Source organism: Pinus tabuliformis, chromosome 9 (genome assembly GCF_031772625.1).
Source record: "Pinus tabuliformis cultivar Carrire ecotype Pingquan chromosome 9, CPIR1, whole genome shotgun sequence".
Classification (NCBI taxonomy): domain Eukaryota; kingdom Viridiplantae; phylum Streptophyta; class Pinopsida; order Pinales; family Pinaceae; genus Pinus; species Pinus tabuliformis.
The window spans coordinates 1,775,403,766-1,775,475,854 of NC_142307.1; positions in this window are offsets into that span (position 1 = coordinate 1,775,403,766).

The window sequence follows — 72,089 nt, forward strand, 5'->3', positions numbered from 1 at the left end:
AGCAACATGTTCACACTTTCCCCAATGGGCCTTGACCCATACAGATTCACTGGTTCCGCTCTTCAGGATGGTCTGGTGATGAAGTAGATATATGAGGTCTCTAGCTCCAGATCTTGGTCCCCGAACACAAAGACTTCCCATCCATCATCCTCTATTGGTTCTTTTTTGCAAGCAGTGCCTTCCCCTCCACAGGTCAATTATGTGGTTACCCGTTCCATCTCCACATCTACTAATGATCAAACATATGGTATAGTACATTATGTATTGGGGGCATTGGAACCTGATATGTCTTTGGTACTACATGACATGATGTATCCCTCCTAGAGCATGGTTCTCTAGTCTAGTGAGGACCTCTTGGGAGCCATGTTCTCGTATGGTCCATGAACAAATTAGTGAGCATAGTTCCTTGTCTTGTGTCAAGCTCATTAAAAAATGAAACAAGGAATGTGAGCATAGTTCCTTGTCTTCTGTCGAGCTAGTTAAAAAATGAATCAAGGAGACTGATGATAGTTTGCTCCTGTATCAACCTCATTAAAAAATGAAATAGATGTCCGAGGATAGTTCTTTTACTATGTTAACCTCGTTAAAAAATGAAACAACTCCCTTTTCCAATCAAGTCTTTGATTAAGATCTCATAAAATCCAAATCGAGGCTTTCCTGGATCTCGATAGTGAACCTTCATTCCATCCACCTTGCTGAATGAAATGAAGCTTGGGGGGAATGTACCTCGAATTGAGTCATTATGCTGGGGGCATGCAAACTTATCGCAAGCATAGTTTTTTATTTCAAGCTTGTGTAAACATGAAATCGAATCCAAACATAGTTTTTCGTTTCAAGCTTGTGTAAACATGAAACCAAATCCAAGCATATTTTTTTGTTTCAAGCTTGTGTAAATATAAACCCAAATTCAAGCAGAGTTCCCCATGGTTCAAGCTTGTGTAAAAATGAACCCATGCCCAATTTACATATCATGATTGCCGTTTTTATCAGCTAATTTATGCTAGATGGGTCTTGGTTGTTTCATTCCATCGCCACCATCTCTTTGGCCGATCATATGCTTTCACTTTGTTGTTTTACTCTTTCTTGAGGAACCATAGCGATGAGTGGTTTTACTAGCCATCCTCTTGACCTCTTAGTTTTTGAGCAGTTCCACCATAACCGAAACTAGTTGCTACCCTTTATACCACTCATTCCTCCAGTTTGAGTCACCTTTAAGCTCTTTTCTGAATCGTAAAAAATGAAAAGATTGCTGAGTGTTTTTCCCTTTTACACTTTTTAAAGAAAATAAAAGCATGGAGTCATATTTGAGCTCTTTTCTGACTCTCAAAATATGAAAAGATTGCCGAGCTCTTGTCATTTTCAACTCATTAAATATTGTGAAACGTTGTTTACCCAGTATACATTTACCCCTTTCTCGGGCTGGGATAAACTACTTATGAAAAGGTACTCCTTGGCTGAGATGGTCAAGCAGTTCTCTCAAGTATTGTTTTCTACTTTTTGAGGCTCAAGAGACGCAAATGTATGAAAAGGGACCTTTTGGAGTTTTCTTTTTTGTGTCTTTTTCAAACTCTCTAAACATGAAAAAGATACCGAGTTACACCTTTGTCAGACTCGTTAAAATATTGAATGATATTGGACTTGTCACCATGACGGACATTGGCTTCTCCTTCCTAGGGCTCATTACTCTTACTAGGTCGGATTCATCCGAAGGATGGAATTAAAGTGCAAGAACATGCTATCCCCTTCAAGCTTGCGATCAAAAAATAATTGGGGTACTTTCCGGAAATGGTGGGGGAAAATGAGAAATTCTATCAGTTGTGTTAGCAGCTCACTCTTGAACATGGCACTTTCTGCTTCGTGTCAAGTTGGGATATCCACACTTCATCGTTGACTTTCCTGGGTTGGGCCATTCATTTTTCCTTTCCATTTGATCTATGCCACGTCATCATGACCTCCGATCCTATGGATCCGAAAGCTGCCAAACTCTAGAATCATGTCACTGATTTGTTCAAGAGTTATCCTCTCTAGTTACACTCATCCCAGATTATTTGTATCATCCATAACCATTACATGGATTTGTCTCATGTCGATGATGTGGGATACATCATGGCCCTGTTGAACATCAATATTACCCTCTCCTTGACAGATTTTATCACTTCTTTCCCTTGCTTTTCCATAATATTACAGATCCCCATAAATGATAACTGATAGGTTTTGTCTTAAGGAGGACATTAAATGATTGACATGTTATATTTTTATGCTTTTTCTATTTGAATAAATTTTTGCAAATTAGCTACAGAACATAGCCTATTCTACAGCTAACTGTGTATTCCATAGCTACTTCAATGGTCTGGCAGGTTCCAAGTGTCAAATGAAGAAACCAACCACATAGGCATCTCTGGAATCATCTCCACGTGAATTCTATCCTAGTCACTCAGCCCAGATCGACAAGAAAGCAAGCTCAAGATCATAGTCAAAGGTGGATTCAAAAATATGATACCCAAAAGAAATATGACTCATCATCTACTCTTTCGTGGTTAATTAATAAATCTAACAGTTATGTTGCAGCATTAACTTGGATCAACCACCTGTGTTAACAGTTCTGTTGCAAACATCTCGCTCAAATTCAAGTCACTTGTAGTTGATCAGACATTTACATAGTCCTGTTGTAATACGTATAGGTCACCTGTAGCTAGTTTTCCTCAAATACAGTTAAGACTATTTCCTTTTAAATATTGGTTGTACAGAACCGAGGGGGGTTCGAAGAATTTGATGTATTAAGTTCAGACTTTCAGCTCTGTATTTTTGGACTTCGTTCATGTCTATAATATAAAATCGTGTGTTGACCAATGATTGTTTAAAAGAGCATTTTCAATTAGTTAGTAGCTCAACCCAGTCAGTTGCAGAGGGCCCCTACACTAAAGGAGGTTTTCTTTCCATTCGTTTTCTGTTTAGTTTCAATTTCATAATTTTCTTTTAGCAATATTTCTAACTTAGGTTGATTTCTTTTAGCTTGATTTCTTTTAAGTTTTGATCAATAGCATAATGTTAAAACTCAATTGTGATGTCTTGTTTCTCCAACACATTTCATAGGAAACGATTTTGTTTCTAAACAGAGTAAGGTTGAAGTTATGGGAATGCATTGTTGACTAGTTTACTCACTGTTTTGTTATTTATTTTCTAGTTCAAATTGCCAATACATTGCGTTAATGAATGGTTTTGATCACCATTTCAAGTTGATACTCATCCTAAACTAGATGGTTAAACATTCACTTCACACAATGGTTGAAATCAATCAGTTACCTTTTGCATGTTTTCATTTAGTTCCATAGATCACAAAGTACAAAAAGTTACTTGTATTCTATCTCAAGAAGGTTATCTTTCAAAATTGAAGGTCAGAGTAACTAGAAGTACTTCAGCTGATTTCATTCTTTGTATTTATTTTAATATGCATTACAACTTCACCTTTTAAGAATTAGATTCATGACTTAGGATTAATGACAAGATAGGACAGATGCTCTGTTTTTCCTTCTTAATTAGATTTTGACTAGTTTTAGCTCTTGGTTCACCATTAGGAAGTTTTAGATTCAGTTTATCATAGTTTAGATTGTACATCATTAGGAACCAAAGAATAGAAACCCCCAAAACAATATAAAAATACAAAACAACGAAGTAAGAAGGGTTAACTAAGCACATATAGTGCACTACACTTCCTTAGCTTACAAACCTCGATTGATAATTTATGCAAGCAATTTAGGACACTAAATTGACTAAAATTTTTGGCACCAATACCGGGGAAGTGTAATTAGGTAACCTTATCTCTTACATTCAAAAAAAAAATTGATATGCATAGAGAAAGAGACTCTAGGGGTAGATTTATAGCTAGAGGTAGGAGTTCAATTCCTACAACACCACCTACTCCACCAAGAATAAGAAGAGATACACCTCCATCTCAAGCTCATACTCCTAGCCATATAAATCCTGAAGTTCTAAGGTGAGAAATTCAATCAAGAGAATCTCCTACTTCATCTACTGAGGTAGTCCTAGAGGAGAAAAATCTTGGGTCTCCAACAGAAGGAGTATCCTTTTTCACCTCCACAAGGGAGCATATTTTAGTTGAAGAATTAAGAATACCTAGTGAGGAAGAAGAAGTAGAACCTCTCTCCCACATACCATTAATAGAGGAACTAGATGAAGAGAAAGTATCCTTGTAGGTTGAACCTTATACTAACTCTGAAGAAACTATAATCGTAGAAGAAGGAGAGGATGGAGAACTCAGACTGTTTGGAGGATGGGGTAGAGGAAGAGGTAGAGGAAATAATGGAGGAGGCAGAGGAAATAGGGAAATAGATAATTCTTTTGGATTCCCTATAGTTTATGAAGAAACAAATGCCACAATGAAAAATATTTCACCTTCTGTCCTCCCAAATTTCCATGGGTTAAAAAGTGAGGATCTTGAAACATTTTTATTTAAGTTTGAAGTCTTGTGCAGAACCTATGATCATTCAGAAGACTCTCAAAAACATAAGTTGTTTCCTTCAACATTGAAAGGATTTGCATTGAAGTGGTTCATGGGGTTGGTGACTCAGTCCATTAGAACATGGAATGTCATGAAGAAAGTGTTTTTGTACATGTATTTGGATTATTACATGCCTACCAATCACAAGGATGAAGTGTTCAAAATGATGCAAAGAGAGGATGAAAATTTGGAGGATTTAATTGAGAGATTTAACTATAACTTGAAAATAGAAAAGATGGATAATTTAGATGGAGATACCTTAAAATCTCTTCTATTAAAATCCATTAGAGATGAGTGGATAGATATCCTTAACATGATGGGGAAGGGAGATATCTCTCAACTCCCATTAAGTGACATAGGAGAATTATGTGTTCATCTCTCAAGAGGGAAATCCAATACTGGGAAAGGTCCAAGAGATCCTTCTCTTGTTAGAGTGAATAAGTCTGCAACTGGATCAATGAGTAGGGCAGAAATTTGGAATATGCTTGATGAATTCAAAATAGATATTCTAGGGAGCCTTAGTGATAAAATAGACAACCTTAAGTTGCAAAACAAGCAGAAAACCAAGGCTGGTGCTTTAGCTATTTTCTGTCCCAAACGCTGAAAAAAAGAACCACGCTTTAAGAGAATTCCCTTTGGATGCAAAAATCATAGAGACTTGTGTGATTTGTTCAGAAAACCATGAGACCAAGGGTTGTCCTTCAATTCTAGGTCTTAAGGCTATTTTTCAAGAAGAAACAATTCCAAATTCAACATAATCTCTTTGCTTTGTCTCTAGAAGAACTTGGCAGAGACCACAAAATTAGGGATTTAACAATCAAATGTATCTTTAGCCCCCAGCAAATTGGAATTCTTGGAAGCAACCTTGGCCTCAACCTCAACCTCAATCTCAATCTCAACCTTGCGCTCCAAGAATACAAAATCCTTATGGAATATTTTCTCAATATTATCAATATCCTCCATCTTATCAGAATCATCCTCCCCAAAAAATTCCCTAAAAAAATCATCGGCCACAACTTCAAAATCAGAACCCTCAACTTTCACTACCATTTCCACAACAAATTCCACAACAAAATCAATAGCCACAACTTCAAAACCAAAATCCTCAACTCTTACTACCATTTCAGCAGAGACCAAATCAGCTACCTGCCCAACCATTACCAAACCCCAACAATAAAAATCCTTAGAATACTTACATGGTGGAAGGACAACAATTTCCAACTTATATGATCACTCCTCTAGATCTCAATGATGTTCAACTAAGATCTGGTAGGATATTAGAAAAGGAAAGGCCTTCTATAGTTATTCAGGAACAAGACAATTCTGAGGAAGATTCTCTACAGCCCAATAAAAGTTTTGAAGGAACATCTCTCCAAAACCAAAATACTGAAAATGAAAAATAGAAAGAACTAGTTAACTCAACTCCTATCATTGAGTAACCAATATCTACTTTTGCACCTCCTTTTCCTGAAAGGTTACAAGTTGATAGAGGAGTAGAAAAGCAGATTATGTTGCCTAATTATGATTTTCTAGATGAATTGAAAAATGTCTGTATCAAAATCCCTTTGTTACAAGCCATTAAGGAGATTCCAATCCTAGCTAAAACAATAAAGGAGTTGAGCATAAAGAAACTAGGAAGAAAAGCAAAAGAAACAAAAAGAATTCACCTGGTAGGAAAAATAGCAGACATAATGATGGGAAAAATTGCCATACAAAAATATGTAGATCCAGGAAGTCCAATTGTGAAAACACATATCAATGGAGTTGAAATTCTGAATACATTGATTGATTTAGGAGCAGCAATAAACATCATGAGAAAACAAACCATGGAACAACTTAAGCTTCCTAATCTTCTTTACACTCCTACATTACTGCAATTAGCAAATAGATCTATAATCAAACGAGATGGTGTGTTAGAAGATATTTCAATTTCCTTAGATTCTTGGGAATATCCTGTTGATTTTATGATCTTAAGCCCCAAGAACAATCTAGGAGGACATCCACTTATATTAGGAAGAACTTGGCTGGCCACAACTGATGCTTTCATTAGCTGTAGATCTGGTGACATGTATATTTCCGATGAGAATTCAACAAAGAAATTCACTCTATATCCTCCAGCAAGAACAATCACAGAAATAGATGACAAAGAATTGATTGATGATGAAAATGACATTCAGCCTCTCTTTACTATTTCAAATATTAGTGAAGATAGTCAAATCTTGAATACAATGGAAAATTTTGAATCATCTCCAAAATATGGACATGATCAATTCCAAGAAAAATCCAATATTGAATATTTGTCATCTAGGCAAATGTCTCTTTATTCTATGAAAGAATTTGGTAGCTCTATAATTGAAATCTTTCCATGGAGAACATTGAACATAAACAATAACTTGGAGAAATTACAACAAGAAAATCTAATCAAAACATTACAACAACATTCTGCTGCAATTGCATGGGAATATACTGACATGAAAGGAATTAGTCCTAAGACTTGTATACATCACATCTACAATGAGGAAAATTGTAAACCTACAATGAGGAAAATTGTAAACCTAGCAAACAACCTCAAAGAAGGATGAATCCAAATCTTAGGGAAATTGTGAAACTTCTTGCAAAAATTACTGAATGTAGACTTCATTTACCCAATTTCAGATAGCCAATGGGTTTCCCCTTTAGTGATTGTGCCTAAAAATAATGGTAAATGGAGGGTGTGCATTGATTATTGAGAATTGAATAAAGCTACCCTTAAAGATCATTTTCCTTTTCCCTTTATAGATCAAGTGTTAGATACATTAGCAGGTAAGAAGTATTTCTCATTCTTGGATGGTTTTAGTGGTTATAATCAGATTGAGGTGGCACCTGAAGATCAAGATAAAACCACATGTCCATGGGGAACCTATGCCTACCGAGTAATTCCTTTTGGATTATGTAATGCACCTGCAACATTCCAAAGGGCAGTACTAGGAATTTTTTTTCTAATCTATTACGTGATTGTGTAGAGGTATATATGGATGACTTTACAGTCTATGGGAATACATTTGAAGAAACTTTGGAAAATTTGGAAAGAGTTCTTAAAAGATGTAACGAAGAAAACCTTTCACTAAGACATGAAAAATGTTTTATGATGTTTATAGCAGGGATTGTTTTAGGACATCACATTTCAAGAGATGAAATTAAAGTTGATAAATCTAAAGTTGAAGTCATATCCAAATTATCAATTCCAAATTGTCAAAAGGATGTTAGAAGTTTTCTAGGATTTAGAGGATACTATAGACGATTTATAGAAAATTTCACTAATATAGCATCCCCACTCTTGAAATTACTCACCAAGGATTGTGAATTCAATTGGAATCCTAATTGTTAGTTAGCATTTGAGACTTTAAAAGAAAGAATTTCTGAAGCACCCATCTTGAGAGGTCCAAATTGGAAACTACCTTTCCAAATTTCAATAGATGCTATAGATACAGCTTCGGGAGCTGTATTAAGACAAAAAGATTTGATTCTCGTTGGCTTGATGGGGCCTGACCCAGGTTTGGAAGTGTTTCAACCAAAAAAATCCCGCACTACCGGCCCTTTCGACAACAATCTGCGGAGTGCAGACTGAAGTCTCACCCGAGGTAGTATGGGAGGGTGCTAGAACCAGGTTTCCGCACCCTAGCGATGTCTTGATGAGGACTGGAAGGATCACGAACTGATCTGTGCACTTGCGCTACTCTGCAGAGTTGTCTGGCCTTCACATAGCTCAGTGACCAGGCTCTTCTTAGATTCTTATTATTAATGTGTTTATTATAGATCTGATCTAATCCTTAAGGTCTTTAATCAAGAATTCAATAGTTATAACTAGCGCACGCAACCATAAATCTTACAGATATGCATAAACTCAGAACATCAACATAAACATATAGATCTGCGACCAAATGCACAATAATTCATAAACACTTATCTTTATTAATCTTCGGTTCAGTACAATCAGCTCCACCTTGTGCACTCAGCTGCAGGGGTCTGTGCACATAGTTGTGGACTCTACCAGGCCTCTGCGCACATAGCAGCAGAGCCTACTCTAACTACTACCACCCACGACTCGAACTTACAGACTCAGAGCGAACACAACATTCACAAACCCATAATACCTCATATCTTAACCAAAAGATGCCTTCTATCCTTAAAAACTCACTCTATTTATACCTTCCCATGGTCCGTGGACCATGGGCAGGCTGACTCACTTCTATTATTTTACATTATTTTCGGGTGGACAACCCTTTGAGTCGACCCATTACAGTTCGCGCTCTGTGCACTTCGCGGAACTTTTACGATATCATTACCCTAAATTGTGGGCTTTAAGCCCCAAAACCATTACGCGGGGGATACGCTACCCAACAGGCCCCAAACACAATCATCGTGACTCGTCCCAAGTCACTCGTCGGTGCGGCGAGACGCGCTGCCAAGGCGTCGTGGTTCACCATCCCTGCGAGTGACGCACTACGCTCTGTTGCTCCATCCTTGCTTCTTGCAAAACTCCTTCAAGATCCTGCTCCATTTCCTCTACTAACTTGATCAACCGATGATGATCATTCTGATCTACTCGGTTAACACAAAGCGACCCCTCATAGGATTTTAGCTCTAGTTGAGGTGCCAAAGGTGAGAATTCTTTGTGCCAAAGCAGCAAGTTTCCAATTTCTGGTCCACTATATGCACTATCTGCTGCAGCTTGTATTGCACTTTTGCAAGAGAGATGTTTCTGTCTTCGAGATCCCAATCTTCAAGGTGCGTCAGAGACAAACTGTTAACTGCAATTCCATCATTTGTCTCAAGATTCACCATCTTTCCCTTATCTTTCATAAGTCACCTGCCGCCCGTGGTTTAGGCAGTGGCATTCAGACTAGTCCTACTACCTATCTGAGAATTTCTGGTACATCCCCCTCTGTCGGTGCTGAGCTCGGCGCAGCTTCTACAGCCATCGACATGACATTATCTAGAAGGTCTTGTATCTCTTTTGGCCATAATAAAACCCCCGGGCTTACTCCTTGAGAGTCGACGTTCAACAGTTCCATACTGATTGGAAGACACAATAGCGTACTTCTCCAGACACCCTAGTTTGTTCAGTGGATGCCCCGCTGTGATTTATAGGCTTGTTGATATTCAAATTCATTTGTTCCCTCCTTTTCTGGCACCTTAACGTGATATTTACGGTAGATCATTTCGGATCTGGCTCGTACTTCATATCTTAATTGTCCGCCGCCCGCTCCTTTTCGCTGTAACTCAGACATCTTGTCATGAATAGTGACACCAATGTTCATGTCCATGTTTAGCCATGCAGCAATGTAGTCCCTTCTACAAAACTGCGAGCTTTGTGACATACTGATTCTGCACGGGCCCCTGGTGTCACGCAGCCTCCTAACAGACTGTTTTACCATCCTGCGCTCTATTTCAACTGTTCGGAGTGGTGAGATTGTGCTTTGGTCAATTAGTGAGGTATCCGGCCCACCTGTGTAGAGCTTCAGGTGATTGCCATTTTCTCTTCATGGGAACGGCTCTCCATTAAGCTTGTTGAGCTAGACCGTGCCTCCATCTGTGACTTCTTTGACTACATATGGTCCAAACCAATGCATTCAGAGCTTTTCAGGGAATTTATTGAACTTGCTGTCATACAGTAACACTAGATCATTTTCTTTGAATGTGCGCAACTTGACATGGTGATCATGCCAAGCTTTTTCTTGCTGCTTCTGTACATGCTAATGGAATCTCACCAGAAACCGTTCCTCCTCAAGTTCTTCTAGTTGCGCGAGCCTCTCTTCTAAGGCCCCATGGTTTGCCATGCCTGTCATCGCTGCTATTCACAAACTGGGTACAATGTATTCCATTGGCATGATGGCTTCCGTGCTGTAGACTAACTGGAAAGGTGTCTGACCCATCAACTTCTTGCATGTGGTTCAGTATGCCCATAGCACAGTAGGTACGCGCAAATCCCAATTGTTTCGTTGTGCATTACATACTTTGGTTAGTGCAGTCTCCAAAATATTGTTGAAAGCTTCGACGGTCCCATTCGCCTACGGATGGTACAACATATTGTGCTGATGATACATCTAGAATTCCTTAGTGAGTGCGCTGATAGTTTCATTTAGGAAGTGCGTTCTGCGATCGCTCATTAGAATTTTTGGGCATCCAAATCGTGTCAACACATGATTGAACAAAAATTTCGTAGCTTTAGCAGCCGTGTAGTCCTTAACCAGTTGTGCTTCCACCCATCGAGTCAAGTATTCTATCGCGGTGATGGTATAGCGTGCACCTGGCTTTCCTTGAGGTGTGATAGGCCCTACAAAGTCGATTGCCCATTTTTCGAACAGTTGCAGCATCATCTGTGGATTGAGTGGCATTTCATCCCTCCGTGATGGTTTCCCAGTCCATTGACATACGTCACAGGCCCGACAATATGCTTTCGAGTCTTGATGTAAGGTTGGCCACCAGAGTCCAGCGCGAAGAATCTTTTGTGCGGTTGCGCGTCTCACATAGTGTCCACCCGCAGCCCCCCCATGTGCTTTTGCAAGGATCTATCCTCGCTCAAATTTGGGTACATATCTTCGTAATATTTCATCGTTTCCCATTTTGTAGAGGTGCCCCGTGATAACAGTAAAATCTGCCACACATATCACCAATTCTTTCCTCTACTGAACTAAATATCCCTACAGCACGGTCCCTATGGTTAAGAAGTGGATTATATCCTCGAAGTGGCTATTCAAGACACACACTGCATAGAGCTGTGCATCGGGTAGTCCTTCCTCCAAATTTGTTGGCTCCTCACCATTCTTAATTCGCGATAAGTGATCTAGACCTGCATTTAGGCGTTTCGGCTTCACGATGACCTTGAAGTCATATTCTTGAAACAATAACAACCATCTACAAATGTGCCCCCCCAACACAGACTTATTCACTAATTATTTCAATGCGGAATGATCATTATACATTATAAAGTGCCCACCCATAAGATAGTGGCGATATTTTTGAAGTGTGTATACCATCACCAATCCTTCGCGCTCAGTAGTAGAATAGTTCTTTTCCGCTTTGGACAGTCGCCGGCTTGCGAGCGCGATCAGGTGATCGACACCTTCCGCACCTTCCTATGTAAGTACAACACCCAGCATGATACACGACGCATCAAAATGTACGTGAAATTCAATGTCCCATTTTGGAAAGACCAGAATGGGAGCAGATGCCCCTTTTTCCTTGAGAACCTCCATACTTTTCTTACATTCCTCATTCCAACAATATGTAGCATCATTTTTCAATAATTGTTCCATTGGTGCCATAATTTGTGCGTAGCTCTTAATGAACTTCCGATAGTAACTAGTGTGTCCCAACATGGCACACAGTTCTTTGACACTTTACGATGCTTCCAGATTGAGTATGACAACAATCTTTGCGGGATCCACCATCAGGCCTTGTCTGCAGACCACATGGCTGAGAAAATTTCCAAAGAGGATGAGGAAGGTGCACTTCTTAAGATTCAACGCAATTTGGTGTCGTTGGTGTTATCACTCAGGTTGTCCTTAAGCTCCGGAAAGGATACGGCCGAGGTAACCACAAACCAACTTTGGATTGCAGGTTCTAGCCCACCTGCAATCAGAGAGGGCTCTCTCTTTCAAATTTAGCTTTGTTGAAAATGATCTTAGGCTAGTTATTGAGTTCAGGGGTTTTTTGTTCTGTTTTATTGGGAAAATTGATGTTTCAGGTAGAGAGGCAGAGCACAGTCTGAGTGTTTCAAACCATTGGGCGTGGAGTCAAGGAGGAGGACTGCTGGTGCATTTCCTTGGTCACAATAAGGGAAAATGGAGCAAGATAGCTGCGCATGAAACAATGTTTCAGGTTTAAATGATGGAAAGAATGCTAAGTAACGAGAGGCAGTTAAGAATCTCTCAATCAGCTTAACAGATGGAGGTAACAGAGCTCTACCTAGGGGCATTTAAGAATCCCTAGATAATTGGCAAACACAGGTGAATCAGGGTAAATATGAGCCAGGAGGAATTCATATTCATAACCAATTCATTCAGAGGAAAACATAAGGAAATAGCAGGAATTGAGCATAGAGTGTATTTAAACAAATTCTGAGCTATTCTTTCTTTCTGCTATTTAGATAGTGGTAAACAATAAAACAGAGGTAGGATGCACTTAATGTTTTAGGCTACAGCACAAGAATTCCATCTTCAGATCTTCAAAATATTCATTTACAACAGACAGTTTGCTCTCCAGGCTTTCAGCAACCTTTGATTATAGAAAAATTCAGGTATACAATGCGAGTCTCTCATGAAAATTCTCAATTGACCAACACTTGAAACAATGTAGAGGGAGGTGTATATAGGGAAAAACTCTCTACAACTGCTTTTATTACAACTTGACCTAATTAGGTCCTAAAGAATAATTAATTGACCTAACTCTATCAGAAATAAATGCATGAAAATATCTCGGGCTGCGCTGAGGGCGGCCGTATCAAAACTGAATAAATTGCGTTGTCCTCGGTGGCTTGGTGCAGTGCTTTCTGAAATAAATGTGTATGGGTTTTTGCTTCTTTGCTGTTCGTCTGCATTTAAAGCTTTAACTGTGATTTGAGGGCAAGGATGGGCTTACGCCTCTTGATTTGACTTTATAAGGGGCTCATCAATGTTCAGGTGCTTCGAGCCCCTAAAACATCTTGACTGATACTCTTTGGCTCTTCTTCTTCCTCTGATACTCCTTGACAATAAATTGGGATGTTGTTCTGATGTGATATGCGTTAAATCAACATTTAATGGCTGCTGTTCGGCTCTGTCTTCCTTAAAACTGTCTTTGGCTCCTTCCTGGATGCTTCGCGAAGGAAAACGGGTCATTCGGTGCCTTTCGGGCTTGCTGGGGGCTGCGTAATGAAAAGATTCCCTAAAGATTCCCCACTTCGGCCTATTTTATCCAGCGATGAGCGATTTGCGCTATCAAAAACTGCCTCAGAAACTGATTCCGGGGCTCCAGAGTGCGATTTTCGCCCTTCGCGCTAAAAATTGATGATGACGTCAGCATGATGTCAGCAGGTGGGACCTCGTACGGCGAGTGACGTCAGTGATGACGTCAGCATGATGATGTGGCGGGATGACATTAGCATGATGATGTCATCACGTACGGAGGTGACGTGGCAGTACGGCAGGTCTGATGATGTGGCAGGACATGTGGCAGGTGACTCGGCGGTACAGTGGCAGGAGGGCCACGCAGGCGGATGGCGTGTCATGGTGACTGAGCAGGGGGGTGACGCTGGTAGGTGACGTCATTGCGCAGGAGTGGTAAATGGTTTTGGGCGCACCGCCTTAGCGTCTGGGCGGTTTTGGGGGGAGGGTCTCCGCCACAGCCCAGGAGATGACGCGTGGCGGGAGTACGGCAGCAATACCGCCCATCTCCCGGACGCTAACCTTCGGGCGCGTTGGGAGACGGGAAGACCCGCCAGTCATTGATCTGGGCGCAGGGTGATCGGACGGCTGGCGGGAAGGATGGGGTGACAGCGGGTTAGTGGGCGGGGATATCCGCGGGAATATTCCGATTTAAATATAGCGCGGCAGGGGTTTTTAGACTTAGGGAAAGTGGGTTACAGGGTTTAATGAGCGCGGGTTAATGTATTTATGCACAAAAACTTAGGATAAGGGCGAAGTGTGGGTTTTTGAGGGTTTTAGGGCTAGGGGAGAGGTTGTTAGCATGACCAGGTGTCATCTAACTCCTGCTATGACACGGATGGGCTAAAAACAGCCCCTGATGGACTGTTCTTTCCCTGACTTAGGAGAAATATGGCTATATTGCCAGGGAGGGGATATTTATATAGGGGAGTTTTATATACATTCTTTTAGTAGGGGAAGGGGAAAACTGATAGGGAGTTATATACTAGAGTTAGTAGTTAATATGGAAATGATAAGCAGGCGCTAAGGTTGGGGACCTTAGGCTAATTTTAGGGAAAAGAATTTGTAAAGAAATGAAATCCTTGAGCGAAGCAGATCTCCACTAAGGCAAATGACATGGAAAATGATGAACTAAGAGGAACCAAGCAGATCTTAACCTCTTTGGGAAATTAGTAAGTGACTTGGGAAATGAGAATAAGGGGAAGTTAGTTATGTCTAGCTCGAGCTCCTCCAGATGAAAAACTATTTGCAACTGTGATCTGAAGAGATAAAACACTTTGTAACACAAAATTGATCATAAATAATCATTCTGCAACCTCACATCTACCTACCCAGCCTACTCACCTAACATTTTTTCTTCTTTTGATTTGGGTGCACTTAGACTTTCAGACCCAGATTTACAATTTTTCTTTTGAATGCTTCCTATCTAGATCTACACTTATTTCTGCCAGGGCCCAGATTAACCAGTAGGGTCCCTTTGATTCTCTACCTATCTACAAATCTGCCAAGATTAAACTGTTTGGACAGATATCATTCTCTACATTCTAAAACAGGAAATTGAAACCTAGGGAGACCAAGATTAGACTGTTTGGACTTCCCTTAAATGAAAACTCTTCAAAACTGGAACAACTCATCAAAATTGGAATATAGCAGTGTCTTTGAACTAGCACACTTCATGGCTTTTTTCTTTGGTCTCTTCTGGAAATATGGAACACTGCAGCTTGCAAAGTATGACATATTTGGCATGTAAAAATGTCAATCATGAAAGATGAAACCCTATTGCAACAGGAGGCTAACTGTGGCTCCACTTGGGGATGGCTTTTCCTTGTGAAAAGTCAAGAATAGCAGGTCAGACTGCCTTGATCTTCTATGGTTTCTGTAGACTGGAAATATTTGTTCTGGCTGCTAAAAATGTAAAACTTTGAACTATGAACAACCTCCTCCTCAACTGAATTACTGTGAACTGTGCAACATCGCCTGCTTTCTTCTGCGTGCTTGATAATTATGTACAATGCTTTGACTGTAAACAGTTCTTTTCTACCATGAATTGCTTGTAATGTGACAGTTTTTTCTCTTGATACTTTGCTGAAAACTTGTGTAGAAAGAGAGCTTTAACAACTGTCTTTCACAAATTTACTGCTTTTCCTTAAACAATCGGCCTGCTTATACAAAAATAAAAACAGAGTGCTGATATATACAAAAAGATTGTACAAAGATATATACAAAACTACATTGTGTCCCTTAAAAGGGGTCATGGTATTGTTTCAGCATACAACCATTGACATGGCCTTCTTCAGCAGTTCTATCCTCTACAGATTTGAGAAAGTATGTGTTATTTTCTTGAACAGCAGAAACAACAAATGGACCTTTCCATAAAAAATCAAACTTCGCATGTTTGCCCTTGTCTTCTCTTCTTGAGTCCCATCTTAGAACTTTGTCACCGACATTGAAATCCTCAGCTTTAACTCTCTTATCGAACATCTTTTTGAGCTTTTCTTGCAAAATTTGAGCTCTGTCATAAACTTGTTCTCTGGTTTGCTGAAGGTGAATTGTCTGATTGATTCTTCTTTGAATGTCATTTGGTTCAGCCTGAATCTCTTGTAACAGCTTGATAGTAGGAATGCCCAGGGATGAAGGAAATCTTGCCTCCATGCCATATACTAGCTCATAAGGGCTCATCCCAATGGATTTCTTGCTCGAGAGTCTGTCTGCCCATAGGGCATTTACCAGCTTTTTGTGCCAATTCTTCTTATTCTCTTCCAGCACTTTCTTTATGATGTTGATGAGGCTTTTGTTAGATGATTCAGCCAAGGCATTACCTTGAGGGTAATAGGCTGTAGAGTGGCCCAAAGTAATATGAAATCTATGGCAAAAATTGATCATTTTTTTGGACTTAAAGGCAGCGGCATTGTCAGTGATGATTTTCTCAGGACAGCCAAACCTAGAAAGGATATTGCACTCAAGGAATTGGATAATGATGGTGTCATTGGCTTATCTGCAGGGAATGGCTTCAACCCACTTGGTGAAATAGTCAGTGGCTGTTAGGATCCATTTGTGCTGGCCTGAGGAAGAGGGATGGATTTCTCCAATGAAGTCAAGACCCCATTGTTGAAAAGGTTTTTCTGTTGAGATAGGTTTAAGGGGCAGGGGTAACAACTTTCTCTTGCCCTCAAAGATTTGGCACTTGTGACATGACATGGCAAACTTCTTTACATCTGTAAAAAGAGAGGGCCAATAGAAACCAGCCCTTAAAATTTTATCAGCGGTGGACTTCCAGTATAGATGTCCTCCACAATCACCTGCATGGAATTCTTTCATTACATTGTTAGTTTCATTCATGGTTAAACAATTAAGCAATATGCCTTCATGATTTCTCCAAAATAATGCACCATCTATTACACAAAACTTTAAAGCCTTCATTTTCAAAAATCTTTTCTTGGTCCTGGACAATCCCGGGGGAGCACAAAGGTTTAACAATACAAAGCAAATATCAGTGTACCAATGGCATTGCAGAAATATTTCACTGATCTGTGGAGTCGCCAGCTCCGGTTCATTGTCCAACTGGTTTATGTCTAGGGCTTGAAAGTTTGTTTCAGACATCAGTTTAGCTAAACCTTGTCCCTTTATCAGCTTGGTTGGTTTTATTTCTATGTCATACTCAAGGATGCTTGCAATCCACTTGCCTCTTTTGCCTTCTAATCCCTCTTGGGTCAATATGTCTTTTACAGTAGCGTGTGGGACATAGGCAATCACATGTGAACATAAAATGTACACTTTGAAATTCTTGATGGCTTTAACAAGTGCGTAGCCCTGTTTTTCCATGATTGGGTACTTCAAAGGGGCATCTCTTAAGGCTCGGCTGAAGAAAGCAATTGGCTTTTCAGCTCCTTGTTCATCCTTTTACAGAAGGACAGTGGCTATTGTGTGATCAGACGCAAACGAAAATATGATAAAATCTTTCTCAAACTGCGGGCTGGTGAGTACACGGGTTTGGGTGAATGCAACTTTGATACTTTCAAATGCTTGCTTGGTTTCCAGGGACCATCTTACCTTGGAATCCTTCTTTAACATGTTGCTTAACAATCGTATCAACTCAGCTAGATTTGCAATAAATCTTCTTAGGAAGTTGATCTTTCCAAGGAATGCTTGCAGCTCTTTTATGTTTCTTGGATATGGAATTTGGAGGATGGCTTGGATTCTTTCAGGGTCAATTCTAATCCCATCTTTTGATATAATGTGTCCAAGTAACTTGCCTTATTCTAGGCCAAATAGGGACTTCTTAGGATTCAAGGAAATGCCATATTTCCTACATGTCATGAAAATTTGCCTAAGATGCTTGAGGTGTTCTTCATCATATTTTGAGAATGGGGTCAAGTAATCAAGATAAACAACTAGGAAGTCATGTATTTCTCTGGCAAATGCAATATCCATTGCTCGTTGAAAGGTTGCACCAACGTTTTTAAGTCCGAAGGGCATCTTTACATACTTGAATGTTCCCCACGGTGTGGTAAAAGCTGTTTTGTCTTGGTCGTCTGGGTGAACAAGTATTTGGTTGAAACCTGAAAAACCATCTAGCAAAGAAATTTGAGATGAACCCACTACTCTCTGCAAGATGTGGTCCATTTTAGGCAAAGGATAGGGGTCTTTTAAGGAAACTTGATTTAAATTTCTGAGATCTACACAAAGTCTGATTTCACCTGTCTTTTTTCTTGTAGGAACAAGATTGGATACCCATTCAGAAAATCTGATGGGTGCTATGATGCCTGCTCCAAACATCCTCTTTACTTCTTTTTCAATTGGGGGAAAAAGCATAGGGTTGATTCTTCTAAGTTTCTGTTTGAAGGGTTTCTGGTTCGATTTTAAAGGAATGGTGTGTTGGATCACTGAGGTGTCATAGAATTTCAAATCCTCATAGCTCCAAGCAAATACTTCTTGGAACTCTTTGAACAAGTCAATGTATTTGGGCTTTTGATCAGGTGGCACATTTTTGGATAGTTTGATCATTTTTGGATTTTCTTTCGTCCCTATGTTGTGTTCTTCTATATCAGTGTTAATGGGTTGCAATTTTGGCTTTCTGGGCACATCATTGGCGTCAAACATGTCTTCTAATGGGGTTAGGCCACCAGGCAGAAAGTTATCCTTTAAGTCAATGATCTCTACCTCTACTTTGGCAATATCTTCCAAATGCATTTGTTTCAGTTGTTCTATATTTTCTTTGTCAAAAATAGTTGGTTTCAGGATCTGTTTGGTTGTTGCAGCTGTTACATCTTGCTGATTTTCATTTGTTTGTTGTTGGGAGTCGTTCATAGCGTCCATGTCAATGTTGATACTTGAAAATTCATGCTCAAGGGTAAGGAAATTATTAATCTGGACGTCATTTTCGAACACTTGCCAATCTATAACGTTATTTGGGACAGCGGACCTATGTTTTATTTCAGCTGTGAAGTGATGGTTTGGGTCAAAAGGAAGCTTGCATGTACTAGGAAAGGTGGCTAGGCTGTGTGCATGAATGTTATGATTTCTAGAAATCTTGTCAAGCTTGAATTCAGTGAATGCATTGAGTATATTAGTGGCAGCAGTCCTACAGGCTCTCATTCTATTGTCATTGGTAACAAAATTACCTTTCATTTGTTGTATGATTAAATTAGAGTCACCTAAAATAGACACTTTTGCGGCTCCTAGAGCTTTGAGCAATTTAAGGCCTAACAGCAGAGCCTCATACTCTGCCATGTTATTTGTTCATTTAAAATTCAGTCTGTAGGCATGACCTTCTGCATGGTTGTTATATGTATTATGAATCCATATACCTGCCCCTACTCCCAACTTGTTGACAGAGCCATCAAATTCTAAATACCATGTGATTTCCTACTTGTGGTTGATGCCTAAAGTGTCGGTCAACTTAGGATTGGGCAGATTTGCAATTTCTGTTTGGGGAGTTTCTTCTTGCATGTTGTTTGGATTAACTGTTGTGACAGTTTCATCCGAGTGTGCAACTGATTCTTCATTGATTTGTGCTTGTTGTTCGAGCCAAGGGCTCATTATCAGTTGGAGAATTTGTATTATCATTGAACAAAATAAAGGAATCCATATCAGAATGGATTGAATAAATGGGAAAATTTTCAGGCTTGCTCTCACTACTCACCACATATTTCATTAGCATTTCTCTATACAATCTCTTTGGTTGTCCAAAGACTGAAATGGTAGCATAGGAAAGGTCTAATTGAAGGGATCCTTGGAGCTTTGCTCCCCATGATCTTGATAGGAGCATACCGTATTTTGGTGGAATGTCGGCAACCACTACATCCATGAGGATGGTCTTATTTGGATATTTAACTAAGGAGACACACAAGTCTTTGATGAGGCCTAGACATTTCACTTGACTTGAGTCAAATGAGTATAAGTCTTTGTAAGGTCTTGTAACATCAAGGTTTAGTTTTTCCATAACTGCTTTGGGCATTAGATTGTGCGATGCCCCTAAGTCAAACATAGCATTGTGCAAAACTTTGTCATGTATATGCAAACTGACATAAAAGGGTGGGACAGGTCCATGTGTTGACTTTCCATTGACTTCTGGTCCAAACAGCAGTTCAGGGGAATCATCCAAAACATTTACATCGTCCTTGTTTTCTGGAATTTGAAGTGACCTTTGAATTTGTTGCCTATATACATCGTGTTTGGCAAGTTCTGAGAGGGGGATGGATATTTTCAACTTAGCTATTTCTGCCTCTAAATTAAATGGTTTTTCCAGTGGAGTCTTGTTGTTGATAGAGGCAGTTTTTTCCTTTTCATTTAAATTATCTGCGATTTTCTCTTGTTTATCAGCGTTATGAGGACTGATAGCTTGCGGTTTTTTAGTTTCAGGAAAGTTTTTTAGAACACTTTTCGAACTTTGTTTCGAGGGAGAAGGTGGCAAAGGCTGATCTTTGGAGGGCTGTATTTCTGTTATGTCTTCTACGGTCACTTGATGCGGGTTTGGAACATTTGTATCAGCGGGTTCTGTTATGACAGCCTTGCCTTTGGTCTTGTTGGGCTGTTTGCCATCCTTTGTTTTACTAGGTTCTGAAATTTTAATGGTCCTAGTTCTCAGCTTATATTGTTTGTGTACTTCATACATAGCAGTATCATATCCTTGTTTAAAATCAAAAGACTCACCAGATTTAGTTTGAAACTGATTGTAATCGAGTTCATTTTGGTCTTCTTGGGACAGGACAGTTTGGTGCTCACCCTTTAGATCCATCAGGTTCATGTGATTGTCCTCTATGGGTTCACTAGAAGTAGATCCTTCAACATAGTTATCCTGAAAAGGGGGTCTTATGTCATGGTCTTGGTTAGACCTACCAGCATTTGTGTTCTGTGTTTTCCTAAAATTTGGATTCCTTATGGTATTAGACTGTTGTCCTTCCCATGATGCTTTCCTTTCAACATTTTCTACTCTTTCTCCTAGCCTTTGTAGGCCATTGATAATAGCATCAAGCTTTTGATCAAAGGCTGAGGGTTCTTCCTTAAACGTGGTTCTTCTTTCCATTCTAGCTCTATTTCTCTTGGCAATTAAGTTAGCCTCAACACTGACAGCAACATTTTGCATGTCTGCAAGGGTCTGAGGAGCTCTTTCTTTTAAATGATATGCCATATCAGGGTCAAAACCATCCGAAAATTTGTACAAGGCCAGATCAGGGGGAGGCCTTAAGTTATGTGGTATTGCATTGTAAACATTATTGAATCTTGCACAATAATCCAAAACAGTCTCTTGAGGACCTCGTTTAATCATATCATATTCTGCTAGTATGTGCAAGGGGTCTTTCTTTTTCTCCTATCTGTTAGTAAAGGATTGGTAAAGCTCATCTGGGGTGGTTATTGAATTTTCAGCAAGTGATCTGAACCAGGTTCTTACATCACCTGTTAAGCTCTGAACAAAAATTCTCATTCTCACGCTATCATCATCTATTTCGTAGTTTTCAAAATAGTCTTACATATTTTTGGTATGTTGAATGGCAGTGAAAGGACCAGTACTATCAAAATATGTGATTTTAGATTGGTACTCCTGATGTAAAGCCCCAGCATTAGCAGGTAATTGCAGGGGTGCATATCTATTAGCCATATTGGCAGGGATAAGTGGAACAACGGGGATAAATGGAACAACTGGGATAACAGGGATAACTGGAACGGTGGAAACAACAGTAGTGGTAGTATGTGCAGTGAATGAAGGTGTGGAAGGAGGAGTTCGAGGTGTGGATGATGAACTAGGGGAAATAGGGTTTGAACGAAACAAAACCTTGACAGGAGTTGGAATACACCTAGGGTAAGCTGTTTCAGGGCTCAAATCAGCAAAATTTTCCTGTCTTTCTTGCTTCTTAAGGATCTTCGGGATTATGTTAGGGTTCTCAAAAACAGCTGGTGGATTCGGGTCTGGATTTGACCTTGTGTGTCGCGGATTCTTCTTGGGAGCCAGCTTTCGAATTGTTTTTTGGGAATTTTTATGGGAATATTTTTGTAATTAACAAGGGACAGATCAGATTTTGGAATGGCTGTGGATATCTTAAAACTAGCATGAAGATTGACTGAAGCAGCTTTTATTTACTTTTGCTAATGTAAAACAGAAACAGTTTCAAAGGCTTGTTGGCTAACATTCAGGCTTCATCTATAGTTTTAAGAAATATACAGCAATTAGAAAATTGACCTTTTTAGGGGATCTTTCCAACCTTCTTCGTGAATTTAACTGAGGATGTTCCCCAGTGGAGTCGCCATTATGTTACCACTCAGGTTGTCCTTAAGCTTCGGAAAGGATACGGCCGAGGTAACCACAGACCAACTTTGGATTGCAGGTTCTAGCCCACTTGCAATCAGAGAGGGCTCTCTCTTTCAAATTTAGCTTTGTTGAAAATGATCTTAGACTAGCTATTGAGTTCAGGGGTTTTTTGTTCTGTTTTGGTGGGAAAATTGATGTTTCAGGTAGAAAGGCAGAGCACAGTCTGAGTGCTTCAAACCATTGGGCATGGAGTCGAGGAGGAGGACTGCTGATGCATTTCCTTGGTCACAATAAGGGAAAATGGAGCAAGATAGCTGCACATGAAACAATGTTTTAGGTTTAAATGATGGAAAGAATGCTATGTAACGAGAGGCAGTTAAGAATCTCTCAATCAACTTAACAGATGGAGGTAACAGAGCTCTACCTAGGGGCATTTAAGAATCCCTAGATAATTGGCAAACACAGGTGAATCGGGGTAAATATGAGACAGGAGAAATTCATATTCATAACCAATTCATTCAGAGGAAAACATAAGGAAATAGCAGAAATTGAGCATAGAGTGTATTTAAACAAATTCTAAGCTATTCTTTCTTTCTGCTATTTAGATAGTGGTAAATAATAAAACAGAGGTAGGATGCACTTATTGTTTCAGGCTGCAGAACAAGAATTCCATCTTCAGCTCTTCAAAATATTCATTTACAACAGACAGTTTTCTCTCCAGGCTTTCAGCAATCTTTGATTATAGAAAAACTCAGGTATATAATGCGAGTCTCTAGTGAAAATTCTCAATTGACCAACACTTGAAACAATGTAGAGGGCGGTATATATAGGGAAAAACTCTTTACAACTGCTTTTATTACCACTTGACCTAATCAGGTCCTAAAGAATAATTAATTGACCTAACTCTATCATAAATAAATGCATGAAAATATCTTGGGCTGTGCGGAGGGCGGCTGTATCAAAACTGAATAAATTGTGTTGTCCTCGGTGGCTTGGTGCAGTGCTTTCTGAAATAAATGTGTATGGGTTTCTGCTTCTTTGCTGTCCGTCTGCATTTAAAGCTTTAACTGTGATTTGAGGGCAAGGATGGGCTTACGCCTCTTGATTTGACTTTCTGGGGGGCTCATCAATGTTCAGGTGCTTCGAGCCCCTAAAAAATCTTGACTGATACTCTTTGGCTCTTCTTCTTCCTCTGATACTCTTTGACAATAAATTGGGATGTTGTTCTGATGTGCTATGCGTTAAATCAACATTTAATGGCCGCTGTTCAGCTCTGTCTTCCTTAAAACTGTCTTTGGCTCCTTCCTGGATGCTTCGCGAAGGAAAACGGGTCATTCGGCGCCTTTCGGGCTTGTTGGGGGCTGCGTAATGAAAAGATTCCCTAAAGATTCCCCACTTCGGCCTATTTTATCCAGCGAAATCGCTCATCAAAAACTGCCTCAGAAACTGATTCCGGGGCTCCAGAGTGCGATTTTTGCCCTTCGCGCTAAAAATTGATGATGACGTCAGCATGATGTCAGCAGGTGGGACCTCGTACGACGAGTGACGTCAGCGATGACGTCAGCATGATGACGTGGCAAGATGACGTCAGCATGATGATGTCATCACGTACGGAGGTGACGTGGCAGTATGGCAGGTCTGATGATGTGGCAGGTGACTGGGTGGTACAGTGGTAGGAGGGCCACGCAGGCGGATGGTGTGTCATGGTGACTGAGCAGGGGGGTGACGCGGGCAGGTGACATCATTGCGCAGGAGTGGTAAATGGTTTTGGGCGCACCGCCTTAGCGCCTGGGCGGTTTTGGGGGGACGGGCTCCGCCACAGCCCAGGAGGTGATGCGTGGCGGAAGTACGGCGGCAATACCGCCCATCTCCCAGACACTAACCTTCGGGCGCATTGGGAGACGGGAAGGCCCGCTAGTCGTTGATCAGGGTGCAGGACGATTGGACGACGGGTTAGTGGGTGGGAATATCCGCGGGAATATTCCGATTTAAATATAGCGCAACGGGGGTTTTTAGACTTAGGGAAAGTGGGTTACAGGGTTTAATGAGCGCCGGTTAATGTATTTATGCACAAAAACTTAGGATAAGGGCGAAGTGTAGGTTTTTGAGGGTTTTAGGGCTAGGGGAGAGGTTGTTAGCATGACCAGGTGTCATCTAACTCCTGCTATGACACGGATGGGCTAAAAACAGCCTCTGATGGACTGTTCTTTCCCTGACTTGGGAGAAATATGGCTATATTGCCCGGGAGGGGATATTTAGATAGGGGAGTTTTATATACATTCTTTTAGTAGGGGAAGGGGAAAACTGATAGGGAGTTATATACTAGAGTTAGTAGTTAATATGGAAATGATAAGCAGGCACTAAGGTGGGGGACCTTAGGCTAATTTTTGGGAAAATAATTTGTAAAGAGATGAAATCCTTGAGCGAAGCAGATCTCCACTAAGGCAAATGACATGGAAAATGACGAACTAAGAGGAACCAAGCAGATCCTGACCTCTTTGGGAAATTAGTAAGTAACTTGGGGAATGAGAAGAATGGAAAGTTAGTTATGTGTAGCTCGAGCTCCTCCAGATGAAAAACTGTCTGCAACTGTGATCTGAAGAGATAAAACACTTTGTAACACAAAATTGATCATAAATCATCATTCTGCAACCTCACATCTACCTACCCAGCCTACTCACCTAACATTTTTTCTTCTTTTGATTTGGGTGCACTTAGACTTGCAGACCCATATTTACAATTTTTCTTTTTAGTGCTTCCTATCTAGATCTACACTTATTTCTGCCAGGGCCCAGATTAAGCAGTTGGGTCCCTTTGATTCTCTACCTATCTACAAATCTGCCAAGATTAAACTGTTTGGACAGATATCATTCTCTACATTCTAAAACAAGAAATTGAAACCTAGGGAGACCAAGATTAGACTGTTTGGACTTCCCTTAAATGAAAACTCTTCAAAATTGGAACAACTCATCAAAATTGGAATACAGCAGTGCCTTTGAACTAGCACACTTCATGGCTTTTTTCTTTGGTCTCTTCTGGAAATATGGAACACTACAGCTTGCAAAGTATGACATATTTGGCATGTAAAAATGTCAATCATGAAAGATGAAACCCTGTTGCAACAGGAGGCTAACAGTTGGCAAGTATCCAGCATCAACCATAAGCTTGCTACATGTTTCTTGACTAGCCCAACTACCGTCTAATCGTCAAAATAAACCTCCAAAAACTTATGGATGAATTGCTTGAATGCAGCCACTACTACGCAAGAATATATCGCTGGCGCATTCTTCAATCCGAAGGGCATAACAGTGTACTGGAAACATCCCCATTTGGTCGCAAAGGTTGTCTTGCTTCTATCTTCCAGTTCGATCTTGATCTGATGGTACTCGAAGAACCCATCTATGAATGAGTACGCTTCCTGCCTGCCAACTTTCTCCAGGACTTCATCTGTAAATGTTGTTGGGAATGGATCATGGACACAGGCATCATTCAACTTTCAGAGGTCCACGCAAATTCAAATTTCGCCCTTCTGTGTTTTCTCCTGCACTATCATAAGACTCACCTAGTCAGACTCTTCCACTGGTTCAATAATTCCTGCTGCCAGCATTTTGTCCAATTCTTCACGAACCTTTTCCTTCTACTTCGGATTCAAGAGGTAAGGACGCTACTTAACTGGCTTCGCATTCGGTTTCAGAGTTATCTTCATCATTCTTAGGTTACTGAGGATCCCTTTTAACTCTGTGATTTTGGTCGAGAATAAGTCTTAATATTCTTGAAGTAGCTCGATGACCTTATCGACTGTGGCATCATCCCAATAGTCTCCAAGCGTCACGTACTTCAGCTCCTCATCTGTACCAATGTTTACATGCTTCGTTTTCAAGGGCACTATGATGTCGGGGTCCTCGATTGGCAGTCCTCGAATTTCGCAACTCCCTTCAGTCTCTGGAATAGAAATACTTCGGGGGTCATCATCCTCATCCTCCACTTGTACATTGTAACATTCTAGTGCCTGGCTTAACTGTTAAGACCATACTGGTTGCAGTATTTCCTCTGGTTCCTGTGGTATTTTGAGAATGGCAGCTTTCACAACTTGTAGCGCATTGTCAACAGTATCCATCCATTGGTCCTCAAATAAGAACGTTAATAAAAATCCTTCATGAAAGATATCCCATTCACCTGTACCATGTCGGAGTTTTGTCTCAGTCTACCAGTTCCTTGGGATGACATCCAAGGTATGATAAAACAAGTGTACCCACTCCGGCTGGGGTTCTTCTCCATAGGCTTTGGTCCATTTTGTGAGTTGCACATGTGGGTCATCACGCCCATCATATTTCTTGGTTATTCGAAGTTCCAACTTCCCAAACCTTATCTGCATCATCCTCCTACAACCGCGCTAGTCTTCAAAGGTTCCTTCATGTGTTCCCCACCAACGCGTAAGCGTCGCGCGCAGTGCCCATTTTAATGCATCAAACCTCTGGTGCTCTGGTACTGCGTGCTCAAACTTGTTCAAGAATTCATCCACCACTGTCAACCCATCATATGTCGGTAGATATCGATCCTGGGTTGTTATGTAGCACAACGACCTAGTCATCATGTTACAGTTTAACATTGTTACTCCGTTCAACCGATTATACCAGCGTTCATCTTCTTCATCTGAATCTGAGGTGTAGGAATCTGCGCTCTCCCAAAATATTCTTCTCTTTGTAGTCGGATTTACCAAATCTTGATCTCATGTAGTTATTTTGTAGATACAATCCAAGTCATCATCACTTTCTTCATTGCGCACGGGTTTAGTGTAGCACGCCCCTTCGGCCGGATCTAGCGGAATGACTATGCGCAGAGACTTTTTCTCAAATATCATCTTCTGCTTCTTTAAGTTGATGACTCCATTCATATCTATGGCCCAGTCTATTCCTAGCAACACGGGGTAAGGGTTACTGTCATCCACAATTTCTATTACCTCAAAGTCCGTTTGTGTGCTTGCGACTTCTATATCCACTATTACTCCTTGCAATCTCCCCATGGGCAAGATCTTTTGTTGGTTTTCCATCCTTAATTGAATAGGAGGCTACTGTAATGCGGGCCTTCCCATGCGTTCCCATGTCTGTTTAAGTAGCACATTCACATCCGAACCCAAATCCAGGATGACTTGATCCATTTCAAAGTCGCCAATCTGCGTCGTCAATCGCATTTCCTGCCTGGTGCGCAAAGCATGCCTTTCGAGTTTGCGCACCATGTGCGGTTCACCTGACCCTGCGCACCTGGTTATTAGCTCTTGTAATCCCTTAACTACCTTATTCTCCCGTAGTAGCTTCATGCATGTCTCTAAAAAGGTAGTTAGCATAGAAGGATCCATTTCTAGTTCAGTTTGATCCTTACTACCTGAAGCAGAGACCTCCACGAAGCTCTTCTTGGCTTCCATAAATGTCTCATTTGTGCATTCCAAGTCAAACTCAAGTTGCTTTGTAGGGGCCTTGCGAACCCATGTATTCCCCTGAGGTTTCTTCCCCTTATCTTCCCCTGTGGTTGCACCGCTTTTGAGCACCATGTTCATGTTGGGGTCTTCTTCACGTAGTTCAAACCTCATCATTTGGATGTTCTGCGTTGGAGTAGTCTGAAGCACTCCTTTCTCACGCATCTATGCAATTAGAGTGGGGAAATCTACTTTTTGTGGGGAAAAATTCCTATGCAGGATGATCCTATCCACCTAAGGTGTGACAGTGCCTTAGCAACAAACGAATACAGCTACACTGGTTTCTTCCTTTATGAAATGTGAAAGAGGGGAGATCGATAGACTTACCGTTGTCTTCCGTTTGTCCCTCGATCTAGATCCTCTTCTCTTTGGGTGTTCACAGCTACTTGCCTCCTCGCTTGATCAAGAGAACAACTACTTGATTCCCGCGAGATCACAAGAGAACAGCTACCTGTGACAAGAGAACAGCTACTTGCGACAAGAGAAGAACACAACACAAAGGCAAATATACATATTCAGAAATGATTCAGGATTAGAAGTAAATCAAATACACTAATGCAATCATAAAAATACACCAGCATATAGGAGCAAACCAAGATAGCTTTATTGATAAGTAACAGGGTTCAGGAAGAGATACAACCCAAAGGGCTCCAATCCAGCATCTCCTTCCCAGCAGAATGGAGTTCCTTCTTCAGCTCCCTTCAAAGCATTAAGCACCCAATGATCCAGTCTCAAACCAACAACAATTATTTGCAATAACCAAATTCCAGCCTCTAGATCCCATGGAGGTGAGATCCATATATAGATATTTGGAGAGAGGATGAGTCAGCTTGAGATCTGACTAGTGTCCTCTCCCTCTCTCAGTTCTTGAGTCCACTTGGAGGTTCTTGCTTCCACTTGGAGATTTGGAACCTCTTACTCATCACCAGTCAAATTCCCTGATACAAGTGTCATTTTGGAAGCTTCCTGGGCATTGACACATTGAGGAATGAGACTGCCACTTGTCCAAACTCGCTCAGCGCAGGTAGCCTTTGTTGGAGTTGACATTCAACGCAAGTAGACAGTGGAGCAGTTGACATTCAGCGCAGATGCTCAGTGGAGCAGTTGACATGATCCAGAATTGGCTTGTTTTTGAGTGGTTTTAGGTGGAGAACTTCTGTGAATTGCTGTGGTTAGTTAGCCTTGTTCCTCTAGGGGTAGGAACAACATGTTTAGGGACTTTGGATCCCTTAGATTATGGACATTTCATGCTCAATGCTGTAAGGCACAAAAATGTCTATAACAGTTGCCCCCTAAAGTATGAGGCCGTTTATCGGTTGAAATGCTCTATCCAGGAGGGTCCGAAGTTCATCCATTTGCTGGGAGGAGACCTGTAATAAAATACAATACAATACATTATGATTCATACTGCTTCATGATCTAGCTGAGGCGGGTATTCCCATGCTCAGCTTTATAAATTCATTTTTGTACATAGAACAGACGATCGTCTGATGGTAGACTGATAATTTTCGCGAAATTATCATCCTTTGAGTAGGATGATCATCTGCTGCAATGATGTACATGTCAAATGTCTTTATTTTTCCTGAATATATATCGCAGCCCGGATGGATGAAACTAGATCCGGGGTCTTCAAACTCGTTCTATCTTCACTCTAAGTACAAGTCGATCCATGTGAGAATTGCGCTGAAGTCGAACATGGAAAGACATCGCTTGATTACCGGTCAATGATGTAAACCATTAACAAGCGCGAGAGGAATCACCGATAATGATGATGACCCTCAAGGTACTGCAGTACAATTCACGTGGTGTGAATAAAGGACTTGGCATCGAACACCACGCAAAATCTTTTGGTCGAAGGTCATTGATGTATACCTGTCGCCGGAAGTGAGAAACTTGCCATTGAGGCATGCAAGCTTCAAAGTACTGATGGGGTTGTTCCTAGATCAACTTCTTGGATAATGATCTGATGTCGACAAGAAGCGATCCGTCAAAGGAGGGCCTTGATGAATCCCACATCAGTGACACGGAACGGAGCTAATGATTTTAATGGAGGTGAAAACGATCTGTGACATATGATTCAGGGTGGCGGTCATGAATGGATGAAGGATAATGTATGGCAGTGGATGGGACCCGGTTGACTCTTTCTGAACGACTTCTCTTGAACATATGGCGACACTGATGCGATGGATCGGTAGCATTACCCCAAATATGGATGGTATGGCGAGACCATGGTGACGTGACCGGTGAATGAAACAACCCAACCCGAATGTGGTACAGAGGAAAAGTGTCATGTTCAAGAGCGACCTGCTACCATCAAAGTTCTCTTTAGTTTTCTCCCAATTTTTCCCCAGTCATTGCTGACCAGTACCTCTTTATTTTTTTCAAGCTTGAGGAGGATAACATATGCTTGTTCTATAACCTGCCCTTCGGGCAAGCCCATCGCTATGTTTTAACGAGCCTAGCGATAGTGAAACTCGTTTTCGTCTAAAGACAAGTTTGTCGCTATTTAATAATTTTAACGAGTCTAACGACAAGGATAACTCGGTTCTTTTCATTTTTAGAGAGTCTGAAAAGATACATAAAGTCAACTCCAAAATTCCTTTTTCGTCATCTAATCCCTTAAGTCCGAAAAAGTATAAAACAATACAGAAGGGATGAGTTTTCGATATCTTTAACGAGCCGAACAAAACAAGCGCTCAATCTTTTTGTGCAATAATCCCTCAGGTCCAAAAAGATTAAAATCCAGAGGAGGGATAGCTCTTCCTGTCCTTTAACGAGCTGGAAGGCCAAAACTCGGCAATCTTTTCATGTTTTACGAGTCAGTTGAAAAGAGCTTAAAGAAGACTCGTCTTTTGAGGAACGAGTGATAAACAGGGATAGCAGCTGATTCCAGGTACAGGTTGGAATTTTCCAATCACGGCAGTGTCACAAGGATGGCTAGGTGAAATCACTCTTCGCAGCTGTTCCTCAAAATGGGTAAACAATCATATGGGGGTGAACGATCGGCCAAATGAAAAGTGGAGGTGGCAGGTGCAAACACGACCAAGGCTTTTATGGCTGATAAATTTACGATCACAGTGGTTATTTACCGGGATAGGTTCATTTTTTATTTTAAAATAAGCTTAAACACTGGAGGAAACTCTTGCTCACTTCTTATATTTATTTTTTAACGAGCATGAAGACCGCGTTAAAACTGCTCGGATCTTGCATTTATTTTTTAACGAGCATGAACTTTATGCTAAAACTGCTCGATATTATATGGTCAAATATTTTGATTTTTACCATGACTAGCTTTGCCTTTTTCAAAGATAGTACTGTATCCTCATTTGCTGCATCAAACTTAGTTAGAAATGAGTAATATTTGCATGAAAATGAGATTATAACCCTAATATTTCGCTTTGAACTACGTAAAAAGCCATTAAAAGGTGTTTTTACCTCTCATTTTACCATTTCATTTGAACTTGGTTTGTTGGAGCTCTGGAGGTGCCTCTTCCCCCTTGATTTTCACCAGCTGATTTCGGGAGATTCTGCGGACGATTTTCGACGCCGTCTGGACCAGGTAGGAGCTAAACTCTAGCTCTTTCTTTTCATGGTTTCTTTTTTCCATTTTGTGCCTGTTTTCCTGCCCCCATGAGCCCCTGGGGTTTTGTTAGGGCGCTCTGACATCAGCGCAGGCAGTCCATTCGAAACCTGCGCTGAATGTCAAGCTGCCTTAAGGCAATTTGACCCTCAACTCAGGTAGGACATTAGTCACTTGCGCTGATCATGAAAAGCAGTTCTATTGCACAGTTTTTGATGAAATTTTGCCAGTTTTTCATCAAATCTAGGATCTTACTCTTTCTCTTGTTTGTTTTGCAGGGACTTTTGAGCAAAATGACCCTCACATGGCGAGAACGAGAACATGAAGAGGAGGACATGATTTCCCTCCATGACCCTGTCACGGTGAACGCGCTGCGGAACTGTGGCCTGCTGAAGTTCTTCCGTATCTCTAGCATGAGAGCACAGATTTCTTTACTGCAGTATATGCTTGATGCTTGGGATCCTATCAACCAAGTATTTCAGATCAGGAGCAAATCCATCCCTTTGACCGTGGTAGACATTTACTTCTTGACTGGTTTGTCGAGGCGGGGTGCCCCCATTTCTTTGTCTGGTTCGGCCCGAGGGAGTGACTCCGTGAGGGATTATGTCCGTCAGTACTGCAGGGAGGGGTCCCAGCCGAGCAGAGACGACAAGGTTGTTATCCGTGAGATTACTGACAGGTCTCTCAGGTCCATTCTGTATACTATTGGTAGGATGGCCGGTAGCGCATCTTTACATGTTGCCAACAGATCTTATGTGCAGCACGCCTTGGAGTGTCTCCAACCGAAAGTATTCAACTGGTGTGATGCAGTACTTCTTCAGATGAAAAGTCAGTTGAACAAGGTAAAGGACGGGAAGCTGAAGAACTTTGGATATGGTTCTATTCTGACTGCCTTTGCCTTGGAGAAAATACCACTGATGCAGCCTCAGTACATCGCACTCGACTTGCCTTCTCCTACCGAGCCACGCATGCAGAGATGGGTTGACCACATGTCTAGGCATGCGGGTCAATCTCAGATTACTTTCACTGATACCTTCTTCAGGTGGTTCGAGCGCCAGGAGATGGTCTATTCCGAGTACCCATATGTTGGCATGGATTTCCGAGGTGATCCGGACTTGGTACTGCCGGATGGCGAACAGTGGGGCGCTATAGGTAAAATATTTGACCATATTACTGTTTATTGTTCTTATTTATAATGTCCTTGTGCTTTATTCTATCAAGACTTTAATCAAACTCATGTGTGCATGCAGATGTTGGTCCTGTTCGTCCAGCAGCTCGCCCGAAAGCGCCAGTTGCTGCCCCAGCAGGGGAGACTGCTGGGAGGGTTATTCTCCGCGACCTTGATGTGGCAGAGATTCTTACAGCTGTGCAGGAGCAGGTTGAGAGCCTTACTCTCGGCATTCCCGATGTGAGGATTGACGAGTTACCTTTACAGTTGCAGCGGCATACTACTAGCGTGCCCAGACGATGGACTCGTCTCTTGCGCATGATCGCACAGGCCGTGATGTGCTATCATGAGCATCACTAGACTAGGGTGCCCCCTAGCACTTTTGAGTTTTTGGGTCATATGACCAATTTTTGTCTTGGTTACAGAACATTATGTATGAACGATAAACAGCTTATATATATTTTGATTTTCGGGATTTACTTTGGTTGAGTTATATGATCCATATGTACAACATTGATGATGTGTCTCTTTTTATAAATGTCGCAAATGTCGGTCTAACACATAGTTTGCTAATGAGTCGGTTAATGTGTTTAAGTTTCTGGAAATATGCTGGTATTGAATTGAATCAAATTGTCTTTCCAAAATCTTAACCCTTAGGAACATGCGATAAATAGCTAGATTGCGAACGGAATATATACTGTTGATTTGAAGTATTACGAGTTGTGAGTCTAGCCTAACAATTAGTCGGCGTATACCATGGGTGATGGCATCAGAGAGTAGTTCTATCAACGCGCTATACTCAGCGATATTGTTCGTTGATTGCCCAATACACACACCTCTGAAACTTACTAACTCGCCGCTTGGATCAAAAATGGCCCAGGCTGCGGAGGACAGGTTCCGCGAACTACGACTCGCTCCGTCGGCATATCCAACACATGTCTCCAGAAGGTTTGACATCTGCAAATATAAAAAGGTGGATCACTCGACCAAAACAAACACTTTCAGTGAAAACAAAATACAACAAAAGCATACAGGTTACTATTTAAGCATAGTAACGCTTGAGGTACAACCCATTACGGGGTTGCGCCAGTGGGATTCCGTCATAATCCATTAACTCATAGGCTCCTTTTGCTAACACCCGTTTAACAATATAGGGGCCCATCCATAAGGAATTAAATTTACCTGCTCCCAATTTATCGGATTCTTGGTCATAAAGCAAGACCAAATCACCTTCTGAGAAGACACGGGGTTTGACATTTTTGTCGAACTGCGCCTTGACTTGTTTCTTATGGGCTTCGTTAGCCAAAGCGGAATCACGACGGGTTTCATCCAATTGGATTAATTCCAAGAAATGAGCCTCTTCTTCCGAAGTTCCGGGGAGGAGATCAATTGCGAGTTTAAGCGACGAAATTTCACACTAGATTGGCAAGACTGCTTCCAGGCCATACACCAGTTGAAACGGTGTGAACCCGGTCGCGTTCTTTACCGATGTTCGGTAAGCCCACAAAGCTGAGTACAGGATTAGGTGCCACCTTCTTTTGTGAACCCCGATCATCCTTTGCAACATACGCTTCAGGACCTTGTTGATTGCTTCAACTTGTCCATTGGCTTGCGGATAGTATGGGGTAGAGCTGTCGTGAGATAGCCCTAGCTTGGCAGCTAATTCAACCATCATGTGATTGCGAAAATGCGACCCATGATCTGTAACTATAGCTTGTGGTACGCCAAACCTGGCGACTACATGATTGAAAAAGAAAAGGGCAGCTGTTTCACCAGTGTTATCTAATGTAGGCATTGCCTCGGCCCATTTGGTAAAATAGTCAACAGCGACTATAATATACCCATGCCCCCCGGTCGAGGTGGGGTTACATTGCATGAAATCGATGCCCCACTTGGCGAAAGGCCCAACAACAACTATTGGCTGTAAAGGTGCGGGTGGTCTTCTGGTTTTGCTATCGAAAATTTGACAAGCATGGCAACTTCTGACTGCGGTTATGCAATCTTTGAACATGGTTGGATAGAAGTATCCTGCTCGTAAGATTTTCTGTGCTGTAGCATATCCAGATTGATGCCCCCCACACGTGCCTGAATGACATTCATTCAGGGCTTTTTCGGCCTCTTCATGGGTGAGACACCTTCTCAGGACTGTATCGATACCACGACGATAAAGTGTGTCACCGACGATCATGTAGTCTTTCGCTTGGTATCGTATACGTTTCTGTTCTGAGTGAGTGGTGTCAGGCCTATATTTTTGGGTTTGGAGATATATCATTATATCTCCATACCACTCATCGCTTGCAGATATCAGAAACAAACTTTTGTCCACGATTGACTCTTTTGATGTTTCATCGTTGGACGACGATGGGAGATCGCACAATAATTCTGCGAAAACTAAAGCTTTCTTTGATTTGGATTTTACAAATTCCAGATCAAACTCTTGAAGGATTGATATCCATTTTGAATATTTGCCCCCCAATAACTGTCGCGACAATATATAAGTCATGGGGTTGCAATCTGATAGAATGGTAGTTTTCCGAAAAAGGACATAATGTCGGAATCTTTGTATCGCTTGAATGGCAGCGAGTGCTAGCTTTTCAACATAAGAATATTTACTTTCTGTATCATTCAAGTTTTTACTTAAATAATATATAGGATGTTCAATTCCATCGACTTCTTGAACTAAAACCATCGCAATGGTCATATCCGCTGCAGCCAGATACAGGTTAAAATCTCTTTGATAGTCCAGGGCATAAATTAATGATGCTCTTACTAGACAATCTTTCAGAGCATCAAAGGAAGCTTGCGCCACTTGATCCCAGACGAAAGGTACATCCTTTTTCAAAAGACGAGTATAACCTTTAGCAAGTTCTGCGTAATTTGGAATGAACCTCCTCAGAAAGTTTGCTTTCCCTTGGAGTTTCTGAATCTGAAGCAAATTTGAAGGTGGAGGCAAATTAATGATTGCCTGAACCTTGCAAGGATCGAGACGAATCCCATCTTTAGAGACTACAAAGCCAAGTAAACGACCAGAACCGACGCAAAACACACATTTGTGCGGATTGAGTCTTATCTTGTAGTGTCGGCAACGTAGAAATATCGCTCTTAAATGCTGCGGATGATCAGTCCGCTTTCGTGAATGAGCCGGAAGGTCGTCGAGATATGGTTGAACAATGTTCTTGATGTCATGGAAGGCATAATTCATTGCCCTCTGAAACGTCGCCCCTGCGTTCTTTAAACCAAAGGGTAATTTTCGATAAGCGAATGTGCCCCACAGACAAATAAATGCAGTCTTTGACTGGTCCTGTGGGCGGATATTTATTTGATTATACCCAGAAAATCCATCCATAAATGAAAAGATTTCACATCCGACGCATTCATTAATTATCTGGTCGATGAAGGGTGTGGGGTAGTTGTCCTTCGGACAAGCTTGGTTTACATCCCTATAGTCGACACACACTCTAATTGTTCCTTGTTTCTTCATAACAGGGACAATATTCGATACCCAATCGGTTAGAGGAACCAGGTAGATGAATCCAGCATCGAGAAGTTTTTCAACTTCTGCCTTAATGGCCGCGGCTTTCTTGGGGTGCACCTGCCGAAGCCGTTGTCTTACTGGTTTGACATCAGGATACATTTTAATTTCATGTTCAACAATACTCGAGTCAATGCCTGGCATTTCATCATATGACCAAGCAAAGACATCTCTAAACTCGCGAAAAAGAGCGTTATATATTTCCAGTTCTGAAGGGGAACAACCTTTGCCGACATAAATATTCTCTACAACATTTGTTTTAGTCGAGATATCTATGGCTATAGTCTCTTCAATATTGGATAAGTTTCGCTCGGAATCCACCGTATTTACAACATTTGATAGGAATTCAAAAACTGAAGGGTGATAAAGGTCATGATGAGTATCTTCTTCATATTCCAAAAGAAGGGAACGATGGTGGTGATCATTCCATGGTGCCCCCTCAATTAACATTGATTGTAAGATTCCTTCGTCAGTCCCATGCACTTTCGACCAAGGATCTAATGGGGTACCATATTCTCTAGACCTATCTACCCAAATGCTTGACGAGCGTTGATTTGGGTTCGCCTCCCATGCTCGAAACATTGATTGCTACAATATTTCTATAGGGTTTGGGGGCAAAACCATTGCATGATCCATGTTGACATCGTCTCCTGCGACCTTCATGGAAGATATCATGTTGCAGGTTGCTACTAACACTATATTTCCTATATATATAGGAGGTGGAAGCGCGAAAGTTCCCATCATTGTGGGGTCTTTCAGTAGGCCTACTCCGATATCTTGAAGCGAATGGTTGCTCTCATGGATCATGGGAATGCTTCCTGTAACTTGTGAACCATTAGGGAGGAAGTTCTGTTGGTCGACGACCGTAATCCCACCTTCAAACGGGAATGCAATCTTCCTAAAATAAGTCGACACAACAGCTGCCATGGCATAGATCCATGGTCTTCCCAGTAGGATGTTGTTGTCAAGATTTCCATCGATGACTTCAACATCTATTTCTACTGTTTTTCCTCCCAGTTCAACTTTCAAGTTATTAAGGATACCGTACAGGGTATAAGTCCTTCCGTCGAAAGATTTTAATGTCGTTGAAGATTGCAACAAGGTTGGAGATCCTAAATTTTTCCAGCAACTCATCGCCATGATACATGTAGATGCCCCCTCATCAATAATTGTTCGGTGAACAGTTTTGTTGAGGGCTTTCACTTGAATAAGGAAAGCTAGTTGAGCTGGTAACTGAGGATCGTACCCTTTGTGGTCAAAGGATACAAGATTGGAATCCTTAGGATCAACCCCACCAATAGCCGATAACAAAGCCTGCCTTTGGGATGGGCAATTTTGTAGTACTTCAAGAGTCGACATAGCGGATGGCGATTGGGCCAAATCTTCCACTATGTTATAATGCTGCGCCGCCCTGGCGCGAGGATTAAATGTCGACTTGTGTACTACTCCCTTTGGCAGTTTTATTGTTAATTCAGGAATGATGGGTGGTACAACTTCTGTCGAAGTTGTTGTCGAACTACTTGGTTGATCTTTACCTTTGTCGTTCGACATTTGCGGATTCCCGTAATCTTTATTCCTTGTCGAAATCAAAGCATCATTCTGCTGTTTTGAAATCGACAACATAAGCACTTGCGACGAGGAAGCATTTCCACTATCAACCAGATTTTGACCTGGATTAGGAAATGGATCAGTTAACACAGCTGGATTTTTTGGACTCTTAAAGAATCTTTTTAACTAAGCTTTGTACGGACAATTTGCTGTTCGATGATCCTCCTCATCACATATTAGACATGGATATTTCCTATTTCGAGGAGGGTTCGAAGAATTCTTTCCAGGAGATGACTCACCCTGTTTCTTCTTCTTCCCTTTGTTTTGCTTCTTCTTGCTTCCTGGTTGATTGGGTTCTTTGCCTTTATCTGCTGATACGACATTTACTTCCGAAGAAAGAATTTTTTCTTTTGCATTTTGATCCGAATTCTTACGGGCTTTCTTAGACGAAGCCTTTATCGATTTCGCGTTTGCCGTGCCAATCACGCCATCGCCGGCATGAGAGTCACTATTGGATTTAGGAGGAGGAGGAATTGAAAATTCCGGTCTAGGGGCGTCAGGTATTTTGTCGTAGAGCATGCCAGACTGAGTATAAACTAAGTCTAGATATTGCGCACGAGCAATAACTTGCTCCTCTGTTACGACTCCCCCTTTTGCCACATCTTCTGTTATAGCAGGAAGTAACGACTTTATAAACCATTCAGCTAACAGCTGATCGGGAACGTATGTTTTAACCATCCTACGACGACGACGCCATTCATGTATATGATCGGATATATGAGTGGCAGTTGTCTATTTGAAGTTGGTTAATATTTTTGTTCCCGTTTCATACCTTATCGGTAATTGAAAATGGGTTAAGAAAGTCGTGGCTAGGGAGCTAAAATTGTCGAAAGAGGCTCTAGGTAATTCAATATACCATTTAGCCGCTGGACCTGTCAATGTCCTCTGAAAAAGGCGAAGCCTTATCGAATCATCATTCAGGGTGTTCGACGAACACCACAAATGAAAAGTCATCACGTGATTTGATGGGTCTTCACCTGGATTTCCATTGAATTTAGGAATGTCAGATGGAAGTTTGTGAGGAATCGCTGGCCACCAAGGGGCATAAGCAATCAGATCGTTGGTTAACCGGTGTAAATCGGGTAACTCTAAAGTTGCCACGAATGGTAACTGCTGATTCAGGTTAGATGAAGCATACCCAGGGTACGATGGAATCGCTTGAGCAGTGGGTCTTTGCATACCAGCATAATGTAATTGATGTTGGTATGACTGATACGGTTGGTGGACTTGACCACTGTAAAGCGGTTGGTTTTGACCGTTTTGAATATACGGTTGTTCACTGTTCACAAAGATCTGCTGCTCAGAACCTTGGTACACTTGCTGGAATTGTGGTTGTTGGTATTGCACCAGCCATGGTTGTGAAGCCATGTTCTGCTGTGCTATACTAACCGTAGGACCAAGATGTGGGGTAATTGTACCTGTTTAGACCTGTGTCGTCCCACCAGTTGGCGATTGTGGTTGTGACCCAGGGTCAAGGGGCTGTTGCATTACAACCTGAGAAATCTGAGGTTGACATGCAACAGGTATCGCTTGAACTTGTGACACTGTTACAATAGCCGGTGTGGTCGGGATGTTTGACATAGGTACACACTGTTGCATAGAATATACAACCCTTGGTTGTTGAGGTAGCATAGGTACCCAACCACTTGATGTAATTCCAGTATAACCTGAATACTGTTGTGAACTCCCATATGGGTACCCTCCCGGAGAGGGTAATGAAAGGGCATACTGCCCCCCATACGGTAGCAATCCGGAACTCAAGGGGATTGTTTGCCCTTGGGAACTGGATGGCCCAAATTGACCTCCAAATGGATCAATCTGGCAAGTCTCAACATAAGAGTTGTCGGATATTATTCCGGATGAACAAACTGGAACGGACCATACTGTCGAAATAGTCCCTTGGTGGACTCCTTCTAGCTGTTGTGAGCTAGTCGGGACAGCTGGTATGCCGGCAAACATTGTTGGAGTGACGACAGGGGCTTCTGCTATCGCTGTGTCATTCGACACAGTCCTAGATGTTGACGGTTGTTCAGACATTTTAAGTCTATCCAATAGATTGCCTAACGATTCTACAGGAACTTCCACTGGTGATGGACTAACTTCTGATGTAGAAGGAAAAAGAGTGACCCCTACTCCAAAATGGGTTGGAGTACTTGCTTGAGGATCCTCTACAATTTCCTCTATCACAATCAAACCAGGTGGAAGAGGAATACCGTCAGGTTCGTAAAATATTTCTGGTGCTGAAGAAGGGGTTGAATCGACAGCGACAGTTGTTTGAGGAGCAAGACTCTCTGAACCGGTTACAGATGGAACTGGCTCAGTAACACAAGTATTTGCCCCCAGACCAGGATCAGTGTTACTGTCCCTCTGTGGCTGTTGAACTTCTTCTATAGAGGCAGGGTTTCCAGAAATGTTTGGAGTAACCGGAATCTCATATGTTGTCGGAACACTTGTTCTAACTTTGATAGGAGATTTCGAACCGGTTAAACGAGTTCGCTTTGTCCGTACTGTTTTCGATTCCGGAGACAAAGACGGTTGACTCGTAAGCCTCCGCGAACGACGGGGTTTCAATTGACTTTCTTCCACGATTGCGGATTAGTCGATCAACCAAAATACAAAAGGGGAAATTGGTATTTCCGAATTGAATGAATTTTATTAGACGCTTTAGACACAACTTGCTTTTTCACTTTTAAAGAGTCGAGAAAAAGCTAAAGATGACTCTAGTCTCCTTCGATGTTTTAACGAGCCCGAAGTGACAAATGCTCGGATGGACTTTTTCTGTTATAGAGTCTGAAAAAGGCCAAAAGAAACTGCTCTGGAGATCTAGGCAGAGGGTGTGCCAAACTTTTCGCAAAACCGCAGAATACTTTTTAGGGTACGGGCGGTCGATCTTCGTGAATGCTGTGTTCACTGCATTGCGTTCAGTAGGGCGGCCGACACGGTTTCCTAAGGATAAAGGATATATCCCTATAGGGGTCTCCCAATATATACGCGACGGTACGTGGGAGCACAATCCGTACTAGCGCTACCGTCCCTCAGGAGGAATCACCCACCTTCTTCGAGATCGACAGTCACTAGGCTTAACGACGCCGGAACACGTCTCTAGCCTAGACCTCTATGTTGTGCGTTATGTTACAAAGCGTTGTTAGGTTCATTTAGTTTATTTTAGGTTGATCTTCTTAAAGTTTGCCTTTCAAGGTTCACCACGAGATGTATGATACAAATTCCTAAATGCAGTCTAAGATGATAAGCAAGCTTTATTATCTTTTCAACTTTGAAAATCCTAGCTACTAAGGGAAAAGAAAGACACTATCTTTTCTCAAAGAGCAATCAGCACACTCTAATGCACTTTCCCTAAATCCAAACATGCAAACTATCAAATGCAAAATGCACAATGCAGGTGTTTGTTTTCAACTTTCTTAGTATAAATGCCTACAAAGAAAGCTTTTTGCACAACTTTGAATTTGCTTTTAAAATGATCAATACAAACAAGTTCACTTTTTCGAAATCAGAGAAGAGAGAAGAGACTACAATCACTTTGCTACTTTCGAAATAAAGACCTGTTTTGACACTTAAAAGAGACAAATTCAAACCAATAAGCAAAAGTAAATCTATAATCAATCTGCAAACAGCCAATGAACTCTCTTCTAAGATCACAATCAATCAGATCTGAATCAAAGGCTACAGGATGACTACTTTACTCATGCAAAGGAAAACTGTAAATGACGCGACAAACACATAAAAACATTCACAGTTTTTTTGTACAAAAGGAGGCGGAATCTAAGCAAAGAAAAAGGTTATCAGACTGGTACCTATGCTGGTTAAAGGCTGCAAAAAACAGAGATCAAAACAGGGCAACAGACAACAGAGAACCCCAGCTGCACAAGGCTAAACTGGTTCAGCGCAACCTCAACACTGTGGAGTTGACATTCAGCGTAGGTAGCCTTCACGGGACCTGCGTTGAAATGCAGACTGCCTTCACAGTGCCTGCACTGAAGGAGAAACTCTTGTTTCCCCTGGGTTCTGGGTCATAAAATGCTCAAAAATCAACTGTTTCGGGCCAAATCAGAAACACAAGCAAGGTATAAACAGAGGGATGCTTTTAGAGGGTACTAAAGACTATCACAAAGGATCATCACATCATTTGTGAGTCCATTGTTAGATCATAGCCAAAATCCAGTGAAGGATCAAGGCAGCAACAGTCTACTTTGCATAAGCAGTTCGATGCTGTTGAGCATATGAAGCAAACAATGATTTAAACACAAATGAAATGAATAAACAAGTTCTTCCCTAGCGGAGTCGCCAATTTGTTGTGGGGAAAAATGCCTATGAAGGACGATCCTATCCACCTAAGGTGTGACAGTGCCTTAGCAACAAACGAATACAGCTACACTGGTTTCTTCCTTTATGAAATGTGAAAGAGGGGAGATCGATAGACTTACCGTTGTCTTCCGTTTGTCCCTCGATCTAGATCCTCTTCTCTTTGGGTGTTCACAGCTACTTGCCTCTTTGCTTGATCAAGAGAACAGCTACTTGATTCCCGCGAGATCACAAGAGAATAGCTACCTGTGACAAGAGAACAGCTACTTGCGACAAGAGAAGAACACAACACAAAGGAAAATATACATATTCATAAATGATTCAGGATTAGAAGTAAATCAAATACACTAATGCAATCATACAAATACACCAGCATATAGGAGCAAACCAAGATAGCTTTATTGATAAGTAACAGGGTTCAGGAAGAGATACAACCCAAAGGGCTCCAATCCAGCATCTCCTTCCCAGCAGAATGGAGTTCCTTCTTCAGCTCCCTTCAAAGCATTAAGCACCCAATGATCCAGTCTCAAACCAACAACAATTCTTTGCAATAACCAAATTCCAGCCTCTAGATCCCATGGAGGTGAGATCCATATATAGATATTTGGAGAGAGGATGAGTCAGCTTGAGATCTGACTAGTGTCCTCTCCCTCTCTCAGTTCTTGAGTCCACTTGGAGGTTCTTGCTTCCACTTGGAGATTTGGAACCTCTTACTCATCACCAGTCGAATTCCCTGATACAAGTGTCATTTTGGAAGCTTCCTGGGCATTGACACATTGAGGAATGAGACTGCCACTTGTCCAAACTCGCTCAGCGCAGGTAGCCTTTGTTGGAGTTGACATTCAACATAGGTAGACAGTGGAGCAGTTGACATTCAACGCAGATGCTCAGTGGAGCAGTTGACATGATCCAGAATTGGCTTGTTTTTGAGTGGTTTCAGGTGGAGAACTTCTGTGAATTGCTGTGGTTAGTTAGCCTTGTTCCTCTAGGGGTAGGAACAACATGTTTAGGGACTTTGGATCCCTTAGATTATGGACATTTCATGCTCAATGCTGTAAGGCACAAAAATGTCTATAACACTACTGCTTCATGATCAAACTGATAACAATACGAACAACAGGTTCTGGTCGGGTTCGTAAAGTCACGCGCGTAGTGCCCAGGTCCTCCATAATTTTACCAGATTAACTGTCCACGGCCTCGTCCGGGTCCCATTCCTCCTCATCCCCATCCTCATCCTTGGAATCCTCTGCGCACTATTGCGGCAGCTGGGTCCTGGCCTTGTGCCTCAGTCTGCATCCTGTAGGCAGGTGTTCGATCCATCAACAATTCATAACTCCGGCAGTTTCATTCATCATGACCCATTGATCTACAAAAATTGCAAAATAGCTGCTGGGGGGTCTGTGTAAACTTCTGCAATAGATGACAGTTACCCATTGTGTGCTTTCCTCCCACCTAACAGATCGCGCACCAGAGCGCGGGTGCCACACTCGGTCCTGCCTGCGCCTCTGGTCTCAACGTCATGTTTTGGTAAAAACACAACCCCCCATTATTGATGTGTTTACTTCAAATAATGGGGACCCTTCCTATAAAAATTTTGGCTAAACACCTTTTAAGATTTTTATTTAGTTGATTATCCTACGCTTTTGTTAATTTTTAATTTTCTTTGGATTCTTGTTTCGATTGCTTTGTTAAAATCGATTTTTTATAAGCTTCCCATTGACGCTTGTTTCACCTCATTTGGTCAACTGGTTTGAAAATGGCACTCCTTTGAAAGTTTGATCATTTATCTAGTCTGGGTTAAAAATGCTATTTTTATTATTTTATTTTCGGAGTGGCTGTAGTTTAGATAATAAATAACTAACTTTATTAAAATAAAACCAACATAAAAAATTGACATTCAATATTAAATTTTAAATTAATTAAATTAATTAATATTAAATATAATTAATTTAATTAAATTAAAATTTAAAACATAAAATATGTATATAATAAAAAATAATAATAAAAAAAAAAACAATCGCATCGGGACTTTTGATCGGATTGGAAGATTTAATCGCAACATGTTTAACAAAAGCCGCGATACCACACTTCCCCGATCGCTGATGGCTCTTTAAGCATTAAGCAAAAATTTAAAATTCAATTGTTTAAGATTCAATGCATCGCATCGGGAGTTTTCATATTTCGCAAGTTTATCAACCTCGATAGCCCTCATTCTCCCGATCCAATTTGCCGATAAGCACAAGTCAAAGGGGCATTCAAAGTCATAAAACAAATACGATTTTGGTTTTTAAAGTTTTGAACTCACTCATACGTATGAGTGAAATGGAGTGAATAAAGGTAGAGGTTAGTTTATATTTATTTTTTTAATAAATATTAGTTTAAATATTAATATTTAAATAATTAATCTTAAATTAATTAATATATGTAATATAATTAATTTAAATAAATTAAAATGTAATTATTATTTAGATTAATATTATATAGTTTGTAAATAATTAATTATATATTAGTTAGTTAGATTAATGATTAATAATTAGTTTAGTTTACGGTTAATAATTAAATTAGAATTCTAATTTAGAATTAGATTTTTAATTAAAAACTCAGATTTTTAGCCCAGCAACAGAATTTCCAGATTTATGCCAGATTTCATCCATCAACTTTGGAGGCTCAAGATTGAGTTATACTTGACCAAATGAGGCCCAAGACGGCTCATTGGAAAGAGAAAATCAAGGGGAACATTTTTTAGGAGGTTTCACTAAGAGATTTAATCATTTATTGGGTCAAAACTCAAGCAGAAGATCAAGCTCCGAATTTTGAAAACAAAATCAATTTTCTGAGTTATTTTCTTCATTTTCATTTGTCCAAAGCCTCTTCTAATTGCAGATCCATTGGTTAATAATATCTTTGGCCAACTAAACCACCCCGAACATCAATAGAGAGCTTATATTTTATTTTCAATTATTTATTTAAATAGAATTTGATTGGATTTGATTTAATTGTTAGAAATGATATTTTGATTGCATCTTAATTTATTTTGATTTCTTTTTGCAGGAAAATAGTGGAAGAAATATGGAGAAAAGGATCTCAATCAATGAGAATGCTCCAGCAATTGAAGATCAGGATTTTTGAGTAAATAAAATTGGATTTGACAGATTTCTCTTCAACAAACTTTCCTCTCAAGAATTCTTTCACAAATATTATAAATAGCAGATTGCAGAATGTAATAAAGGGCTGCTCTCCTCCGCAATTTTAGACTTCTCAAAGCACTACTGTAATCAGAATTTAGAGTTGTAGGAGAGAGGAGAGAAAATCTCAGATCCGGGGATTATCGCGGATTTTCCCTTTGTATCTTGAATTATACATGAAGGGCAAAGTTTGCACCATTGTGGCTTTAGTTTTGAAAGCAGAAGTTCAAGCAATGTAAAGGACTGTTGGAGACCAATTGGTATTTTTAATACCACTGTTTCAAATATCAGTTTCATTTTTATGGTAACATGAATGTCTCATTTTATTCATGTTTGTGCACTATTGTCAATATGGGTAATTTGTCTCAATGTTGTTATTATGTATCTCTGCTCTTATGAATTAATTTCTGATTTCTGAGTAACTATTTACTTAGAAATCTGTCTTATAAAACTGATTTATTGAATGGTAATATGTTGTGAACTATTTCCACATATTATTGTTTAATTATTGGATTTACTGATTTGATAATCAATATCATTTTTGTGAACTACTTCCTGAGTGTTGTTGGTTTATTATTTCAGTTAATAGGTCTCAATAGGATGTGTTTTGATATCCATAATATCAGTTAATTGAACTACTTCATTAAATTGATATTCATTATAAACAAGACATATTTAAAATCCCAATACTTTAATTATCTTGTTCTCAGTTGGGTTAGATCTATATTTGCCTAATGAAGATAGAATTTAGATTAGTTTCTTTTGCTTGCATTATAGAATAAGTTTGCATTTAGAGTAATTTCTATATTCTTTTAAGTCTTCTTCTCAAAGAGGCAAAACTTTAGTTGTGGTTTCGCTGAACCAAATCAGTTTAAGGGTCATTCTCTTGCCTGATCAGCAAGAAGAAGTGATCTGATATCCCTGTCTATTAGTAGTTACAGATACATTATAAACCAATAGCGATAGGGAGAAGCTAACTGGACCTAGTTAAACCAGTCAGAGCCACCACACCAAACTGAAAAGGGGCTGCTTTAAGGTCCGGACCGGGTGGTTATCCCTCATTGTTGTTGCGGCGATTTTCGAGGGATCAACAATTTTGGCACTAGAAGGAGGGCCTGAAACTTGTTGTCTATTGGAGTCTTTTCAATTTTAATATTTTATTTATTGTGATGACCCTTCTTAAACTTCCAATTTGGAGTTGTATCCATGGATGTGCATCTTCCAATACTCCACCCGAAGTGGTAAGACTCTTGTCTCAGGTAAAGTTTAATGGTAAGAGAAATTTTTCTGCTTTTAATCATGTCTTTCAATTTATTTAAAACATTTCAAATTATAATTTTCAAGGAATTGATGAAGGCATCTTATGCAGAATCTTTACTCTCACATTTGCAGCAAAAGCCAGAAACAGGTGTAAAACTTTTCCAGTTGCCTCAATCCATAGTTGGGATCAATTTATTACAATTTTCATTTCTAAATTTGACGGCTACGATTATGAACAGGTATGTGATGAAATTGAATATCTAGGAAGATTTGAAAATGTGTCCGTTAATGATTTTAATATTCGATTTCATTTGAATTGTTTAACATTTAAAGATGAATATAAACCTACGGAAGAAGAATCACTAGATTTGTCTGAATATATTTGTTCTCTTCCTCCCATTCCCAATCCATATGAAATTAATTCAAGTTTTGTTCCATCCCCTTTCAATATAAATGAGAATTCCAATTTGGATGTGCAAATAAATTGTGATGAAGTGGTTTCACAAAACTTAGAAGATATTTCTAATCAAATGCAAGAAGACAACAACAGCAATTTTGAAGAAAGAGCCTCCTTGAAATCTGAAAGCTACTCTACAGTGAATTCAAAAAATCAGATGGCAAATCAGCAGCTGCAAGCAGCAATCAAAGTAAATAATAAATGCAAACTCTTGTACAAATTTCTGAATTTTTCCATGATAAGCAGCAAAGCAACCTTCTTCGAGAAAGCATGAGCACGCAAAGGAATGATCTGGAATCTGAAATTTACAATGAGCATAATGCACAAGAGTTCTCAAACCAAGACAGTTTTAAATGCATTGTTTCAGGTTCACATTTTTCCCTTTATCCTGATATTTTTAATGATGGTAATTTTTCCCCTCTTGGTATTAATGATATTTCAGAAATTAAAGAGGATAATCTAAATGAATTACCATTAAGTTTTTATCAAGATAGAAAAGCAATTAATGATCATTCTTTTGCCATTAATGAACATGAAATTCTTGTCCCTTCTTGTTTTGATATACTGGATGAGATTAAAGAGAAATCTAGAGAATCTTGTGAAGTCATTTATGATAATTACTCTGACATTGAAGATGTTGATTTTTCTCAAGAAAATCATCATAAACTTCAAATAACATCTGAGAATGAGGAACGCTTCAATTTAGGAATTATTCCAACCTATCCTCATTTTAGAGAAAAAAATTATCTTCATGATTTCACTATTCCAGAAAACATTCCAATTTATGATTCATATCATGATCAAGCTCTCATTCCTACTCATAATCATAATTCGTTTTCTAATTCACAAGTTGGAATTCAAAATTACTCAAATTCCATAATTCTGGCCAATCCTTGTGAAAAAGAAATTATTTCAAAACGATCCCAATTGTGCTGTAACATTAGTTGTAAAAATAGTGATTTCATTTTATTTTGGTTTCCTTACTTCTTTTGTTTGAAATCAGATTTTATTTCTAATGTTATTTTTAAGATTTTTGATACTTACGCTGGCATATTGAACACTTTACTATCAAAAATTCAATTGATGCATTGTCCTATTAGAAAATTGAAATTTCATATTATAATCATGAGCATCAAAAGCTATTTCAGCTTCAATTTCAATCAATGTTAATGTTTTATCAAAAGCTTCTATCTTCTCAAAGGCAATATCAACAAGAGAATGTATTTTTACAATTTGGCCAGCAATCTAATTTAATTAATAATTTTCAATTGTATTTAACAGATTTCCATTCATTTTTCATTGATTCATTTGAAAAATATTTGGAAAGTTTTCCTTCAAGGAAAATTGTTAATAGTTTAACATTTGTACATAACACTAACAATTCTTTCCAGGCCTTTGAATTTAAAAGTTCATCTTCACAATCTGGCCTGTTATCTCTTCTTTTGAATATTTCCCAATCCTTAATAGAAATCCATCCAGATTTCTATGATCCAATTGGTATTCAATGGGAAAGGAAATTTCAAGAGAAAGAAATTTTAATTAAATTGCTAACAATAACTGTACATTCTAGTTTCAGATTTATTTTCCTCAATTTAGTTAGATTTGTATTTTTATTACTAACATTTGAATTGTACATACATGCGGAATTAAAATGAGAAAATGGTTACACTGGAAATACGACTATACCTAGTCATTTTCATGTATATGGTTAGAATAGGAGTAGAATTAATTTTGTTTGTTTGTTTTATGTAGTTAATTTATTTTTAATAGTTCTGCAGATTAAAAATAAAGCAAAACAGTCAGCCCTTCTCATACATTTTCAGTGAAACATTTTCTTCATGTCAGAAAGTTTTAATTTTTGTTTTCCTTTTTCATTTCTTACAACAATACCTCTACTCTACCCATGAATACATCTCTGCCTATTTCGAAGAATGTATTGACAGAATATGCACCTGGCACACATTTAAATCTGTGTTGATATTTTTCTACAATTAGTGGCTCTATCCCATTCTAATCTTTAGTTTATTATTTGATGCTGCAATACGCATCATATTCATTTACTAAAGGCATTATTGAACAGTCACTATAACAATACAGATTCTTCTCAAAATTATTCATAATAAGCGGAGGTAATAAACTGTTGTTTCAATTCAAAAGGGAAGCCTATTTTCATATTTATTTCTGGTAAATTTTATATTTCCCGAACATGAATATAAAGGTTTTATTTAGCTGATTTAAGATAAATAATGAGATTATTTTGAACAAAGTTAAAATTTTAATCGAAGGAAGAATTTGAATATTTATGAGGTAAAATTTGCAGACAATTTCCTTCCAGGTACGCATTTACAAGCTCGCTCTCATCTCTTATTAGTTTCTATTTTTCTTAGTTTATTTTTGATCCGTGTTCTGTTTTATTTACAGGTTTTTATTTCTTTTCAAAACATAAAGTAAGTAGTAAACCCATTTCAAATTTGCAATAGGTTCAGGGAAATTTTACTTTTGATTCATTAGAATTTAAGCATTTTTTTAATGTTGCTTTTATTCACTTAGAAAACCCAATTGAAATTTCAAGGAATATCATAAGACCATTCACATCATAAGATTTCATTGGAAGTAGTTCTTAGCATTTCTTTTGATAACAAATTGTTCATAAAAGACCTCCGATGTATTATCTTACTCATATGCCATATCGCATTTCGCATATCGGAGCTTTGCAGTTGAAGTATACTTCCATTATCATGAATCGCCGATCTCTGATAATCGACTTTACCGATATTGCGATGACCACATAATTCCGGACCCGATATGAAATTCAAATCAAGTTTAAAAAATATCGCGTCTGTTTAATCGCAATAATGGTAGGAGCATAACTTTAAAAGGGCCGATGTCTCGGATCTGATATGTTATTAAAATCCCATCATAAAAAGTTATCGGGTCCGCTCTTCATCGCATATCGGCATCGCAAGAAATATATTGTGTTACATCGGATGCTTAAGTTTGCCAATCGTCGATTAGTTATGATATCCATCGCATCGCCCATATTGCAATTGCTTCATCACATTTTTATGGCCATATCACTATTCCAAATTTGCAATGCACAATGTGAAATGTACAAAATACAAATCGCGAGATGCGATGTGCGATATAAGAATTGCAGCATGACTGTCCCCGATTCGCAATATAACAGCTCTTCAATAGCGTGATCACTACATCTCATCGCACATATTTTCTTCGCATGATCTCATATTGGCAATTTTCTATTTCAACCTCCGATGCGATAGTTTCCAATGCATGCCTCTAAGCCATTAAGATTTAATCAATTTATGGCATAGCAACAAAGGTGAAGTCTTGCAAATTAAACTTGAAGCATGATGAAGAAACATGTGATGTGAATCATCCGATACGATGCTGTGTTATTTTAAAAGCAAGATTGGGTAATCATTATGGTAAGAAAGCAATTGATGACAAATTTGTAGCATACAAAAATCATTTCAATTTCTCATACATTTTAATTTTAAATATATAATTCCATAATTAAAAATGGAATTCAAGACCTCTCTATCTTCATATTTAAATTTTATTATCTTGGATTTGGACTTGATTTTGGACAATTTATAAAATCATTGAGTTTATATGAAACTTATAATATTTTGAGAAACATTCGTTATTGCAAATTCTCATTCTCATTTCTGATGCATTTCTTTTAATTTCAATTCCCTTGAGCACTAAGCATTCCATTTTTACATTTTACTGCTTGCTTTAGTGTAAATAAAATAAATAATGATTTTGGGTTATAGGATTTTGGTTAGTTTGACTTCTTCATGTTTTTAATGATAATTAAAATAAGAAGTCAGCTAGTTTGGAGAAACTGATACATTTTAGGTGAAATCAAAAGCAGTTATCCAATGGTAAGATTCATGTACCCACTTTCATTAATTTCCATTGCATTGCTTTAGTTTCAGTTTTGTTTTTCTGATATATAAATTTGTTTTGCAGCTCTTCATAAAAACTTTCAATCCTCTTCCGGATCATATTTTCGAAGTCCTATGCTTTATTTCAATAAGCAGCGATAATCTTCATCGACACAACTACACCAGGAAGTTTCTGAACCTTTAGTTTGTTTCTTTAAGCATTCCTTTTATTAGAAAAGGATCAAGATGATGCTTTGAAACAAGAAGATTGATATCAGATAGAAAGTTTTCATTGTGGCCGAGTTTTATCGTCACTGCTATCCAAAAAGTCTAAAACACTTACAACCTTGCAAGATATGATTTTTTTAAATCTCAACATAAGAAGGAATGATTACATGCTTATTTTCTTTTTCTTCATATTGTTGAAGAGATTGGTATAAACATTCTTGTTGGAGTTTATCTTTTGAAACTTGGATTTTCCTTCATTTTTTCAAATTTCTTCATCTTTATTTTTGTTCGTTGATTTCTTTTTCACTTTAGCATAAGAATTCTTTTCCTTTGGTTTTTAGTTTTGATTTTGGTGACTTTGCCATGATTTATATGGAAGGCCTACTTGTTACCTAATAATGGTCAGCATACATAGAGAAGGATAATTAATAGTCACCTATTAGCTTTTTCTTAAATCTCTTAGTAATGTTTAATTTTCTTATTATAAAAGTAGACATATTTAAGGAAAAGATTACCAATCAAGAGAAGTTGGCAAAGTATCATAAAATCTGAATTTTTTTTTTTTCATAAAATTGTAATCATTTTGAGATTTCAAAATTTTATTAGGATCTTTCAAAGTTCTATTATCAATTAAAAAAGTTATTTTTAACCAAGTAAAGAAACTTTACAGCAAAGCACCTTTAACTCTGAAATTGTCATTCTTAACTCTTAAGGAGTCAATGGTTCTCCCTGTCCCAGAATGTATTATTTTTTTAGAGTGTGATCCAGAAATATATTTAAACTTAAAAGATAAGAGATCTCATCATGAGCCTGCTTACCATGATCATAGGGGAAAAATAGGTTGAAATTACCAACACTACTAAACAAACCAGGGTAATGACTTATGATTGCCAACAATTATAAGACAAGGGGTCTCATCATAAGCCAGCTTGTTCAGTCCAATAATAACCAGTGAATGACATTGTCAACTATCTAGCCACCAAACCAGGACAATGGCTTTTAAGATTTATAACAAAAATAAAAATAAAAAATAATAAAGATATATATATGGATTTATCTCTAGGTCAATAATTCTTAAAGAGATGGGATTTTGAATCACTGATGATTAAAAGGTAACCCTGTCGAGACTATAGACGTTTGTTGGCAGCAATGGCTCTACCTGTGACAAATGAGTGTATTTTAAAAGCTAAGCTGTAAAGTGACCCCTGCTTTATCTCTACAACTAATTAAAGACTGATATAGAGTTTTGAAATATTTTAATTTATGAGAAATTTCAAGAAACTTTACAGTTAGGTGATTCTGGCTTTTATTCAGATTAATGAACCTAGTCAAACATTCCAAACATAATTCTCTCTTCTTTAACTATTTTTACTTTAATTTTAGGAAAATCTCATTCATATCAAACAGAGATAACTGGTTCTTCTCCCGTGTGTCGCCATTGTTGTGGTAAAAACACAATCCCCCATTATTGATGTGTTTACTTCAAATAATGGGGACCCTTCCTATAAATTTTTTGGCTAAACACCTTTTAAGATTTTTATTTAGTTGATTATCCTACGCTTTTGTTAATTTTTCATTTTCTTTGGATTCTTGTTTCGATTGCTTTGTTAAAATCGATTTTTTATAAGCTTCCCATTGACGCTTGTTTCACCTCATTTGGTCAACTGGTTTGAAAATGACACTCCTTTGAAAGTCTGATCATTTATCTAGTCTGGGTTAAAAATGCTATTTTTATTATTTTTATTTTCGGAGTGGCTATAGTTTAGATAATAAATAACTAACTTCATTAAAATAAAACCAACATAAAAAATTGATGTTCAATATTAAATTTTAAATTAATTAATATTAAATATAATTAATTTAATTAAATTAAAATTTAAAACATAAAATATGTATATAATAAAAAATAATAATAATAAAAAAAAAAACAATCGCATCGGGACTTTTGATCAGATCGGAGGATTTAATCACAACTTGTTTAACAAAAGCCGCGATACCACACTTCCCCGATCGCCGATGTGCGATGGCTCTTTAAGCATTAAGCAAAAGTTTAAAATTCAATTGTTTAAGGTTCAATGCATCGCATCGGGAGTTTCATATGTCGCAAGTTTATCAAACCCCGATAGCCCTCATTCTCCCGATCCGATTTGCCGATAAGCACAAGTCAAAGGAGCATTCAAAGTCATAAAACAAATACGATTTTGGTTTTTAAAGTTTTGAACTCACTCATACGTATGAGTGAAATGGAGTGAATAAAGGTAGAGGTTAGTTTATATTTATTTTTTAATAAATATTAGTTTAAATATTAATATTTAAATAAATAATTTTAAATTAATTAATATATGTAACATAATTAATTTAAATAAATTAAAATGTAATTATTATTTAGATTAATATTATATAGTTTGTAAATAATTAATTATATATTAGTTAGTTAGATTAATGATTAATAATTAATTTAGTTTACGGTTAATAATTAAATTAGAATTTTAATTTAAGATTAGATTTTTAATTAAAAACTCTGATTTTTAGCCCATCAACAGAATTTCTAGATTTATGTCAGATTTCATCCATCAAATTTGGAGGCTCATAGATTGAGTTATACTTAGCCAAATGAGGCCCAGGACGGCTCATTGGAAAGAGAAAATCAAGGAGAACGTTTTTGAGGAGGTTTCACTAAGAGATTTAATCATTTATTGGGTCAAAAACCAGGCAGAAGATCAAGCTCCGAATTTTGAAAACAAAATCAATTTTCTGAGTTATTTTCTTCATTTTCATTTGTCCAAAGCCTCTTCTAATTGCAGATCCATTGGTTAATAATATCTTTGGTCAATTAAACCACCCCAAACATCAATAGAGAGCTTATATTTTATTTTCAATTATTTATTTAAATAGAATTTGATTGAATTTGATTTAATTGCCAGAAATGATATTTTGATTGCATCTTAATTTATTTTGATTTCTTTTTGCAGGAAAACAGTGGAAGAAATATGGAAAAAATGATCTCAATCAATGAGAATGATCTAGCAATTGAAGATCGGGATTTTTGAGTAAATAAAATTGGATTTGACAGATTTCTCTTCAACAAACTTTCCTCTCAAGAATTCCTTCACAAATATTATAAATAGCAGATTGCAGAATGTAATAAAGGGTTTCTCTCCTATGCAATTTTAGACTTCTGAAAGCACTACTGTAATAGGAATTTAGAGTTGTAAGAGAGAGGAGAGAAAATCTCAGATCTGGGGATTATTGAGGATTTTCCCTTTGTATCTTGAATTATACATGAAGGGCAAAGTTTGCACTATTGTGGCTCTAGTTTTGAAAGCAGAAGTTCAAGCAATGTAAAGGACTGTTGGAGACCAAGATCAGAGAAATGGATGCAATAAATTGGTATTTTTAATACTATTGTTTCAAATATCAGTTTCAACTTTATGGTAACAGGAATGTCTCATTTTAGTCATGTTTGTGCACTATTGTCAATATGGGTAATTTGTCTCAATGTTGTTATTATGTATCTCTGCTCGTATGAATTAATTTCTGATTCATGAGTAACTATTTACTTAGAAATCTGTCTTATAAAACTGATTTATTGAATGGTAATATGTTGTGAACTATTTCCACATATTATTGTTTAATTATTGGATTTACTGATTTGATAATCAATATCATTTTTGTGAACTACTTCATGAGTATTTTTGGTTTATTATTTCAGTTAGTAGGTCTCAATAGGATGTGTTTTGATATCCATAATATCAGTTAATTGAACTACTTCATTAACTTGATATTCATTATAAACAAGACATATTTAAAATCTCAATACTTTAATTACTTGTTCTTAGTTGGGTTAGATCTATATATGCCTAATTAAGATAGAATTTAGATTAGTTTCTTTTGCTTGCATTATAGAATAAGTTTACATTTAGAGTAATTTCTATATTCTTTTAAGTCCTCTTCTCAAAGAGACAAAAATTTAGTTGTGGCTTGGCTGAACCCAAATCAGCTTAAAGGTCATTCTCTTTCCTGATCAGTAAGAAGAAGTGATCTGATATCCCTGTCTATTGGTATAGATACATTATAAACCAATAGCGATAGGGAAAAGGTAACTGGACCTAGTTAAACCAGTCGGAGCCACCACACCAAATGGAAAAGGAGTTGCTTTAAGGTTCGGACTGGGTGGTTATCCCTCATTGTTGTTGCAACAATTTTCGAGGCATCAACACGTCATTGGCCCTCCCCCTGCCAAATAGTTTGCGAATTCCAGATAATGATCCTTATCATGGCCTTGGCTTCTACGTTTTATGCACCACACTTCTTCTCGCGCTTCTAGCCAAGGCACCCTATCTTGTTTCAAACTATGCATCTCTAAGCACAAGTTGTGTAGTTGTGCGTGGATTTGCTGAACTCCCAACCCAGGATCTTGTATTGGAGTTTCATGCAACCTCATTGCTATCTCTAATGCTTCAGCCTGGGTTGAGATCTTCCATTGTGACAACATCGTCATCAGATGTGGTGTCAAAGATGCCACAAACCATGCGCAGTGCTGTGCATCCGTTAGCGTCATGTTAGCTTCGCGGATCGTGCTCTTCAATCTCTGATCCAAATCCCAGGGGGTTTCACCTGGAAGCATCATGATCTCCTTGAATCCGATGATCGACTGCGTCTCTGATTTCAGCTGGCTAAATTCTCTGTTTAGTGCAATCTGGATTTCCGCTATCCTGGCATTTGGATGATCATTCGAGTGCTTGATATACCAAGTCAACGCACAATCCTACAACGCACTTACTAGGGTGGCCTTATTAATGTTATCATCCGTAACTCCGTGCGCTTCCCATTCTACTCTTACTACAAACCAAAATTGATCTGGATCTTCGCTTCCTACTCCTCTGAATACAGGCAACATAATCACACTTGCCAAGTTAAACTTCTGGGTTTGTGGAGGTGGTGTGGGTGAAGGAGGTGACGCAAGTGGTGGTGTTAATGGAGATGATAGTTGTGGAATGTATTGCCTTATCAAACTGACTGCACTCTTTGGAGAAGCCCAAGTGCACTCTTCCTCGTCCTCTCACGGAGGAAAAATTAATGAACTATTTCCCAACCCTTCGATACCCTTGTAGGCCCTCCTGCTCCGTGTCGTTCCACTCATTAATGGATTCGCATCACCTATTTTTCACATAACAGCATCTTAATCCAGGTATTTAGGGATTTGATGTACCTACCTCGCGGTCCCTTGAGGAAATTCCACTCCGCTTCATTGTAGCTCACAGTTGTGTCTATCCCGAATTCAGTGATAAACCCTCCTATTATCTGATCCAGCCAATGATCTACTGCCTGTGCAATTTTATCTTCAAATGCCTCTAGCCTGTGCACCAACTCTGGAGTCCACACTAACGGTTGATTGAGTTTGCACCTTCCCTGATTATCAGCTAGCCTCGCGATCAACTCATACAGTTCTGACGAGAAGGACATGAAGGAGATCTCGTGGATTTCCATGTATATGTAGTGATCTAGCCACCTTTTCTCAGATATCTACGAGGTTTTGTTTTCCTACACCATGAACTCATGAAGCTTCTGACCCAACCAATCTTCAATCTCTTTCTTCGTAGGGTTCCAGCATTCCAACATCAGACATCCCTTAGGCAGATCCTGGTCCCGACAATGGAACCATTTGTTGGCTTGATGAGGCCTGACCCAGGTTCTAAAGTGTTTTATCCAAACAAATCCCGCACTATCGACCCTTTTGGCAACAATCCGCGGAGCGCAGACTGAAGTCTCACTTGAGGTAGTATGGGAGGGTGCTGGAACAAGGTTTCCGCACCCTAGGGATGTCTTGATGAGGACTAGAAGGATCGTGAATTGATCTGCGCAATCGTGCTACTCTGCACTGATGTCTGGCCTTCACATAGCTTAGCGACCAGGTTCTTCTTAGATTCTTATTATTAATGTGTTTATTATAGATCTAATCTAATTCTTAAGGTCTTTAATCAAGCATTCAACAGTTATAACCAGTGCGCACAACCATAAATCTTACAGATATGCATAAACTCAAAACATAAGCATAAACATATAGATCTGCGACCAAATGCACAATAATTCAGAAACACTTATCTTTATTAATCTTCGGTTCAGTACAATCTATAGGTGTTCGCGCACATAGTTGCGGACTCTACCAGGCCTCTACGCACACAGCTGCAAAGCCTACTTTAACTACTACCACCCATGACTCAGACTTACAGACTCAGAGCGAATATACACTTCACAAACCCATAATACCTCAGATCTTAACCAAAAGTTGCCCTCTATCTTTAAAACCTCACTCTATTTATACCTTCTCATGGTCCGCTGACCATGGGCAGGCTGACTCACTTTTATAATTTTACATTATTTTCGGGCGGACAACCCTTTGACTCGACCCATTATATTTCGTGCTCTGCGCACTTTGCGAAACTTTTACAATATCATTACCCTAAACTGTGGGCTTTAAGCCCCAAAACCGTTACACGGGGGATCCGATAGCCAACAATTCCATATGCCATCTACTATACAAGTAAGAATTTGAATCCCACTGAGTTAAATTATATTGTAACTGAAAAGTAATTTTTAGTTGTTGTTCATGCAATCAATAAGTTAAGACATTATATAACATGCTATGAAACCTTTGTTCAGACAGATCACTCTGCAATTAGATACTTAATGAATAAACCTATTACTAATGGCAGAGTTACAAGATGGCTATTACTCTTACTAGAATTTAGTATTACTGTGCTAGATAGACCTAGAAAATAAAACACAATTGTTGATTTCTTGTCCAGAATTCAAAATATCAAATATGACACTCTGGTTGAAGATAAGTTTCCTGATGAATATATTTTTGCAGTGACTACTCAGACCCCTTGGTTTGCAGATATTTCCAATTACTTAATCACAGGGAAATTTCCTTCACGTTTGTTTCCTAAAGATCAAAGAAAAATCATTCAAATAAGTGCAAGATACTCATGGATCACTAATGAATTATATAAAACAAGTCTAGATCTCATGATCAGAAGATGTGTGAGGGAAGATGAAATGCCTGAGATTATTAAGGCATGTCATGATGAACCGTGTGGTGGACACTTTGCTGACAAGAGGACATCCTATAAAATCCTTTCTTTAGGATATTATTGGCCATCCATCTTCAAATATGCCAAAGAATATACAGCTACAAAAGGGTAGGAAAAACTGCTCCTTCAGATGAAATGCCACTACAAATTCAGGTACTCATTGAACCTTTTTGGAAAATGGGCCTTGAATTTTTTTGGACCAATTAATCCCCCATCTGATCAAAAGAAGTATATATTGGTATGCACTGCTTATGTCACTAAATGGGTAGAGGCTAAAGAATTACCTTTTGCTAATGAAAAATTTTCAGTTAATTTTCTTTTTGAGGACATCTTCACTCGTTTTGGTGTTCCAAGAGAAATTGTGACAGATCAGGGATCTCAATTTACATATAGAATGGTGAAGGGTCTTGTGGAAGATTACAATATCAAACATAGGAGATATACCCCCTATCATCCACGAGCAAATGGTCAAGTTGAATCTACAAATAAGGTGATTGAAGGAATTCTCACTAAGACTATGCATCTATATAGAAGAGATTGGGAAGAAAGGCTTCCTGAAGCCTTATGGGCTTATAGAACTACATGGAGGAACACAACGGGACACATAGCCTATGAACTTGTTTATGGGAAACAAGTCCTGTTCCCTATAGAGTTTCAAATCAAAACCTTCAATATGGCAGTCCAATTGGGACTAGATTTATCAGAGACACAAAAACATAGATTGGAGCAACTCAATGAGCTTGATGAAATTAGGCAATATGCAATTCAAAGAACTAGTATAATCCAACAACAAAGGGCTAAATGGCATGATAAATATATCAAGGAGAAGAAGTTTCAAACAGGAGATTGGGCACTTTTGTTCGATTCAAAATTCAAAGATTTTCAAGGGAAGTTTCAAACTCATTGGCTTGGGCCATATGAGATCGAAGAATTCTTTAATAACAAAGTAGTAAGGATAAGGATGATAGATGGCAGCAAAATACCTCCTCTTGTGAATGGTCATCAGTTGAAGATTATCAGAAACCAATTTCAAGAGAGGAGTTCATTAAGATTTTCTAGAATAACTCTGAAATGAAGCTAGTGAAGAAGAATTCTTCTTCTCCACTAACTTAGCCTTTATTTTTCCTTAAAAAAATGAAAAAATATATAAAAAAGAAATAATAAGAAAAAAAAATTGTATGAGTTTGAAAACCAATCATTAATTGGCATACTTATACATAAAATACAGGGTGAAAATCAGAGATTTCTGACATCCTATATTTTCCATTTCCTTTCTGTAATAAGTAGTGACAAAAAGCTACATTCATTTGCAGTTTAGAGTTTGAAAATTCATAGTCTCAATCCATCCCATTCTGTTTTCAATTTATTTTACAGTTCCATTTCATCTCACTGTCATATTTCATTTACATTTTATTTTTATAGTTTTAATCCATTTCTCCCTATTTCCCATTTTGTCTTACATTTCATTCCATTTCACTGTTATAACCCATTTCCATTTCATTTTTACACTCATATTCCACTGCCATACTTCACGTTTTCCTTCTTTTCACATTCTCAGCTAATTCCATTTTGAAACTAATTTGATTCTGCAGCAACAACTTACTTATCAGCTCTGGCACAATTGTACAACTCACAAATAAATCATGAATGCAAGAAATTGAATAATCAAGTTTTGGAGACCAAACATGCTAAAGGTACCTATGGGTCAACACCAAAAGAGTTACCAAGAAAAAGGTTAAATTCTAAAGGCAAAATGCAAAATTTATTTCAAACTGCAAGTTAAAAACATAAGGCATGTATAATATGAATAATCGTATGTCTCCTTAATGAGTTATCATTTGATTTGACTACCACTTCATCATACCACATCTCTGCCACATCTTCCATACTCGATATCAAATGGTCCATAATAACTTCATTATACCACAACTCCGCTACAATCTCCATACTCTGTACCTAAACGGTCCCTAACAAATCCATCTGTTAACAGTCATGACTACGATGTGACCAACGTATCCACGTCTCTCCAAACCCTCACCATCTACTTATTCCACGCAAACCCGTAGTTCTTTTTCACCAGGAGAGTAATTCTGAAGGTTAAGAAATTTTGCAAAACATAATCCATGGGACTCATTGTTAGGACAGAGCCAGTAGGAGCAAAATATATGGGGGGATACCCACAAATCAAGGAGATGCTGCAGAAGGCTGGATGGCTCGATTTCATTGAAAAATTTTATGGCTTCCACAAAGAGATCACAAAACTTTTGCTAGATCATTTGATGGTATTGAAGTAGAAATTGGAGACATTAAGTTTGCAGTAACCAAATCTTACATAGTAGAGGCTACAAAACTACCAAGACATGGTGGAAGATGGTTTAAAAACAAGGAATTCCACAGTGAAGCATGGAAAGTAATCCTTAGGAACCCAGGTATGGATGTCTCGGTGTTTAGAAAAGGAATTCCTATTTCAGCACTTAAAAGTAAATGGAGAAGCGTGCTTTTGATATTACAGAAATTCATTAACTATGAGGGGAGATTCGGGTGAATGTATGTCTATCATATACGTTTATTGATGAACTTTCTAGAAAATGGAGAAATCAATCTCCCTTTCTTCCTGCTAAATCATTTAAGAAGGATGGCTTCAAATGTACGGAAGAAAATAGAATTCATACACACAACCTTGTACCATCATGGCTTGGTAAAGATACTGGTTGAGTATCATTTGAAAAGAATAGGAGATACTTGGGAAAATTTCCTGATAAGAAAATATTTCCAAGAGGCACCAGAATCACCTGAAGAGGGTAATTTCAGAAGGAGTAGGAGAAAGAAGACTGGTATAACCATTCAAAGCAAACCTGAGTCCTCAACACAAAAAAATGATGAAGAGCTAGTCTCTAAAAAATTGATAGAGATTAGAGAACAAATCAAACAAAAGGAGAAGATGAAAAAGAAAGATGGTGAAACTACTGGAAAAAAACTTGAATCTTCATTACAACAAGATGATGAAAAATTAATTTCTGAAGAGTTGACAGAGATTAGGAAACAAATCAAGAGAAAAGAAAAGATAAGAAAGGAGAAAAAGGGTACAAAGGAAGAGAACATAAGTCCTCTACAACTTAGAAGGAGCTCTAGGCTCTGAGGTATGGTAAAGAAGATATCATCAAAGGGAATGGAGTTCATAAATCTAGAAGAAGAAACCCCAGTACCATCTCCTGATAATGTTCCATCTGCACACAGTCCTCAAAATTCTCTTGAATAGTATTTCGAAGGCAACCCCAGCAGAAGATCTCCAGGAATAGACCCAGTGCAACAACAAATATATGATTATATAGAATCACTAGAGAATAAGAATTCCTCAATGGATCCAGAATCCTCTGTCAATCCAAAACCCTCTATCAATCCACAAGAACCTCTAATTGACTCTCTCAAACATGAAATCTATGAGTTAGAGATATTGAACAGACATATCAAGAAAGAAAATGAAACCTTGAGGGAACAAAGTAAATTGGATAAGGATATTCATGATAATCCAATACTGCATCTAGGGCTATGGTATAAGAAGAATAGGGAGTTGAAGAGGAAGAATAGAAGCTTGAATAGAACAGTCATCAACCTTAAATATAGGCTCCTTATGAAGAAACCTAGAATGGCAATCACTTCAAAGAGGAGCAAAAGAAGAAAATTAGATGTACTAGCAGAAGTGTCTGAACAAATGCAATAGGAAAGAAGAATTCACATTTTTGGCAAATTGCATGAGGACATGCAATGATTTTGCAATGGGGTTATGTTGAACCTTAGAATTACCCTCTCCTTGACAACTTTTCTCACTTGTTTCCCTTGCTTTTCCATAAGATTACAGATCCCCATCAATGATAACTGATAGGTTTTGTCTTAATGAGGAAATTAAATGATTGACATGTTATATTTTTATGTTTTTTCTATTTGAATAAATTTTTACAAATTAGCTACAGAACGCAACCTATTCTGTAGCTAACTGTGTATTATGTAGCTACTTCCATGGTCTAGTAGTTTCCAGGTGTCAAATGAAGAAACCAGCCACATGGGCATCTCTAGAATCGTCTCCACATGGATTCTATCCTACTCACTCAGCCCAAATAGATAAGAAAGAAAGCTCAAGATCGTAGTCAAAGGTGGAGTCAAACATATGACACCAAGAAGCAATAGGACTCTTCATCTAATCTTTCGTGGTTAATTAATAAATCCAACAGTTTCGTTGCAGCATTAACTCAGATCAGCCACCTGTGTTAACGGTTCTGTTGCAAACATCTCGCTCAAATTCAAGTCACCTGTATCTGATCATACATTTACACAGTCCTATTGAAATACATATAGGCCATATGTAGCTAGTTTTCCTCAAACACAGTTATGATTATTTCCTTTTAAATACTGGTTGTACAGAACTGAGGGGGGTTTGATGAATTTGATGTATTAAGTTCAGACTTTTAGCTCTGTATTTTTGGACTTTGTTCCTGTCTATAATATAAAATCGTGTGTTGAGCAATGATTGTTTAAAAGAGCATTTTCAATTAGTTAGCATCTCAACCCAGTTAGTTATAGAGGGCCCCTGCACTGAAGGAGGTTTTGTTTCCATTCATTTTTTGTTTAGTTTTAATTTCATCATTTGCTTTTAGCAGTATTTATAACTTAGGTTGATTTATTTTAAGTTTTGATCAATAGCATAATGTTAAAACTCAATTGTGCAGTCTTGCTTCTCTAACACATTTCATAGGAAACGATTTTGTTTCTAAATAGAGTAAGGTTGAAGTTATGAGAATGCATTGTGACTAGTTTACTCACTGTTTTTTATTTATTTTCTAGTGCAGATTGTCAATACACTACGTTAATGAATGTTTTTGATCACCATTTCATGTTGATACTTATCCTCAACCAGATGGTTAAACATTCACTTCACACAATGTTTGAAATCAATCAGTTATCTTCTGCATGTTTTCAGTTAGTTCTCTAGATCAAAAAGTACATAAAGTTGCTTGTATTCCATCTCAAGAAGGTTATCTTTCAAAATTGAAGGTTAGAGTAACTAGAAGTACTTTAGCTGATTTCATTCTCTGTATTTATTTCAATATGCATTACAACTTCACCTTTTAAGAATTAGATTCATGACTTGGATTAATGACAAGATAGGACATATGCTTTGTTTTTCCTTCTTAATTACATTTTGAGTAGTTTTAGCTCTTGGTTCACCATTAGGAAGTTTTAGATTAAGTTTCTCATAGTTCAAATTATACATCATTAGGAACCAAAGAATAGAAACCCCCAAAACAATATAAAAATACAAAACAACAAAGTAAGAATGGTTAACTAAGCACATATATTGCACTACACTTCATCAGCTTACAAACCTCGGTTGATAATTTATGCAAGCAATTTAGGACACTAAATTGACTAAACAAGCCCTCCTTCGACAAGGTCACTTCCTATCCACTTCAGCTCATTATCTGGGAAGTTGGCCAAGAGACTCCCTTCTAGTACCTTAGAGCTTGCATTCCATAATGGAAATTTCTTTGCACTCAAAGACAAGTTCACATCATTGGCTTTCGATCAGGTGATTTCACGGGTGCTCGACTTTATTTCCTTACTCACATTTCATGGATTGTGCTACTGGTACCTTGAGAGCCATCGCCATTATTGGTGGTTTCTCTCGCGCTTGTTAATGGTTCACATCATTGACCAGTAATCCAGCGATTTTCTAGCATGTTCGACTTTGACACATCTATTCACATGTTAGAAATTTTACTTTGATCGATTCGTGTTGGAAGCGCAAGACCCTAGGCTCAGCGTACTAAATACTAGGTTGCAAGGCAATGTGGCATGATCATGCTAATATACATGTCTCTTTCAGTTGGATGGCTACAACCATACCTTGGGTTCGATATGATCCTCCTTACTGGATGACTACGCCCATACCTTGGATCCATTTACATGATCTTTCTTTGGATGGTTGCATCCATACCATGAGTCATGTATCATTTATCAGAGTTTTCATTTATGTATATGTATCTATGATTTCTTGCAAGTTTTTTGACGACTGTCTTCGGTTCCACACGTCTACTTTAAAGCATTTCACCCCTCACTCTAGTTTGGCCTTCACGCTTTAGGGGGCATCTGTTACACAACATCACTGTCCCTGTATTCCCTATTCCTTGATCCTGGAGGACATCTACAGTGAACTCTATTTGCTTTCCCATCATGAAGATCATGCCTTTACATCCCTCTTCATGTGTAGAACATTCCCCTCTTGCATCATTTCCCAAGAATCTTCTTTCAATCCCAGTTTTCAAGACCGACACTAGTGCTCAGTTCCTTCCCCACGCTGATTTGCAGATTTTGAAACCAGACCTAGCACCAAAGGATGCAAGTGATCCCTTCATCACTCACGTTTACCTTCTTTTGGCAAGTTTTAAAAAATGGAGTCGAAGCTTCCAGCTCTAGAAGCTTCGTGAATGGAAGTCTGGTAAATGGTTGGGATGGATAGAGCCGAGAGAGTCTATTTGGGCTCCTTTTCCCTATTAATATGGAAAAAACCAAAGAGATAAGATCTCTCCCATCATAAGAGGAACCATCTCCCCTCTATCAAAGTTATATAAACTCCTCCTTTTCCAAGCTAAACTAGTATTTTTGGAGCTTTGAATAACCAACAAGATATCTATAGCTTTAGCCTTCTAGTTTATGTGTGTAAAGGGAGAATAGTGTGTTTGGTTTGGTTTGGAAATCAAGGGAAAAAGCCTTAAACTTCCATTGTTGAGGCTAACCATGAGATGCTAGAAGTGGTGTTGGAACCCAGATATGTTGGACGAGACCTGCAATGTCAAGGCTTTGGTTGTATCTCTTTCTGAGTTTTATATGAATGCAACTAATGGCTTATTTCCTACATTGAGTATCATATTACATTTGATGGCTTAAGATTCCTTGACTTTTTAAGTAGATTGAATGTGATTGTATGCTATTATGTTTTCTATTGTCTCTTGTGTATTTGTTTCAAGTATTTGAAGGAGAAGAACGAAAGGAAGCTGGAGCAAAGGAGCGAGGTCACCATCAAGCAGATTAGTGTTCTAAGTGGTAGTCCCTCTTATTTGATTCTAGTCTAAGGAATTTTTCATTAGGTTGTTCTGTTTGTGGCTAGACCTACTCTAGGGATAGAGGGATCACCTTTTTCCCCAGTATGGTCGCCAATTTGTGGAATAGGTAAATCTCCTTTGCGGACAGAGGTGATCGCTCTAGCCCTAGAGTGGGTCTAGCCACAAATAGATCAACCTAATGAAAAATTCCCTAGACTAGAATTGAATAAGAGGGCCTACCTCTTAGAACACTAATCCACTTGATGGTGACCTCACTCCTTTTCTCTAGCTTCCTTTCATTCTTCTCCTTCAAATACCTGAAACAAATACACAAGAGACAACAACAATTGTAATAGCATACAATCAGATTCAATCTACTTAAAAAGTCAAGGAATATTAAGCCATACAATGTAATATGACACTCAATGTAGGAAATAAACCATTAGTTATATTCATATAAAACTCGTAAAGAGATACAACAAAAGCTTAGACGTCGCAAGTCTCCTCCGATGTATCCGGGTTCCAACACCACTTCTAGCATCTCATGGTTAGCCTCAACAATGGAAGTTTAAGGCTTCTTCCCTTTAGTTCCAAACCAAACCAAACACACTATTCTCCCTTTAGACACATAAAATACAAAGCTAAAGCTATAAATATCTTGTTGGTTATTCAAGTTCCAAAAAGACTAGTTTAGCTTGGAAAAGGAGGATTTTATATAGATTTTATGGAGTGGAGATGGTTCCTCTTATGAGGGAGAGAGCTTGTCTCTTTGTTTTATTCCATCTTAATAGGGGAAAGGAGCCCAAACAGACTCTCTCAACTCTATCCAGCCCAACCATTTACTAGACTTTCGTTCATGAAGCTTCTAAACTTGGAAGCTTCGACTCCATTTCAAAAAAAAATCCAAAAGAGGGTCGGCGCGAGTGATGAAGGGCTCAATTGTTCCATTCAGCGCTAGGTCTAGTTTCAAACTCTACAAATCGGCATGGGGAAGGAACTGGGCACTAGCATCGGTCTTAAAAACTAGGATCGAAGGAAGATTCTTCAAAAACGATGCAAGAGGGGAATGTTCTACACATGAAGAGGGATGTAAAGGCATTCTTTTCATGATGGGAAATCATATAGAGTTCACTGTGGAGGTCCACTAGGATCGAGGAACGGGGAGTACAGGGACAGTGACAAAATGTTGTGTAATGTGCCTCTATTTTCATCATTTTACATTATTTTCCTTCATTTTACTCCTCACATGGAACCTGTGACCTTTCACCTCATTTTTATCCTATTTTCCATTATTTTCATAAATAAATGTGCTAAAATACCTTTTTGCCTCTTTGATTCCTTATTCATTGCCTTTTCCAATTTCCTTAACCATAAACAACCAAATGAACACCCACTACAATGTCTTACCCACCATTAATCTTGGAATACATGTCCCATCATCCGTGGTATTTATATAATTTTACATGAAATTTTCACTAGAGCTGTTAGAGTCTATTTATTATTCCTTCTCTCTATATCAACCCCAAAGAGACACACACTCTCTCCATATCTCTCTCTCTCTCTATCGCTCCCTCCCTCTTCCTCCCCCCTTATCTCTCTCATTCTTCTTCTCTCTCTCTATCCCTCCCTCCCTCTTCCTCTCTTTATCTCTATCTTCTACTTCTCTCTCTCTTTCCCTTCTCTCCCTCTCTCCCTCTCCTCTCTCTCTCACCTACCACTCTCCTCACTCCCTCACTCTCTCTCCAACTCTTCCTTGTCACACCCTCACTCTCTCCACCTTTATCCCTCTGTGTTTTTCTTATTCCCTCCCTCTCTCTCCCCCTCCAACTCCATCTCTCTCTCTCCCACTCTCTCTCCTTTTCTTCCTTGAGTCCTCACTCTCTTCCTTCCTCTCTCTTTGATTCTCTCCCACCTCCCTCTGTCTCTCCCCCTCCCATCACTCTCTCTCTTCCCTCTAACTCTATCGCTATCTCCCTCCCTCTCTCCTCTCTCTCGCCTCCATATTTCTCTCTCTCTCTCTCTCTTCCCCTTCTCCCCCTGTTTCTCTCCTCTTCTCTTCTCTCTCTTCCCTCATCTGTTATTTCCCTCACTCTCTCCCAATATCTCCCATGTCACTCCCTCTCCCTCCCTCTCTCTCCCACCTCCCTCTCTCTCTGCCCCATCTCTCTCTCTCTCTCTCTCTCTCTCTCTCTCGCTATATATATATATATATATATATATATATATATATCTCTCTCTCTCTTCTCCCTCCAACTTTGTTACTATCTCCCTCTCTGTCCCCCTTCCTCACTACCCCACGCCCCGCCCCACACCCCTCCCCACCTCTTGAATTTGATTCCATGATATTGGGTTTAAGAAAGTATCTAAATTGAAAAAAATCAATTGGTCGTAAAATATTAAACCTATATTTTGGATCAATCATGTCAAAGAAAGTACAATAATGAAAAGCTTAAAAAATCATGCACTATCTTTCCTTTATTATTGTTAGTAAATTTACCTGCTCTCAACACTTGGATCCTTAGTTAAGATGGATCTATGTCATTTCTTAATAATATTATTTATATTATATAAATTTCACATCTTTATATTCTCATTTTTAATTTTATTATAACCTTGATTTAATTTCTATGGAAATATTTTTAGCGATCGTGAGGATAGAGGGCTTAGACATATCTTAAAAGCAATTATAACCTTTTCCATCTCATATTTAGTTTAAAAAATGTTATAAAATTAAATTAAAATAACATATTTATAAAATGTTTTGATTGTGAAATAAGTTATGTTTTTTGGGCATGTTTTATTGATAAGCAATGTTATTGGCCCATGGTATTATAACAAAGCCTATTTACATGTTAATAGTATCCATGGTAAAGTGGGTGTGAATATCCATAGTTAAGAATCATGTCATATTGTTATAAAATATTCTGATTGTGAAATAATTTATGGTTTTTGGCATGTGGTATTGACAAGCCATGGTATTAATGGCTTCAAAGTTCGAGCTTGACTTCACCCTTATCACATGCATGACCAACACAGTGATGGGGAGCATGTGATACTTGGACTCTGGTGTATCGTTCCACATGACAGGGTGTAGAGAGTTTTTCAGTGACTTGGAGGAGAAATATATTCAGATGTACATTGAGGTAGGGAACGATGGAAGGTACAGTGTGACTACGATTAGTACAGTCACCTTTCAGAGGGAGTTGGCCTCCCCTCTCAGACTCAAGGATGTCATGTTTGTTCTAGTCCTAAAGAAGAATCTCATCTTTGTTGTAGTTTTGGAAGACTATGGTTATGATGTGATATTCAACAAAGAGAAAGCATTCTTGAGACACATAGCCACAGGACAGGTGAAGTAGATTAGGGTTCGTGTGAAGAACCTGTATAAGCTAGATGTGGAATATTATGTTGCATTAAGAACTAAGGTAGAGAAAGTGCAGAGTCTCGATGTTGGTGAACTTTGGCATAGAAGACTTATCCATTTTCATCTTGGCATATTGAAGATTATGCAACAAATAACCATTGCCCCCCCTAAAGGAGCACTTGAGTAGCAAGATGTATGGAAAGGATGTACCTTGGGGATGAACACAAAATCCACATTTCATGATCGAGGAAGCAAATCACATGTGTTATCACTCCAAAATTTCCTTTTAAAGTTATTAAAAAAGGAAATAATAGAGGTAACCACAAACCACTTTTGGAGATTAGGACCTAGCCTTCCTAATCTGAGAGAGGGCTCTTTATGTATGTTTTAACTTTGTTTTAGTTAGTAAATTTTAGGCTAGTTATGGTTGCACTTGGGTTTTGGTTTGAAATTGGGTGGTGGGATCACTTACTTAGATGAAAAAAGGTTTTCTTTTACCATTGGGCTATGGAGTCAATATCAGATAAACTGGTCTGGATCAAGCTTTAAAAGACAATGCCTACAGTGTAAGATATGTGAGTTTTTGCAGATCTCAAAGGCTGAATGGTGAAGTGGATTCTAATCGGATCCAAGGAGAAATTAAGGGTTCCCTAGGCTGGATTATAGAGGGAATGAAAGAGGTCAACTGGGATGGGAGAGCAATTAAGGGTTCTCAAATCTGGGTATCAAAGGAAAACATATAAATGACTAACTGTGCAAAACAGAGTGTACTTAAACAAATTCAGAGTGATATTTCCAATTAATACATTAAAATTTGGAATTACAATTAAGTTTATGAAAACATAAGAAGGTAAAAGAATCACATAAAGAATATACTTCACTGTAAATAGCTCATCTCATGAATCCTGTAGTTCAATGCTCTTATTACCTGCTCCAGTCTGTTGACTTGAAATTGGTACAATCACCCTTAGGTTCAGGATCAAAATAACTCTACAAATGTAATGTAATCCACCCTAAATACTTCGAATTATGAAGTATTTATACAATAAGAATTTAGAAAATATCTCAAACTATATTGAGAACTAATCTAGGAAAAAGAGAATATCTTCATGCAAGAAGATAAATACAACTTTTGAACTCCTGCTTGTTGTCCCCGTTATTTAGGTTCTCCTGTCTTTGATGTCTGATCTTTTTCCCTTTAAGTTACTTGGATGTTTGGTCTTCACACTGGATTCCATATTTACTTATGACATTTCACCTAATACCCTTTAATCTGATACTCTTTTACTTTCATGACCTGTCAATATTCTTTACTGTGTTTTTACTTTTACTATACATTTGAACTTTTTACTGTGTATTTCAACAGTAAATTATTTAGTTTTTTACATGTATCAGCATCTAGTAATGGATAATGATCATCTTTTTGTATGTTTGAACCATCTGTATTTCAACTGTATGCTATGTCTGGTTCCTCTGTTCATTATTTTAACTGTATTTCTTTTTGTAAGTGATTTATTCTCCGTTTTGTGTACAATTGTCATCTTTTGTTGAATATAGTATTCTGAATAGATTTCCTTTCGAATATTGGAGTAAACAAGTTTTGTGACTAGCATCAAACATGTTTATCCAATCTCTGGTCTTCTACTAATTACTTGCAAAATACAACAATTATTAATAAAAACACAGGGTGGCGGAGAGGTGATCATGGCTTTATTTGAGCTGAGAAGTTTGTGGAAGGAGTCTTGGTAGTGTTGTGAAGGTAATCGGGGGTCAAATTGTGTTGCAGAGGTTCAGGGTGGCATTGGTAGGGTTATGAAGGTTTTACTGTGTAAACAGGCAAAAGAAGTGAAAACGAGGGTTTTCATTGTTTTAACGGATAACTTTTTAAATTTGGCGTGGGATTAGTTAAGTGAATAGTGAGCGGTTTTAGGCTTACGTGGGGAGTTGGTTTCGGAGGCCATTGCATCGCTTTTGAGTGAAGGGTGCTAATTTTGGGAGAGCACGCAAGTTAATGGAAAGCCACCACATAGTCAAAAGGGGTCCGAGAAAAACTGTTCATATCGCGTGCTCTCGGGAGGGTAAACTTCGAAGATCGGGAGCATGCGATATGGTTGTGGGCTGTAGGATCTAAGGGTGCCAGATCCAACGACTATCGTGCAGCAGAGTTGCACGGAGGAGATGGGGCAGAGATTAGCAAGTCCCAGGGAATAATTTCAATTAACTTGTAATTATTTAATGAATAAGTGGCGCAGGTTAAAAGTTTAATGAATGGGTTTATATAGTGGGACCAGGGTTTAACTGCGGCGGGGTTTATTTAACCACACCGAGGGGGTGGGTTAAAAAGGGTTTATATCGAGTAAATGCGATTTTGCGAGGTTAAATGGGTATGGTGGAGTTTAACTTTATAAGGCAGAGGGGGGAATAATAGTTAGGATAAGGGGTTTTTATGGGTTTTTTGGGGAAATTAATAAGGGAAAATGATTTTTTCAAAGGGGAATGGGTTTCACACTAGGGAAAAGGGGTTTTGGGTTGGGAAATGACTTTTGGAGGGTAAATTTCTAGGGAAATGTGTGAAACCAAGGGGTAAGGGTCAAAATGAAGGGAAAAGGGTATATTAACAAGAATTGATGGGATAATGGAAATTAGTAAATAAGTAGTGGGGGGTGAAATGAAATGAGGGGAAGTTAAGTAAATCAGCTTCTGAACATCTTTTCACTCTCTTAACTGCTCCTGCACATTGAAACATTGAATCAATCATGATAAATGTGCTTATGTTTCAACTAGCTTTGTATTTCTACAACCTTTCTTCTACTTACCCTTTTACTTACCCTAACATTCTTTCTTCGCTTTATTGGGTGCATTTAAGCTAGCAGACCCTTTCTTTCCTTTTTCTTTTCAAAAGTAAACTATCTAATTCTAACCTTATATATTCCAATGGCTCATATTAAGCTTATGAGCACATTTTATTTCTCTACCTAACTACTGATCTACCAAGATTAAACAATTTGGCTAGATCTTTATTCTCTAACTATAAACATGAAATTTAAAGCATGAAGTAGTCAAGATTAAACAGTTTGACTATCATGGGTTGTGGCATTTATGACAAGCTGCACACAACCATTATTTTTCACATAAAGGTAAAAAGTAGTGGCACTTGGACTTGCACACTTTCATGATCTATTTTTTGTTTGGGGTTCATATTTTTTCACTTTTCTTATTCTTTTTTTCCTTCGTTATTTCTTTTAGGACATACCCTATTTACATTTTTAAATTTTTTAATATGGAAAACATTTGCAGAAAAGCAAAGGTATGTTCAATATTACAAGACTTAACCATAGTCAATTCAAAATTATGAATCCTATTATTATAGGACCCTAATAGTGGCTCCACATGGGGATAGAATTTTGTGGTGAAATGTCAAGAACTTTGAGATCAGTAACCTTTGAATTGTGACTGTAGTTACCCTGTAAACTATTCTTCTGTGATTTCTTCCTCATTGATAGTTATGATTGTAAACCCTTCAAAGCTTAGGGCCTTCTCTCCGGGCTTCAACTTCAAAAGATGACCATCCAATCCAATCTACAATCTGCAACGTTATGTACAATGATGCAAAGTAAAGTGAACTATTGTTAATTAGT